Genomic DNA, 71,373 nt, shown 5'->3' on the forward strand with positions numbered 1-71,373 from the left:
AACGTAGGTGGAAGTATCCGGGATAGGCTTGGATACTGGTTTAGACCCCAGATCCTCGAGACAATATTCTACATTTAAGGTTCCCGAGTTTTGGTTCGGTTTCCCAGAACTTGGTTTAGACACAGGTTTCCCCGACCTTGGTTCACAATCAAGGTTATTCGAACTTGAAGGAAGAGCAGGATTTCCCGGATTTGTATTAAGCGAAGTGTTTTGAAGACTGTAAGACTGACTTGGCTTACTTGGTTTACTGGAAGATCTAAAACAATAATTTCAGAAACCCTTAAGTTTTATTTACTGATAATTAGTACAGTTGTTACTGTTCTCTAACCTGTGTTTATTGTAGCAAAGGATTTGATGACTTTGAAAGTCAAAGATCTGATCAAATACAGATCCACATTTAGGACAAATCTTCTCCGCTCGACTTCTCTTTCGTCCTTGACTGCTGCTCCGCTCGTCCTCACTAGTACAGCTCAGAGATCTTTTAGAACTTGAAACAGAGAAGTTTTCAGATTTGTCTAGATCTGAAATACACTGGCAGTCCTCGGAACTGAAAGAGGTTCTACTCAACCGTCCATAGGTTTCTTTACAAACACTTGGTTGGTCCGGACCGTTTACACTGATCTTTCTCTCTTCTGCATCATAAGAACTCAGTCTCTTCCCTTGCTCTAGAAACTTATTTGGAATTAAATCAAGAATATTTAACATTAACAACTTGGATTTTTTCTTTCGCTGGGTAATATAGTGAAATTGAACAGCACGAAAAAAATTAAAAAATTCCGGAAATTTTTTAATCTAACAAATAATTATGAAATCTTTGTAGTTCAAGCATTTTTATACGTAATGTTTTTTTTGTTCAGTGCAAATCTGCGCCAGTATGAATCCAGTACTGTAAATTATTCGGAGGATTATATTTTAAAGAATTTTGTTGATCTGGGGGGGAGGGGGTCAAATGAACAAAGTTTTTTCATCCCTGTTTGATACTATTCTCCCATATTAAGCGAACTAAACTCAACATTTTTTTGCCACTCCAGGCAAACATACTTAAAAAAAAGGATTTAAAGGGAGTGTTCGCAAAAATGAAAAGGGGTATAGGCTTGATGCGATAAAAAAGCGCTTTTGATCGCTACTAATCTTACTTTTATCTGTTGCGTCCATAAGAAAAAATTGTTAAAAACGACTAATACCGAAGAACTTAGTGTCCATACAAATTCAGAAAGATGCGACATTCAACTCGGATCGTAAACAAATCAATTTAATCCAAACAAATCATTCAGATATTACAAACAGTCGTCATCGATTATTTTTCGACGCATTCGAATATAGTTAATATTACATAATATTTTTGATTTTTTTTTTTTAAATAATTTTCGCTGGCGCTGGATTTTCGAACATTCCTGGAAAGTATGAAAATGTCGTCTTCATTATTAAAAATCCTCGAAAAGTAATTCTCAGGTCATGAAAAATACAAAATATTATGAAATATCAACTATTTACGAATGCGTCAAAAAATAATCGATGACTATTTCTTGTAATATCTGAATGATTTGTTTGGAATTAAATTGATTGTTTACGATCCGAGTTGAATGTTGCATCTTTCTGAATTTGTATGGACACTACGTTCTTCGGTATTAGTCGTTTTTAACAATTTTCTCCTTATAGACGCAACAGATAAAAGATTAGTAGCGATCATAAGCACTTTTTATCGCATTAAGCCTATACCCCCTTTCATTTTTCGCGAACACTCCCTTTAAGAAGATAGAAGATTGACTCACTGAATAGAAATCTGATTTATTAAGAAGCGGAGGTTCTGGTTTATCCTCCCAGGACTCTAGGTTGAGAAGATGAATTGGTTTCTTGTCAGGCTCAGGGTAGGGAGGAATATATACAACATCCACCTGATAAATTTATTATTATTAAAAGGACTTGAAATTTTTATCTGAACAATAATGTGGAAGATATTGTCATTTTTCGAGGCTAAAAAGTATTTAATTGTGACAATTCCCATTTGATTTCTTGTAGTAGAAATCCGCAAGTTACTTTTGAAGAGAACCCACTATTGAAAATAATCAGTTTTCCAAATTACAAAGATAGATATCAAATTCAAACAAAGCTTTGCACCGTTGTGAATAGGGCATTGCAATCTTTGCAAGAATAGTAGGTTTTAAATTCAAACTTGAAATAAAGAAACAAATTCATGCTTGTCTAAAAAATATTTAGCCCAGACAAAATTAGAAGAATGAAATAAAAGTTTTAAATAAGCCAACGCGTCACGCAGTCAATTAATTTAGAGAATATCTGCTGGATTGTATTTTCGTATATTCAAGTAATTTGTTTAAATAACTAGAAAAAACTTATCCAGGAAAATATAAGATGTTTTTTTTGGCTGAATCCAAACATTTGGGGAAATTAGCTTATTAGGAGGAGAAACTAATCATTATTTAATAAATTTTTGTTTTACATTTTGATAAAATATTTTTCGCACAGTTTTGTCTTTATCATAAGGCTGATATAAAGGCAGCCTACAGAATAAAAGTTAAAATGCCAAGCTAACAACAAAATATGATTTTTGATATTGTAGAGGTTTTTTTTAGGTTCGAGGACTGACAAATCGAGACTGAAGTTAAAGAATAAAATTTTACCTGCAAACATTTATCTGCGATTAATAAATCTTCCGTTTGTGTTTCAACATCTTTAATTTCATCACTTCGTAACCTTAAGTAGACACATATAGTGTATAACCTTTATATCACAGTGTCCCATGTTGGATAAGCTCCAAAATACGTTTACAAAAATTTCAGAGGAAGTTGTTTTTCTGCAGGTACATTGCTATGCAAATCGTTTTAAAAACGAAGTTTATAAAACGATTGGAAAATTTGTTTTTCGTTTTTAAAAATCGTTTTGGTTAGTATCTTTGATCAGAGAAAAAAAATTCCTTAATGTTATAAACGCAAAGTTATCGAGAATACAATTCTGCAATGTGATATATAACTCACATTTATGTTGAGCACTTTAAACGTAAAATACCCCTAAATGTCACAAAACCCCTAAATGTCTCACAACCCCTAAATGTCTCACAACCCCTAAATGTCGCAAAACCTAAATGTCTCAAAACCCCTAAATGTCTCAAAACCCCTAAATGTCGCAAAACCCCTAAATGTCGCAGAACCCCAAAATGTCTCAAAACGGACGTCAACACGGTGCCCATTTTGAACGAACCTGTTATACTGTTCCTGGTTCTGTAGTTTCAGTGTGAGAAGAATTATTTTCTCTAAAGGGAAGGTTAAGATCCTGTGCTCACTCACAAGATGATTCTGCAAAAATCAGAAAAAAATAAGTTTTTTTTTTTAGAGAAGAACGGGGATTGAACAAACGGGAACGTTATAAAAATGTTTTTTAAAGTGTCCGTTTACACTTATGCTGATTTTTTTCTAGCAAGCATTATGTTTAACCACTATAACATGTATTTGTGCAGGAAAAGTAAACATTTGGAAATATATTCTATTTCGAAAAAATATGGAGAGATTTGTTTTGACAATTTATAAAAGAAAACTTTCAGGTTAAATTCTACCAGGGAGGGGGGGGGGGATTCTTTTTACCAAAATATATTTCCCATTTCTTACCTCGTATCGAATAGCAGCTGGCGATGAATATGTTATTTCTTCCTTGCAGAATAGACAGCTTAAAGACACCATACAAGACATTCTATCTACTACACACCACAAAATATTTTTATTGGAAATTGAAAAATAAATATATTCATGTCAGATTGAACAAATGTTGTATTTAGAAAAGTGAGTGTAGTATATCAATAGCATGTTTAAATGTGAAGACTTTTTAGAGTAAATAAAAATGTTTCTTTTTTTGTTAATTTTGGTCAATTTATTTCTAATATTTTCGTCAGTTTGAACATTTCTTTCGAGTGCTTTATGATCAATATTACGTAAAGCAGGCGTGCAGCATGTACATAAACAATGTACATGTAAATAACACAAGTCACAACAAGTATGTACTGCAGTCTAAAAGCAATGATTGCACTTTAATACTGAAAATGTACGGTAGGTAAAATTCGAAAAATCCAAGTGGTTAAGATCGAACAATCCGGAGTGGTCAGGATCGAAAAAATCCAAAGTGGAAAGGATCGAAAAATCCGGACTGATCAGGATTCGATCTATCCGAAGTGGTCAGAGTCTAAAAACAATCCGAAGTGATCAGATTCGAACAATCCAGAGTGGTTGAACTCGGATTCGAACATCTGGAGGACCTCCATACGTTCTTGATTGATAATCCGGGTCGAACTACTCGTTCTTCACGTTCTGCGGGGCCTCAGCCAGTCCCTTTACCTTCAACCTCTCCGCTGTCTTGAGGAAGGCAGGTAGTTGGTCCTGGAATCATTAAATTATTACATTATATCGAAAATCTACAGAAATTTTAAGAAATTTTAAAACATTCAAAGAAATGTAATGCGAAAAAGACCCCAGTTAAGTTAATTAAGATATTAAACATGAATCAAACAAATTATTGATTACGTTTAATTTTATCTATAAATAGCCTATAAAGCTATAAACAATCTATAAATAACCTATTAACAGACTTAAAACAATTTGGTTCCAACTAGCGTGTACATTACCCTACCTGTGTACAGTTGTTACATTGTACATACCTGAGCGACATTAACCTCTCCTGCGTACATGAACTCCAGTATAGCTGTAAGATGAAGGAATGGAACATCTTTAAGGATGATGATAGGATGTTTGGCAGGGTTCTCTTCCAGTAAGGCCTAAAAAATTTCCGTGTTAATTCCACAAAGCTAGGTATGATTTAAAAAAAATTCCGCAAAATTGACGACAAATTTCTGAATAATTACACCAACGTTTACCCTAAAATTCTTTTATTTTGGCCTAAGTTTTACATTTACTTCCCCCTGTCAGTCTTTGTAAATCAAGATAAGACCTCTGAATCTATGTAGATCACATGAAATTAATTAATACTTTGTAATGTCTAATGTTTAAGATGATCAGACTTCAAGAGGTGAGAGGCTACACTAAAAACTGAATAAAGTATCAGCTTTATAAAATCTCAATAAAAAAGTGGCTTTATCCGATCTACCGAATCGCTGGGAATTTCGGTGTAGGATACTCATAATCGCGATCGCTTTATCCTATTATCCAGTGTGCACTCTTAACTTGATTATCTGTGCTGGATTTAGATTTTAGGTTATCCCTTCAGCAGTTCTTAGGATCCGTTGGATCCGCAAGATTTTGGCTTCCTGGATCCGGACCCGCAAAAAAATGCGGATCTACGGATACGGATCTCTGGGGAAAATATCAATAAAAAGCTGCAAAAAAATTTACTCTCAAACCCCAAATCTGAACTATTGAAAAAAAAGATTATAAAAATTTCCTGATTTCTGAATGGTTTATAAAGTTAGCACAAAAATAAACGAAAAAAATAAGACGAAATTTTTGAAAAATCTGCTTTGTTAAAAAATTCAATAATTTTATGGAGAAAACCTGGATCCGGATCCATATTTTTCCAGTGCGGATCCAAGATCCGGATCCGCATCAAAATTAGATGTATCATAATTGCATTACAGATTTTGAATACAGATTAGATAAATCTGCAGATTAACAAAAGATCGAGATCAAGGAGATCTTGATATCCATATTGAGAGTTCCCAGGTATGCTTTATTACCATAAGTCCATCTATATGTAAATTAGAATGCGTCTAACATTATTATAACCTTAAAGTAAGGACTACAAGCTGAGAGAATCATCTTATGAGCCTTGGTGCTTTGACCGTCACATGCAATCGTCACGTCAGTGAAGGACTTTTCGTCCCTCAGATGTTTGAACGAAGCGACCATGTTGGTCTGGAAATCGTTCCAACGAAGACAGAACTGTTGCTGATCATCCATATTGATCTGAGATTGGAGTCTCTCTGAAATATGAAAATATAGTTAAAAGTTAGAACTTCTAAGGAAACTTGTGGAAATTTCCTAGAGAACGATTTTTGGAGCCCCCCCACCTATCAATTTTGTACATGGGTCCGACAGGAAGTGTCTTAGGGGGGGGGTCCAAAAATCGTTCTCTTGGACAGACCCAATGTACATGACATTTTCATTACAAACTAAAAACGTTTATTTTACTCAACTATATGGTTTGGTTAGAATAGGTTGTTATCAGGCTATTGAGCTGAACGTCACGGCCAGAAGAGGAGCGCTGTGGCTAGGACTGGCTAGGGGGCCGAGCGCCAAGGCTAGGACAGGCTAGGGGGCTCTGGGCTGCGGCCACAAGACCAATTATATCCATATGTTACATATGAGATTCATGTACAAAATTGATAGGAGGGGGGGGGGGGGGGGTCCAAAAATCGTATACTAGGACGGACCCAAACTTGTTATGACGCATTTTTATAGGCTAAAGGCTGAAAGTTCACGACTTACAAAAAAACGGGGTCCGTCCTGGTAAACTATTTTTGGAACCCCCACCCTCCTATCAATTTTAAGCATGACCTCTTGATTATAAGCAAAATAGTTTTTATTTCTTATTTTATTTTTTTAAGGGTTAGGTTAGGTTCAGACGATTTCAGGGCCGAGCGCTGCGTCAAGGTCAGGCAATAGGGCCGAGCACTGCGGCAAGGACAGGCTAGAGGACCGAGCGCCGCGGGTTGGACATGGTAGAAGGCCGGGCGCTGCGGCCACATGACCAATTATGTCCATGTGTTACATGTGCAATCCATGTAAAAAATGATAAGAGGGGGGGGGGCGGGGGTCCAAAATTCGTTCTATAGGAAAAATTACCATTAACCGTGAAATTGAAGAAATCATCCGATACGAGTGAGGGTTTCCCTTTTGATCGTATTAATTCCAATTAGGTTCAAAAATCGTTCGCTAGGACGGACCCTCAAAACGGACGGACGGACCCCTACGAGTTGACTAGTAGGAAAATTGAGTTAAAATGGATTGTTATCATATTATCAGTTGTTCAATTAATATAACTGATGATTTTTTGTAATTCAAAATTTTATGAGCTTCACTACAATGTCTTCTTTTTTAGCAGATCTATATAAAACGCTTGGTATCTGGAAAAATACTTGAAATAATTGTAGATAGGATTTTGGATTAAATTGTACCATTTATGATTTGCGTATTTTGAACGCGGCACTTTCGTGCACGTTACAGGTGTGGGCCCTGAACTTTCTTCTAAAACCATCATACTAACCTAGACTTTTTTCTCCCTTTTTTTTTATTTAATTAATGACAAAGAAAATAAATTTCATATTTTGTGATTGAATTGTAAATTTTTTAAAAAAAATTATCCTTACAAGTATTCTAGGGCTCTTCTTATCATCGTCTTTTAAATTGGCATTTTATTCTCTCCATAGGCCGTTCTAATAAAGGATTTACACCAGTGTAAACTGTCATTTACACTGGTGTTTACCTAGGATCGGATTTAATAGTCATGAATTACACTGGTTCAAACAACAACAACGTACAGTTTACACTGGGTAGATTTACACCAGTGTCAAGAAATGAAAACACTGGGTCCACCCTGTGTTTTCTGACTTACCCAGGGTAAACAGAGACCAGAAAACCATGCAGAGAACTTAATAGTTCAGAAAATTAAAAGCATTTAATAATTCTATTAAATTTTATTAATATTTTTGGAATATTTTATGGATGATTTCTCATAAGACCAATAACCATTTTAATAATTATAACTTCTAATAATATATCAATGCCAAAAAGAATTTCAAAAATACTAAATTAAATAAATCGCCTTTTTATGTTGGCATTCAATTTTAAAGTTGGAAATCTTTAATTTTTTGCATTTTGTATATTTTGCTAATTTTAAACGGTGGCGGGAATAAAATGTTAAAATTATCAACTAAATTTTAAAAAGTAAGACATTTCTCTTTAAATANAAATTGTTCTCTTGGAAGCTACCCAACTTTGGCCTTGTGTCTCCCATGAGGTTCACGCTGAAAATTGATAAAAGGGGGGCGGTCGTTTCAAAAATCGTCTTCTAGGATGGAAGAAAATCATATTGACCGTGAGGCACCATTTAATTAGTCAAAATCAAGATATTTCAGGAAGATAAATAAAATTAGAAATGGGGTTAAATCTTTTCCCACCCCAGCTATGTCAGAGTCAAGACATTAAAATGATCAAAATTCTTTCATTAATTTGTAGGGGGAATTTAACGCATCATCACGAGTCTTCATGATAGAAAAGGTCAATGTTAAATCAGAGGACAGTGTCCGGTTTGGGCTCAAATATTATTAATCTTTAAACATTTCTCCACATATTTCAGACGAATCTGACAATATGTCTCGTGAACGTCAGAACAAGATGTATGACTGGCATAGAATATTCGTCCAGGCAATTATGTCCAGGGGGATTATGACCGGTTCAGAGGTATTCAGCCTAGGTATGCAAATTATATTAACGTCTAATGTACATTCAGTTTACACTTCACCCGCTTATAGTGTTAAAAAAATACAGGGTTTGAAATCATTATAATTTGTGTCATAAATTTTGCATAGTTAAAGTAAATCTCTACAAATCATGTTAATTTTCATATTATTTAGGTGCCTTATGAAAGCCCTAAAAATCTTTGAATATTATAAAACGTACCATAAAATATTTTTTCCTTAGTTAAACTATAGTTAAAGTCTAGGTCTGAGTCCAAAACTAAAGTATTTGCGAGTTTTAAGTTAAAACTGAAATGTTTTGTAAAATAATGAATTCAGGATTAAATTGAATTTAATCACAATCACGCGTATCACATCATAAAAATGAATAATATGAATACGCTAACCCAGCAACTCCCGCAACAGTTTGCAGATAATATTGAAATAATGAGAAACAGTTTTTCCCGTGGTTAAATGTTTAAGAAATAGATTCAAGTTAAGGTTCAATTTGATTCACGAGCGGCATTTAAGTTGTAACTTTTCCTTCTCAAGTTTTAAACTCTCTTTCACATTAAAAAGAATTCAAGCAGTGCTTAGGATCCACAAGATTTTGGCTTCCTGGATCCGGATCCAAGGGGCAACACTATCAACCAAAAACTGCAAAACAAAAACATTGTTACTCTCAAACCCCAAATCTAAACTGTTTAAAAAAGAGATATTATAAAAATTTCCGGATCATTGATTAATAAAAATAAGCGGAAAAAAAGAAAAAAAATTTGACACGGCTGCTTTGTTAAAAAAAATCAGTAAATCTTAGAGAAATGTTCATGGCCTGGATCCGGATCCATATTTTCCCAGTGCGGATTCAGGATCCGTATTCTCGTCAAAATGAAGTGGATCCTAAAAGCACTGTAATCAAATCTATTTTGAAAGAACTAAACAATACCTTTCAGTTCGTGATATCTGTGAGGAGTTTAAAGGGAGGCCTGGTTTCCCTAAGATAAACCTATCTGCTAGTCCGAAGGAAGTAAAGTAAGAAATAATTAACTTATATTGAAATATCTGTTCAAACTATTTTTCAATTTCTCTTAATCTGGAGGGGCCGGACTTAATGAATGTGATAAAAGGGGAACTATGTATGGTTAGTCAAATTATGTCTTTAGCATGAATTAAATATTACAACTAACCATGCTATATATTTTCCTTACCGAGATTAACCACTTCTCATTGTTCATTAAATCCAGCCTCAGAACGGAATAAGTCCCTTTTTTTTAACTAATTTAGTTTCACTCAGAGGTAAAATTATCCTATTCGTTAATTTTAGATTTTAATCGTTAATTTTATGAAAAAATTATTTTTAACTTTTAGCCAGGATATAGCTGAACTGATAGAAGAATTGTACACTGTTGCAAACTATTCTCTAGAGAAAATACAATTCCAAATCAAGAAAGGTATGTTCTTGCCAGTTCTAATAGTGCTCTGTTTCAATCGAAATCTGTTTCTTATCCACACATCTTTGCAACCTGATGTTGTAAACCTTAGATATTTTAATTGCTACTTTCATTCATATAGTACATCTCTGCCTATTAAAGAAAATATAAAAATGGCGACAATGAATTAAATATGTTTTAGGTTTTGAGGAAACAAAGACGGATTCACAGTACGTGCAATACTACACCCTGGTCCCTACAGAAGAGAATGAGGTTGGAATTCATCTTTTTTATTTAAAGAACAAGGCGGGGCAGTCAGATGTTTTTATTCATACTTCCTCACTAAAGAAACTGAGTCTTTGCCACAAACATTGATTTTCTAGTCTAATCCTTATATCTTTACAACCCAGTGAGGTACATCTTATATATTTCAAACCATGCATTATGTTAGATAAAATTAGATTAAATAGACTGAGTTTAAATTAGTTAAGTTTTACACCATCAGGTTTAAAAGATTTAGGACATTTTTGTTTGAAGCAAAGACCTGAAACTCTAAAAATATGTCGATCACGCGGTTTAATTAAGTTTTTATGGGTTCCTAAATGATTTGACAAAGAAAAAAAAATTTACAGTTGCAGAAAATCATGAAAATAAGGAAATATTTTGTACAGTCGTCTCTACAGTCTAATCTTTTGTACTTTGTTTAGCAAATAGCCAAGCTTCAGAAGAATATGACGGAACCAGAGTTGGAGCTCCTTAAGTTAATCTGTATCCATCTTATTGGTTAGATTTAATATTTAATCATTACTTTCAATAACTTTTTTACAATAATTACATCAAAATATAAATTAAATCATAATTCATTTTTTATTTATTTTTATATTCCCTTTAAAGGGAATAACCGGCTATGTAAGGTAGTTGAACTGAGGACGCAGTGTTGTGGAAAACTTCTTTAGGATTCATTTGAGACATATTTCACTTTTTAAAAGTCTGTAAATCCTGAGTTTAACTCAAATTCGACGTTCAAAACTCCTGATTTGGGGGTGGATACGCTTTTAGAATTAGTTTTTTTTTAAATTATTAATTAACGACGACATAAAATGTAAAAATTTTCTACAATAAACTACAGACGTCATGTTTAGGAACATTTTGAGAAAATAAAAATTAATCTTATCATCGAAAATAAGTAATGTTGTTCAATTATTAGTTTCTATTATCTCATTATTCTAGTTTCTCGTTATTTACAAAGATGTTCGCAGATTTTCTTTAATTATTATTGAAAAGACGACATTTAAAGAATTTGAAGATTCAAATTCAAAATTCAAAGAAAATTAGAAATTCAATATAATAATGAAAACGAAATAATCGATTCTAGAATTGATTCATTGACAAATTTCTTTTGAGAAATATGTTCCTAGCCATCTAATTAGATTACTGTATAATTTTTCCTTTTGTTTCGTTGTCGTTATTTAATAATTTAAAAAAAATATATTTCTGAAAGCGTATCCACCCCCAAATCAGGAGTTTTGAACGTCGAATTTGCGCTCAAACTCAGGATTTACAGATCTTTAAAAAGTGAAATATGTCTCAAATGAATCCTAAAGAAGTTTTCGACAACACTGCATACTCAGTTCAATTACCTTACATAGCCGGTCACTCCCTTTAAAGGGAAAATTAAGTTATGTGTAAGGTATCATAAATATTAGATATGGGAAATAATTTGTTTTTTGATGTGGGAACAAAAAATATTTATACATCTAGAATATACATACAGCAAATACATATGTTTCATCTCACCAAATCTATAACTGTATTTACCTACTCAATTAATCATTCTTAAACATGAATGTGACGTATTCCTTGTTTTTGCAGAAGATCGACCTGACAAGACAGATACAGAGACTAATCTAATAAATCAGTGTATCAAAGGTAAATTAATGTCGGAGCTTGAGAACTGTTTAATTTAATATTGGCGCTGAAAATCTGTTTAGATTAATGTCACAGCTAGGAATCTCAAACAATTAATTAGTTTTGAAACTGAGGGTTAGAATTAATTCATAGATTCCTAGATATTGACCATAAAAAGAACTGCACACGTTATTTTAATTGAATCTATTTTAAAGGGTGGTATGTCCGATTAACATCGGTACCCTTTAATCTTAATCTACATATCGATGAGAAAAATGTCTCGATAAGTGCTAAATTCTCACAATTTCCTTAAGTTTCTGCAGTATAAATCGGCAAATAACTTATTTAGTGAAACCACAATTAAAAAATGATAAGTGTCACCAACAATAATACGAATATCGCATTCATTCTCAATCAGATTAATGTGTAAAGGATCATTGTGAACTACATACATGCTTTTTTATAAATGAAATTTATGTAATGATCTTTTTTCTTTGGAAATACAATTTTTTTATTTGCTTTTCTTATGTTGATTTATGGTCCAGGAGGCAACAATGCATCCAAGAAGAAGTTGACACAGTTAGAAGCTGCCAAAACTCTTAAGGGGTTTATTGCTGAAGGATATCTAACTAAACGAGGAACTAGAGCACAAAAGGTTGGATTTCAAAGGTTTCATAGCTTGAAAGTTGGGACAGAAGTAGGAGGAATATAAATACTGATTACAGGGAGGAAGGATAGGACTAGGAGGAATATTAATACTGATTACAGGGAGGAAGGAGAGGACTAGGAGGAATATAAATACTGATTACAGAGAGGAAGGATAGAACTAGGAGGAATATAAATACTGATTACAGGGAGGAAGGATAGAAGTAGGAGGAATATTAATTCTGATTACAGGAAGGAAGGATAGGGCTAGGAGGAATATAAATACTGATTACAGGGAGGAAGGATAGAAGAAGGAGGAATATAAATACTGATTACAGGAAGGAAGGATAGGGCTAGGAGGAATATAAATACTGATTACAGGGAGGAAGGATAGGACTAGGAGGAATATAAATACTCATTACAGGGAGGAAGGATAGGGCTAGGAGGAATATATAAATACTGATCACAGGGAGGAAGGATAGGATTAGGAGGAATATAAATACTGATTACAGGGAGGAAGGATAGGACTACGAGGGATATAAATACTGATTACAGGGAGGAAGGATAGGATTCGGAGGAATATAAATACTGATTACAGGGAGGAAGGATAGGGCTAGGAGGAATATAAATACTGATTACAGGGAGGAAGGATAGGACTAGGAGGAATATAAATATTGATTACAGGGAGGAAGGATAGGACTAGGAGGAATATAAATACTGATTACAGGGAGGAAGGATAGGATTAGGAGGAATATAAATACTGATTACAGGGAGGAAGGATAGAAGTAGGAGGAATATAAATACTGATTACAGGGAGGAAGGATAGGACTAGGAGCTCGGCTGATGATGGAACTAGAAGTCTGGTTGGAGAAGAATACTAACATTGAGAGTTGTACAAGCTGTTCTAAACCTGTTGCGATCTCAGTATTGTGTACTAACAAGTAAGGTCCATTTTTTTATTGAACATTATTTATATTTTAGATTGATTTTTTGCTCACTTTGAATAGTCAAGCATGCCATTATTATTATTAAAAGACCACCCTTCACTCGATGAGGTTGGGGTCGGCGCTCCTCTCCGACCTAACGTATCCAAGGGTAGTATTTCCACCACCCCATGATAGTTTTGAGTTATATTACGTATAGAGAGGACTGTCAATGATTCACAGCTGTACCGGACTTGAAGACTTTACTTTTCAAGCATGAAAATAGCCGATCTCAGTTTCATTTAAAGATACAAAATAACAAATTGTAATTCAAAATTGATCATATCGAGGTGAAAACTAAAAGAGTACCACGATGAATCGTTAATGGCTTCTTTAAAAAGTCCTCATAATTATATTTTTATTTAGAAACTGTGACGCTGTGTTCCACAAGTACTGCGTAGAGTCAAAACCCAAGTGTACGTCATGTAAACAACCGCTTAAGCTGGAAGGAGTTGCATCGAAGAGATAGTATTACGGATTAAAGAAACCCCTAACCCTATCGTATTGGTTGGAAAATGTGATGAAATGTAGTCATCTCAAGGTCTAAAAAATGTGATCTGTAAAAAACATAATTAATTTTTGTGGAATCTCAGATCACATACGAGTTTGTGTTCGGTGTGGGGGAGGGGGGGCTGTTTTATAGTACAAAAATCCTGTGAAATGTCATTCATACAAACCGATTAAAACCACAAAAACGCTTGTTTTCTTTTTCAGATAAAATGCCTATTAAAATAAAAATAACGTCTAAAGGTGAGGATATTTCTGAGTATGGTCCTACCGGAGGTGGTCAGCAGCCATCAGATTTAATAAACTCTGGTGATAAAACAGCTGACTCTAGCGATCAAACAGCTGACTCTAGCGATAAAACAGCTGAATCGAGCGAAAAAACAGCTGAAATTGATGCATCATCTAGTAGCTCTGAAAACAAATCCCCCGAAAAAGAAAGCAAATCCTTGAGTGCGGATTCTACGAATGCAGAAGATCCTATGGATACTGAACCTGCCGGTTCTCAGATTAACTATGAATACGAGGGAGATGATACGTTCTATACAGATGCTCAAACACATGGTAATTATTTTTACTATTCACATTTTTTTATTTGTAATTCACCTCCCGTCAACCATCATTTAATATTATCTGATGGTCTGACAAACTAGTGTGGAATTTTTTTTTCTCGCTATGTCCTGCTTGTCTCCGCTGTAGAAATCCACTTGGAAGATTTTCCTTCGTCATTTAATTTTTAAATATTAGTATTTTCATCTAAACAGAGAAATCTGATTGGCACTTGATGGGAAATCGAATAAAAATGAACTTAATCTGTAGATCAACAACAGATTGAGATCAAGCATTGATCTCAATATCCGCAATTCAAGAGTTCTCAGCTCTCATGTATGATTTACATAAATATATTTAGTCCGGTACAAGTGGGATAAGGATGAAAACTGTTGGAAAACTGAAGACGGAGGAGCTGCACTTCCTCCTGGGCCCCAGGTTAACAGGTATTTATATTTAGTTTTGGATTACTTCAAGGACCCTTAGAGGGGTTTAGGAGGGGTTAACATGCCCGTAGCTAGGGGGGGGGGGAACAGAGGCACATGCCCCTCTTTTTTTTCCCCGAATGGGGGCACAGGGGGGGGGCACACTATCTAAGACATAAAAATAAGATGAAAAGATGAAAAGACGGGAACGAAAATGAAAGAAATAAGAAAAAAAGTAAGAAAATTGGCATCAAATCTGTGTTTTGTTACCAATGTGATTGTTTTAAAAGACTCATTTTTCTTCAAATTAAAGAAAAAATGAGTCCTTTCTGAAATAAATTATTTGGGAATTTTTATTTTTATCCTGTCTTGTGAAATAAGATTTGAATTATTATTTTTTGTTTTTTAAGAAGCTTTTCCTTTTCCCTTCTTTTATTAGATTAATGATTATAATGAACCTTCGTACAGCAATAAGTAACATGGAGACAAATTCAAATTACGTATAAAATATGGTTAGGTTTACGAGAAGCTGTTTGTACTCGTTCTCATGTTTGCAGGGGAGGTTTTTTTTCGAATTTTAGTTTTGGGAAAACTAAAGATGTTCGTGCTTGGATCTTTTCAGACATTTACATCCTTTACTTTCCCTGTGTTAAACTAAGTATTGGCTATTCATGATTTAAACATTTTTAGTAATAAATTTATTTATAACTTAACTAAAATCTCTATATCTTATACCTCCAGTTTTTTTGTTTTAAAACAAATAGCTTCTCGATAGCACTTGAAAACATAATGCAAGACAGGCAAAATATCTCTCTTTTAATAAACTATATTGTGTGATGAGTTAAAAATCTAGTTCTTTAGTCATTAATTTTGACCCTTTTTGAGTTTTTCAGGTCCAAAAAATGTTTTGCCTCATAAATTACCAATATCTTGGATTTCTAACATTTGTGCCCCCCCCCCCTTTTACAAACTCCTAGCTACGGCCTGCGAGTTAACAGTGGTTAACATAATAAATCTGCATTAAAAGTTTCTTGTTTTTATTTTGTTAGTAAATTAAGGCAGATTCAATGCATGTACGTATGAATAATATAAAAGATGTTTTTTTTATCTCATCACTTTTTGTGGTCCCCCCCCCCCCCGATTATTTGAAAAATTGGACATCATTTCATTTTCATTTTTTTCTTTAAAATTAATTTATTTTACCCAATTTAGCCTATAATAAACCTAAACAGTTTTCTTGTGCAAGCATAACTAACTTCTGGGAAAAAATATTTTCAGAAGTGTATTTTCAAGATAATATACAGCCCTCCCTGTGTTTAGTAATTTTCATCAGGCCGGGGAACCTTTTTAGCAATAAAATAAAATTGGAATTTCGCCGAAAAATATCCCTATTTCCGTCTATTGTGAACAATGATTTATTGATTGTTTTATTCAATACCAACACCTGTTAGTGCAGCTTTCTTACACAGTTTAGTGCATATCATCGACACAGTTATTTTACTATGCGAAAATATTTTATTTTAAACTTTGCGAAGGACAGGACAATATACAGGCCACAGGGTGTTTCAATAAACATGAGAATAAAGTGACGAAATAAAGATCGTCTTTGATTTATTAACGAGTGTTTCAACAAAAAAACTTCTACATCCTTAAGCTTTCAAAAATGGAATCCAGTTCTTAGTCTTAGATACTTTAAAGGTACACATACTGTCCAATTACCTTGCAAGTACTACATTATCTCTCCTTTAAACAAAACTAGCAGAAAAAACCAGCAAACTAATTTTTTTATGCTCTTCACTCATCAGTTTAAAATTAAATAGTGTTATAGCTCTAAGGGCTAAGGGGACACTGCCCCCCCCCCCCCCGCTGCGTACGCCCTTGATACATGTACAATTTAAGATAACTTAAGTGAAATGGGTCTGTTCACACTGCGCATTTTCTGTGTCTCATGTTCATTGGACTATTTAAAGTCATAATTTGAGTTTAAAAGTCGACTTCGTATTCCAGAATTTTCTGGTTCTTACTGTATACATAAATATTATTTCCAGTGCTGATTATGAGTTGGATGGTGATACTTACGTTTACCGGGATTCATCAGGAGTTAAACATAAATGGAATAAAGATGCAAACCAGTGGGATAAACAACAGGTATCATATTAACCAAATAGAATAAAAATATATATAATTTTGAAGAATAAAGTTCTTCCATTTTGATGCGGATCGAAATTCAGGTGATTTTTTTCCAAATGTTTTGTGTTGCCTTGTGTAATACTTCAACTTTTAGAGCAACAGAGATGGAATTTAAAGAATTTGAGCCAATCCCCAATCTGCCAAAACCCGGTTTAAATTAAGCGCCGGCTTAAATCTTTTAAACATTTGATACAATTTTAAGTGGAATCAACCATATTTAAGCCGCGGCTTAAATTTAAACCGCCACTCAAATTCTTTAAATTCGGCAACAGGATATCCAAAACAAAGAAGTTAATCCGAGGAACGAACGATACGGATCAATGCTTTCTGAATCGATGAGAAAGAAAAAAATTTAAAATTTCCGACCTCTGACTGTAATGTTTTCTTTCGTGCAGGATTCCGACGAGTCGGAAGAAGACGACAATACAACGGAAGAGGAAAGGAAAGCCCGGCAATACCGGAAACGGAAAGCAGCTCCAGGTTGGGAAGCAAAGAAATATGAAAAGGTATTAATAAAGATACAAATGGAATTAAAGAATTGTTTTGTGATGTATATATATGACACTTTGCTAGGAACTAATCTGAGAAATATGTTTCAATAATTTCTCATTTTTTGTTTGATAGTTGGACGGAATCTAGAATTATTTCTACCTTTTAAGTTGAAGATGTCATTGAAATTTTTTGATTTATCTAATTAACGGAAAATTTTATAATTATAAACTCTAAAAAAGGCACAATTAACTCATCTAATTATATATCTGCTGTGGCACATGTGGTATTTTAATGTCAATACGAGTTTTTTTCTACTGCGTAAATTAATAATGAATCTTATACAATACATTAGTCAAGTTCGATTGAGAAAAATGTTTTACAAGATTTTCTTATATTTTCTGGGAATGTTCACTTGTTAAAAAGGGAGTGACCGGCAATGTATGGTAGTTGAACTGAGAATGTAGCATTGTGGGGGGAAAAAATTAGGATTCATTTGAGACATTTAAATGTATAATTACTGAGTTTGAGCGCAAAGTTGACGTTTAAAATCATCCATTTGGGTGGTTACGTTTTGAGAATAGATTTTTTTAAATTATAAAATAACGAAGACGAAAAATGTAAAAAAAAATTCTACAGTAAACTAATTAGATGTTTAGGAACATATTTCCCTATAGAAATTTTACAATAAATCAATGTTAGAATCAATTATTAATTTTTCATTATTATATTGAATTTCTTATTCACGAGTATGTTCGCAGATATCTACAAATTCATGTCGTTTTTTCAAATAAAAATTCCAGAAAGTCTACAGAAAATGTTTGTCAACAATGAGAGATTATATAAACTAATAACTGAATAAGATAACTTATTTTCGATGACCAGAGTTAATTTTCATTTTCTCTACCTGTTCCTCAACAATTTATTAGTTTACTGTAGAATTTTTATTACATTTTTTGTCCTTTTCAATACCTTAATAATAGATAACAAGTATTTATCTTTGTTGGTTTGTGATTTTGATGAATGCATGTCAAATGTTCATGGTAGAATGATATTACTATCACACAAAAATTTCTGAACACTACTCCTTTAAATATATCACAATGGTGTAGGTTTTATTTTATTTGGTGGTTGTGTTTATGATGTTGTTTCTTCACCATAATTGCATAATTTATAAAACGGCCATTAATACAGTGGATAATTTATGCAAATTTAATCGCATTGTTTGTAAAAATTCTGAAATAATTGAAATAAAATTTCAAAAACTGATAACAGTTGTGTGTCCAGGATCCTGAGACTGGTAAGACAGTATATAAGGACCCCCAGGACGGATTAACCTATGAGTGGGATGAGGATAAGAAGGCCTGGTTTCCTCAGCTAGGAGAGGAGTTCATGGCAGCATATCAACTCAACTACGGGTTTACCAAGTAAGTGTTCCCTGAAGTCAGGATGAAATGGCAGAAAGTTCAGTTTCTTGAAAAATCGTTTCACCCCCAGAAGTTAGCTATGTTTGCATGAAGTACAACATTTCTTTTATGCCCCCCCCAGGGGCGGGGGGGAAGGAGGTTGTAGTTCTTAAAATTTTACACCCCTGAAATCATATTTACTGATTTCCAGGAAAAGAAATCAGAGATAAGCTATAAAATTTATCCTTAACTCTTTTTTTCTATTTCAAAACAGGGGTACCAAGATTTTTAGGCTTTTTTAGGGGACGTCACGTTCCTTTTTTTCTAGTAATAATGCTGAATTTAAGAGTTGTCCCATTCTAACAACATCTAAAAAAAAAAACTAATCAATTTTTCAGATTTCCTTATGATCATTGCGGATTCCCGAATTAATTTTTTTTTGTAGAAATATTTTATTTTGAGTCTATCAATTTAAACCTTAACCTTTGCTTTGGTCATTAAGTTTGGACCTTTTTAACATTTACGGGATGCACACAAACAAACCAACCAAAAAGAAAAATCTAAACAATTAGAAGAATTTAAAATGGAACTGAACCCTTTTTCAAAAAAGTTCTCCCGTGGCGTAATCTTCAAAACTGATAAGAAAAGAAACATCTTAGTAGATTTTGAATTTTAAATTCTTTTTTGTTTAGTGATCTTCAATCCAAACCTACAGTACCTGAACCAGTAGTGGAGAAACCACCTCCCCCTCCACCTAAACCTAAACTCCAGAAAGGACAGAAAAAGGTACAGGCTTAAATTCATTTCAACAATGTTTTATTTTTAAAAAGAAAAATCGAAACCAATTTAAGTTCACATTCTATAAAAAGCATAGAAAGTAACTTGACTTTGAATTTATTTTTTAAATATTCATAATATTTTGTTAATGCTATTACATTTTTTAAGAGCTGAAAAATGTTACTGAAAAATGCATAAGAACTGAAACATTATTTGTATGTATATATAAAACAATCTATGAAATTATAGGAAGGGGATCAAGAATTGAATATCCTCTCTATTATTGGAAACCATGAATTTAAGAAGGATTAAAATGTAAACTTCTTACTGTATTTAATGTATATGTATAGGAGGTTGAGCCCCCTAAATGGTTCGACGTGGATGAGAAGAAGTGCACCAAGGTTTACGTGTCTGGGCTACCCAGCTCCGTCACGGACGAGGAGTACGAGGAGTTAATGGCAAAGTGCGGAATGATCGAGCATGACGTGAGAACGAAGAAGTCCAAGTTGAAGCTGTATAAGGATGAGAAGGGTGTACCAAAGGGAGATGGCCTATGCTCATACATAAAGCCGGAGTCTGTCCAACTAGCACTCACTATTCTTGATGGATCTGATTTTAAGGTAAGACCAAAAAATAAATAAATTTATACTAGACAGAGGTTGGGGGGTTGGGCTGGGCCTTACAATCACATGCCCCCCTCCCCCCTTCATTTAGTAAATCCTGTATACGTTGTGAAGAAATGCAGATCATAAAATGTGCCGCATTTTGACAAATCTTGCATGAGATTTTTGTCATACTTCGTGTAAATCTTTTATATTTCACCTGACTTACCCCAAATCTCTGATATTCTTACAAGCTACAACCAACAATTCATGGATTTCAGGATTTCTCTCTAAATATCCCAAAATAATTTTTATTTGTTTTCAGGGAAACACACTGAGCGTAGAGAGGGCCAAGTTTGAGATGAAAGGAGACGCATATGATCCGAAACTGAAACCAAAAAAACTCAGTAAACGGGACAAGGAGAAGGCGCTGAGGCAGAAGGAGAGATTGTTCGCCTGGGTCCCCGACAAGATGAAGGGAGAGAGAGCGAAGCACGACAAAGTAATTGTGATCAAAAACCTGTTTGATCCTGCAGAGTTCAGTAGGGATCCAGGATTAATTATTGATTATACATCAAGGATTAGATCTCAGTGCTCCAAGTTTGGAACATGCACCAAAGTCTGTATTTACGACAAGGAAAACAAACTATCTCTTAACTTTTCAGATTTTTCATTTGTTTTAAAATGAAATCATGTAAATGATCTGTATAATCAAATCAATAAGACAATTCTCCCTTTTCTCAAAGATCAAAAATATCCTGGATAAAATCTACTAATTTTTTTTCAAGTTGCTTTTCCGAGTAAAATGCAACGAATATAAGTAAAATATTTCCATTTTTTTTCTTTCGAAGAAAAGAATCAGTTTTTGCTCTAATTATTTGGTTTTCCCTTTGTATTGTATTTTTGAAACCGAAAAAGACAAGACAATTGCATATTTGATAATTTAGAAATAATTTGTTATTGTAGCACGAGGAGGGCATCTGTCAAGTGTTTTTCAAGGACCCCTCTGAAGCTGATTTGGCCGTTCAGATGCTGGACGGACGATTATTCGGCAAAAGAATCATGGCCGTTCAAACTTGGGACGGTCGAACTAAGTAAGAACTTTAAAAATTCACCGTTTTTTAGGTTATTCCAATGAGAAGTATATTAATGAAGAGGTAAAAAACTCGGAAGTTTTCGCGACAGGGGTGTAAATTTTCTCGAAAATCATTTTTCTTCCCCCTCCCCTTTGAAATTTGTTTTTTTCCATTAGATAAATGTGTTTTTTTCAAGGTTTTACTCGCTGAATTTGGGAAAATTAATGACTTCGGGGAAAATAAATGAACTTTTGAGTAAAAGTATCCAAAAGAATAAATAAAATTTTTTTTCCAATTTTTCAGTTTTTTGATTTCCCCGAAAAAATTCTGAAAAATATACAACCCGGTTCCGCGAAATCTAAAAGAATTCATTGTCATTCTAGATATAAGAAGAACGAGACGGAGGAGGAGGAAAAAGAAAGATTGGCGCAATGGGAGAAATTCCTCCAAGGGGAAGAGGATACAGATAAAGCAAAGAAAGAAGAAACTGAAGAGAAGAAGGAGGAAAATGAGGAGGTATCTACTGTCAGAAAAGAGGAGAAAAAGAAAAAACATGAGAAGGAAAATAGTGATAATTGCAAGGAGAATGAGTCACCCAGTGAAGATATGGAAATCAACTAAAATATTTAAATCTTTTATTTTTAATTATTCCAGATAAGAATGTGAGGGGAAGAGAACAAGCTTTTGACACCAACAAACTCAACCTTAGGTTGAGCAGACACCTCGACCCTTGGTTTATTAACACCCAGACACTACTAGACAAACACCTTGACACCTCAATAAACTCCCCGCGATTATGACAAAAGGAACCGTTTACTACTTCATGTAAAAAGTTTATAAAATAGCCCAAAATTGTCGCCACAAAACATTTATTATTTTCTAATTTTAAAGAATTACTTTTAATATCACATTTATGTTTCTCATTTATTTTTTTTATTTTTTTTTCCTTATTTTGTGTATTTGCCATTTTTGATTCGTAATCAAAATTTAAAATGTTCGATTATCAAACAGTTTATTTTTTTGAAATAAGTAATTATTCAAAAGCTTTTACTTATGAAATATAATTTTTGGTTTCCCATTTGAATCTTCTATCTTTCCTTTTTTAAACTTTAAAAGTTTTTTTTCGTAATTTAGAACATAAATATCGGATTATCTATCAGGTCAATTTAACATAATAAAAAATTTATATTTTTTATAATTGAATCATAAAATGAAGTTAACTGTTGAGAAGGATTGCTGAACAGTGCTAAGGAGAAGGGGGAGAGGTTGAGGGAGAAGGGAGGAAAGATGGCGGTCAACGTAAAGAAGGAAGTCAGGATTAGTGAGATCAGAACAGCCATCAGATCTAGGGAACTTTGGAAAATGGCGATTAGGAAAATAAGCATTTTTAACATAATTAATTTTTGGGGATCTTTCATCTAACCCCTGATTTTTTATTGTCAGTTGTAATAAAAAGGTACAACACAACGGTTTAGGATTTTTTGTCTGATTTTTAATCTTTAGAAGTTGTCGGTGGCGTTGTTAATCGTTTTGGTTCGTTTTTATTAGGTCTGAAAAGGAAAAATGAAAGGTGGTTTAGGATAAAACCTGAGAATCATAGGAGTTGAATGATACCTATAAGACATCTTTTCTCGAGAAATTAATATAAAAAATAAAATATTTTTTTTCACGGGCCACCAGCGGCCTTTCAGCTAGCTATTGATAATATTTATGCGTCCGGAACTTGTCACCACAACTCCAACCAATGGCAGTGCAGTATTATTGTATCGTCTTTCCGTCTGTATCACATGACCAGTGCACTGCACTGCCTTTGGAGGGAGTTCTGGTCACGTTATACGGACGTATAGATTTCATATATACGTGTAACATCAGATAGTTGTCTTTAAGGTATCATTGAACTCCTGAGATTCTCAGGTTTCAGCCTATACCCCCTTTCAGTTTTCCTTCACAGTCCCTTTAAATTAACTTTTCACAATTCAAAACTATATTCAGTTAAAGTTTGTTTTCTTAAACTATTTTATGATAAAAAAATTTTTCCCTGCACCATGCCAAATTCTGACCCTGCGAACAAATTCTCAATAGTTGCCTGAAACGAATCGAAACGATAAACAACACTAGATGCCATTTAATCAAAGAGAAAAGAATATATATTAGAGGGGAATTTACTAGAAAAAAGTGTAACACGGCCATTTTGTTGTACTGTTTCCATACTGCAGGTGTACTTCACATATTTATGCTATATAACCTAGGGTCCTGGAATATCATTTTATAGAAAATCTAAAATTAATGTTAAAAGAAAACCAAATTATGAAATAGGATGGTTTCATAATTGACCAATGATCATTTCACATAGACTCTCTGCCTTCCACTTTACAAACAATGATTTTCCGTTATAACTATAAATCAAATGATGTTTTTTATTCACCTAATTCATTATAAAGTTTATTTAACAGCTTTATAAAATTGGGAATTGAAATGAATAGTCTAGGGTACATATTGTATAAATGTATTCTACTGCATATAATTTGTAAACATTTACATGAATTGTACACTTTGAACTTCCTTTCAGGCTGAAAGGGACTGAAAAAATTCATACCGAGAGATTCTCTAACTTCCCCTCTAATATATATTCTATTCTCTATGCATTTAATACATTTTCATTTATGAAATTGCTGTTTGAAAATTGCCACTTTGGAACATATTAGCACATCGGGGTTATCAAGTTTTCATTTTGCACATTTAATTACCGTAATCCAAAATTAAGTCATATAATTCATCCGCAAATAAACGCTGCTCTATTTTAAACAGGTTTGATTTAAAGATTTTGTAAAATGTTGCTTTAATTATCAGAACTCTTCTACTTGTTATGTTTTACTTTGCTACCTCAATAGGTCTCACATTCTACCAGAGCTACCTTCTCAAGGTAAATTAAAGCTTAGTTCTCAAAATTTGTCAGTTTTATTCTTTATGTTTTTTTTTACCTTATATCTCTGAAAAGTGCATTCATTAAATTCCATCAATAACATTTTTTATTGTTTGTTTTAATTGGAAACAAATTAAATATATACTATTTAGAAAATCCACTTCCCGATGTTGATTGTTAGTGTTCACTTCCTGATCAAGTTGTTGCTAGCTTGGGTGTCAAGATTGTGCTATAGACTGGTCACGGGCAACATCAGGATAACAATAGGTTGTAGGATGTTACGGTTGTTTCGGTTTAAAAATGAATGGATTGATTATGTTATTTTGATGGATTTTTTCATCTATTGTTTGATGTATTGTTTGATGGATTGTTTGATGGATTTTTTGATGGATTTTTTTATCTATTGTTTGATGTATTGTTTGATGGATTGTTTGATGGATTGTATGATGGATTGTTTGATTTGATTTGATTAATGGATTGTTTGATGGATTGTTTTATGGATTGTTTGATGGATTGTTTGATGGATTGACGAATTGATGGATTGACGAATTGATGGATTGACGAATTGATGGATTGATGGTTTGATTGATTGATTGATTGGTGAATAGGTTCAATGATTGATTGATTGATTGTTTGATATGTGTATTTATTAATAGATTTTTGCTGGATGCTTTGATTGATTAGTTGATGCTTTGATTGATTAGTTAATGCTTTAGATTAATTGGTTGATGCTTTGATTTATTAGTTGATGCTTTCATTTATTAGTTGATGCTTTGATTGATTAGTTGATGCTTTGATTGATAAGTTGATGTTTGATTGATTAGTTGATGCTTTGATTGATAAGTTGATGCTTTGATTGATTAGTTGATACTTTGATTAATTTGATTTGATTGATTAGTTGATTGGTTCATTGTTTGATCAATTAATATTATCAGGCTGGAGGAATTTTATTGGTCGTGTTGGTCTGGTAGCTCTAGTAGCATCCTTGGATATAGGGCTGTCACAGTGGAGTTTAGAATACATTCAGGTAGAAAATTAAAATACTTTTTTAGATAAATGTCGTTAAAAGATTTTTCGCGCTATGTGGTTTAACCAAGTAAAACAAATTCAAAATTAATGTAAAAATTTTCAGACTTCAGCGTTTTATTAAACATCTAATGTTTAACTCTACATACATAAAGGGTGTTAAAAAACACTTCACGCTTCTTCTCTCAACGGCTGAATTATTATTTAGGACATCAGGACACTACATGGTAAAAAAAAATCGGGTATGGCCAATCCTGATCTGAATGACGACTCTTTATTTCTTGGGGATGGGGCTTATCAGTTGCTAATTTTTATGTCCTAATGTTCCATCCACAAAAAATAAGACAAAAGTACATATTCTGACTAAAAGATTATAACAATCTCTTTATCTTTTATTTATCTACAAAATACATATTATTATATTTTCTCCGATTACCTCTGTTCTCTTCTTGGGATTGATATGAATAACCACAATCTTTATTAAATTACTTTTTCTTGGAATATTCTTTTTTCTTTGCAAGGTTATATATTTTCTTTACAGATCTTTTTTCACCCTTAAAATCTTAGTTTTTACCGGAAAACCATTATCAGGATTTTACTACCTGAATCAATAAGTTTTAAGGTAAAAAATACACACCCCTGGTTCTTTGTAAATTGATAATAACAGCTCTAGGATTGGATGCATGCATTAACTGTACTCTTTGATCCCTATCCGGTCACTTTCATTCATTACCTATTCTCTCTCTTCCTTCTCCATTCTTAATAATCTTCATTTCTGATTACATGCATTTCAAAATAAAGTAACATAAACGGACTGTTAACATAAATTAAATGATACTATAACTAACAATGGTTCCTTAAAAATCTTTGTTTGTTCAAGATTGAATGATATATCGGTAAATTTTTAACTTTGAAAGTTGGTTGTTTTCATTTTTTGTTTCTCTATTTACGTCCAAATGGCGGAAATTGTCAAAACTAAACAATTTTCCGAACTAAAAAAACGACAATTTCTTCCACAGTGTTGATCAGATGAAGGTTTAGTGGGTACTCTTGTGAATCGGTCATGGAGGGTTCCTTGAAGCTACGACAGTCCCATCAATAAAATAATCCTATATTATTCTTCAGTGCTTAGGATCCGCAAGATTTTGGCTTCCTGGATCCGGATCCGGATCCAGATCCAAGGGGTAAAATATCAACCAAAAACCACAAAAAAAACTTTTTTACTCCTAAACCCCAAATCTGAACTTTTGAAAAAAAGAGAGATTAAAAAATTTTCTCATTTCTGAATGGTTCAGCAAGTTTTAGGATAAAAATAAGCGAAAAAAATATTTAAAAAAATTTGAAAATTATTTTTTGTTAAAAGAATTCAGTAAATCTTAAAGAAATGACCTGGATCCGGATCCATTTTTTTTTCAATGCGGATCCAGGATTCGGATCCGCATCAAATTTAAATGGATCCTATGCACTGATTCTTAAACCAGGGGTAACTACTGTTTTATTGTTTCTTCAACCCAAAAATATTGTTTGCACTGCATTCTAGCATATTATAAGGGCGAGAAAGATGATTTTTGAAGACGGCCTGGTTGGAGGGCATGCTTCTTTAAAATATATATATATGCCCCTTTTTCTCTGTAAGAAGTACGAACGAAAATAATTAATCCATTTATTTTTATTAAGGTTGCTTTGTATACAGTTACAAAATCAACTTCTATTATATTCATTCTGTTCTTTGCAATTATCTTCGGAGTAGAGAGAAAGGTAAAAGAAAAATGAAACATCAAATCAATATGTTACATATAGAAAATGTTCACCTTTCTTATTTACCCCTTTAGGGTTCCTTTTATTAATATTATTACTAAGTAGAATTGTACAAATGTCAATTTTAGCGTAGAAAGAAAAATTAAACGGGCCAATTTCTACTTTAAAAGTTAAAAGGAGGAGGTCATGTTTGAGGTAAAAAAGAAAGGAAGCGAGTGGCCAAGTTAGAGGTAAAAAGAAAGGAATTGAATGGTCAAGTTAGAGGTAAAAAGAAAGGAAGTGAGTGGCCAAGTTAGAGGTAAAAAGAAAGGAATTGAGTGGTCAAGTTAGAGGTAAAAAGAAAGGAAATGAGTGGCCAAGTTAGAGGTAAAAAGAAAGGAAGTGAGTGGCCAAGTTAGAGGTAAAAAGAAAGGAATTGAGTGGTCAAGTTAGAGGTAAAAAGAAAGGAAATGAGTGGCCAAGTTAGAGGTAAAAAGAAAGGAATTGAGTGGTCAAGTTAGAGGTAAAAAGAGGGAAGTGAGTGGCCAAGTTAGAGGTTAAAAGAAAGGAAGTGAGTGGTCACTGGTCAAGTTAGAGGTAAAAAGAAAGGAGGTGAGTGGTCAAGTTAGATGTAAAAAGAAAGGAAGTGAGTGGTCAAGTTCGCGGTTAAAAGAAAGAGCGAGGTCAATTTCTAGGTTAGAAGTTAATTGGAGGTTGAAATTAATTCATGTAAATTTTGAGGTTAAAAGAAAGAAAAAATGTCCAGCTCAAATATTGCATAAGTTAAAAGGTTGTCCGGAATCGCCAAAGTATTAAAAAACGTTAAAAGATAAAAGACGACAATTGTAAGATTATTTTTGTTAAAAATTTCAAGTCTCGGAATTGATAAATATTGTTTTCTAGCACTGGTCCCTCATATTTATCGTGCTGACCATCGCTACTGGCCTGATCATGTTCACCTACAAGTCATCAGACTTCAACATCATTGGGTTCTTCATGGTTCTTTCAGCAAGGTAACTCAGACTCGGTTCTTACCGTGCTGACCTTAAAATTGTAGAATAGGAAGACGACATTAAAGCAATACTGAAGTGCATTTGATGTTGTTATTCAGCAAATGGGCTTCACAAGTAAGTTATTAAATCACTTATTACGAGAAATGGGTCATGTTTATTAGATTATGTAAAGTCTAGCAGTCGACTTCCTATTCCTGAGTTCTCTGGATTTCACTGTAGAACCTGGATTCCTTCGATCCGTAAAATGTTGGCTACTTGGATCCCGACTCCTTGGATCCGTATTCGTAAAAATGTGCGTATCCACGGTGCAAAATATCAACAGAAATGGGGGGGGGGGGGGGATTTTGTCTCTCAAAACGCACTAATCCTGGAATAGATCCGCATCTAAATATTTGAATTTTTTCTTAAAATATTATTTAAGAGAGAGGAGAGGTATATTATGAAATTTTATGATTGTGTTTTTAATTTGATAAATTATTGAAATATGTTAGTTTCCTGTCTGGAATACGATGGACCCTTTCTCAGCTGATTATGCAGAGATCTAACCAGGAGCTCTCCAACCCAATAGATATGATCTTCCACATTCAGCCCATCATGTTCATCACCATTCTTCCCTTCGTCATCGGGTTCGAGGGTCCCAACCTGATCAATATGCTGGGAAATATTAAGGTTTGTTACTTCTCTTGTTGCAAACTTTTTCAATTTTTGGATATTATTTTTCATTTTTTATCTAATCTTTGAGTTTGTGACTAAACTTATAGCTTTTAAAAATTGTTTTTTTACGATCATTTTTTCCTCGTACTTAAAAACTATAATATTTTTATTTTTAAAACTCTGGTGTTACAATATTCAAGATCTTAATATATTAAAAACATATATTAATATTTTAGGCTTTTTTGTGCATTTAAGATTACACCGTTTTAGGATTGCAATATTAAAAATTATATAATTCTAATTTTACAGGATTATAATATGAGCGATATTACACTTGATGCGTCAGAGATTGTTGCTGGTAAATTATTTATATCTTTTATCTCTTTTTCTTACCACCTCAAACTAAGCTATTGGTACTTACGGACTTATTACTAGCAACATCACTCACTCACTCACTCACGTACTCACGCATTCGCTCACTCACTCACTCACTCACTCACTCACTCACTCACTCACTCACTCACTCACTCACTCACTCACTCACTCACTCACTCACTCACTCACTCACTCACTCACTCACTCACTCACTCACTCACTCACTCACTCACTCACTCACTCACTCACTCACTCACTCACTCACTCACTCACTCACTCACTCACTCACTCACTCACTCACTCACTCACTCACTCACTCACTCACTCACTCACTCACTCACTCACTCACTCACTCACTCACTCACTCACTCACTCACTCACTCACTCACTCACTCACTCACTCACTCACTCACTCACTCACTCACTCACTCACTCACTCACTCACTCACTCACTCACTCACTCACTCACTCACTCACTCACTCACTCACTCACTCACTCACTCACTCACTCACTCACTCACTCACTCACTCACTCACTCACTCACTCACTCACTCACTCACTCACTCACTCACTCACTCACTCACTCACTCACTCACTCACTCACTCACTCACTCACTCACTCACTCACTCACTCANGTATCCAGTATCCAGTATCCAGTATCCTGTATCCAGTATCCTGTATTCTGTATTCTGTATCCAGTATCCAGTATCCAGTATCCTGTACCATGTACCCAGTATCCAGTATCCTGTATCCTGTATCCTGTATCCTGTATCATGTTCCCTGTATCATGTATCCAGTATCCAGTATCATGCACCTAGTATCATGTTCCCAGTATTTAGTTTGTATATATGTATGAAGCCAATTTTTTAAAGATTGATTCTTGCTGAAGAAGTTTAAACCCTCTTACATGAACTGAACACAAAAGACAATGAATGAAAAATTGAATTTTAATGTGTTTTTTTCAAAAATGGGATGTACGGATCTTTAAAAAAATGTACGGATTGGTTTAAAAAAATGTACGGATTGTACGGATTTTTTTAAAAAAAATTGTACGGATTGTACGGATTGTTTTTCGAAAATTGTACGGATTGTACGGATTTCTTCTGAAAATGTACGGATTTTTGTTCGGATGGGTTCAAAAAAGTTTTGGCCACCCTGTGTATACTAAAAGAAAATGTTCACAATTAAAATAGAAGATGGGCTCGTTAAAAGCGTAGTGTTTATATATTTTGCTTGTCTGTCCGTCTGTTTGTATTTAATAAACTTTAAAACAGCTGAAATGTTCGGTCCCAATTTTTGTGTGTCAACTCACATGACCCATGGAAGGTTTAAAGATGTTAAATCTTGATTAATTTTCCCCGTACAAATATGATCAATTTTGAAAATTTACCAATTTTAGCAGAAACAATGCCCAAGAAAAGGGGGTGCGAAGCCTAGTACTTTTAGTATTTTAATTTTAGTATTTCCCACTAAATGGAGTTATAAAATAAGAAAAAGGAAGATTCTCCGCTCCATGAATATTTGTCTTATTTTTATTTTTCTCTGTTTTCATAATGTTTTCTGGAGAAAAGTTTAAGTTTTTGCAGAGTCTGAAGAGATTATCCGTAGTTAGAGATCATGAAATTCTTTTTTCTTGTTCTTTTTTGTTTCCATTAAGAGAGATAAAAAGGTAATTTGATACGTTACGCACAGAAAGAAACATCAACAAAAACAATAATTTTAACTTTTTTACGTTTACAATTTTTTTGATCAAAAATTATCTATTCAAAGATTTGAGAAAAATAAGAATTTTTACTTTCTTTATGCCCATCCCTAGCAGTTGTTAGCAGGAATTATAAACTTTGGTTGTGCCTGCTGAATAAGTTATATAAACTCTATCTTGGACGTTATAGAAGGGTATAAGAAACCACGGAAACGATGAAGGGGGGGGGGGAGGAATTAAAAGGAACTATTAAATTTCCTATCATAAGGTATATCTTAGGTGGAGTGGAAGTGATTTTTCTTTAAAAATAATATAGTAGTTGAGATTCTAACTTGTAGTTTTTTATTACAGGGGACATTCTAATGTTTTAATCTAAAAGTTTGGAAACTTCTAGATTTTATGGGGACTAAAAGTTATTTTTGGGGGAAAAGTAGTACATCAAAATCTATACCTCTGTATTATAGCTGCTAACGATGAGCCTGGCTGTAATCTACCAATCTACCGATCTATCTGTAATCAACCTGATTGGTCTAATGGTTTGTCTACTCGGGATATCTATGCATGTTCTCAAGAAAGCCACGGAGACTCAGAGGGTCAATAAGTCTTTTGAGTATAAGAGGTTAGTCATTATTATTACTTAATAAGTCGTTCGAGTATAAAAGGTTAGATCATTACTCAAGAAGTATTTTGAATGTAAGAGGTTAGATCATCATTACATAATAAGTCTTTCGAGTATAAGAGGTTAGTGATCATAATTACTCAAAAAGTCTTTTGAATGTAAGAGGTTAGATTATTATTACTTAATAAGTCTTTCGAGTATAAGAGTTTATTCGTCATTATTACTCATTAAGTCTTTCGAGTTTAAAAGGTTAGTCATCATTATTACTTAATAAGTCTTTCAAGTAAAGAGGTTAGTCATCATTATTACTTAAGTCTTTCGAGTATAAAAGGTTTGTCATCATTATTACTCAAAAAGTCTTTTGAATGTAAGAGGTTAGATCATTATTACTTAATAAGTCTTTCGAGTATAAGAGTTTAGTTATCATTATTACCCATAAAGTTTCTCGAGTATAAAAGGTTAGTCATCATTAATTCTTGATAAGTCTTTCGAGTATAAGAGGTTTGTGATCATTATTAATTAATAAGTCTTTTGAGTATGAGAGTTTAGTTATCATTATTACCCATAAAGTTTTTCGAGTATAAAAGGTTAGTCATCATTAATTCTTGATAAGTCTTTCGAGTATAAGAGGTTTGTAATCATTATTACTCAACAATTCTTTCGAGTATAAGAGGTTAGTCATCATTATTACTCATTAAGTCTTTCGAGTTTAAAAGGTTAGTTATCATTATTACTCATAAAGTCTTTCGAGTTTAAAAGGTTAGTCATCATTTTTACTCAACAAGTCTTTCAAGTCTGTAAATACAAAAAAGTAATACGAGAAGGCACATATTTTTAAATGTGTTTCAAATCAAGAAGTCTTTTGAGTATGAGAAGCTAGTCACTATTGTTCTAACATTAAGTCCTTCGAGTCTTCAAAAATGTGAGATTAGTTGATATTGATTTTTGAGTAAAAAACATTTAAGTCTAAAAGTCTTTCGAATATCAATGGTCAGTCAATAATTGACAAACTTCTGAATATAAGCTAGGTTGGACAACTCAATATTGTCATAACTCCTGAATATAACCTAGGTTGGACAACTCAATATTGTCATAAAATTAAATGTCACTCAATATTTTTATTCTCAAGAGGTTTTCTTCCTTTTGCCATACTTCACACACATACTGCGTGTATGTATATAGAAGCAAATCCTTTTATTTCTGTGTTATTCATTACAGAGTGAAGTAGTTCTGCTCATGTTTGTAGTTCATACATTTAAATTATCTTTGCTGATATTTATGATTTTGTTTAACTATTTTATGTAACGAGTTATTATTCTTCGTCTTTTTGTCACTTTTTTACACCTCGAGTTCCATAGTTACTTGAAGGAGTTTTTAGTAATTTTGAAATGAGTTAAGAGATAAATAAAAAGTGACGGTAAATTTCTCAAATACTCCTAGATTATTTCTGCTCCAACTAATTGCATGCAGTGTGGCTTTGAACGAGTATATATTTTTGCTGATTGTAAACGATAAATCTCTTTTTTAAAGTTTCAGGTCAAATTTTTCCATTAGTTTATTAATTATTTTTTCAGATCAATCGTAAAGCGCATTATTTTTGATCAATTGTAGAGTGCATTATTTTTTGATAAAACTGTTGTTTGAACGTTTTTTATAGTGTTGAGGTCACAACCGTCCTAGATTTGGAAGATCGGCCTCTGACTTCGGATCTTGAACAACAGCCTCTTTTGAACACCTCCTTTGTCAGTCTAAGAATAGCGGACACTGCCGTAGGCCAGGAAGATGAACCTCGAATCTTTGCCAGTGCTAATTCCTGTTCTACGACCAAAATTCTTCCAGCGCACAACACTTCTTACGGAACTTAGTAATCCTCAAACTTTACGGAACTCGACCATCCTCAAACTTTACGGAACTCAATGCTTCTTAAACTTAACAGAACTTTAAACGTTAAACTTTACGGAACTCAATCATCCTTATGAGCTTAACGGAACTCAATAATCTTAAAAACTTACGGAACTCAATAATCATTAAACTTTACGGAACTCAACAATCCTACACCATTACGGAACACAGTGGTCCTAAAACTTAACGGAACTGAATACCATTTAAACTTTACAGAACTTAATAATCAATCAGCTTAACGGAACTTAATAATCCTCAAGCTTAACGGATCTCAATAATCTTGAAACTGTACGGAACTCAGAAATCATCAAGCTTTACGGAACTTAAAAAAACTACCCGAAAAAAACTACCAAAAAACAACACGGAACTTATTAAACTGCAAACATTGCGGAAATTTAAAAGTTGATTAATAAAGTTGAATAATAAAATGAAATAAAAAATTGATGAACCTCAGCAAACAACATTCAACAATGAATACAGTGCTTAATATCTCAGAAGATCCCAGAAGTCAACGCTTACTGAAACCACAAAAAGTTGTAAGATTTCAAATATTAAACTTACCCGAGTTATAAATTGAAATGACCTTACAAATGAACCCGAGACTTCCGAACGAGATTTTTTTGTGAGAAATTGTTACCTTATAGTTCTACTTAATTTTCTTAATTAAAACATATGTACCACATGTACATTGTACAAACACACCCGACTGTTGGCACTGTAGGGATGTGAAAGCTTTGGGCTCATAAAATAAAAACTATCATAATTAAACTTAATTTCTCCTGAGGTTAAAACTTTTGTGTTGTAAATCCCGTGATTAAGCATTTTTCCTAAATGCTTAAAATTTTTTCTCTTGGATATCCCAATCAAACATTTATCGCTCATTGTTAAAAGTTCCCTCAGTGGATATCGAAGCATTGTAGATTAGCAATTTTACACATAAGTTTTGGCCTCTGTCATCATTTATATTTTATATTATTTTTTTAAAAATATGCGTATTTTTCATGTTAACAATGTAATTTTTCTCATCCTTTTGTTGATTTACTGTGTAATAATTAAATAATAAATTATTTGGGAAAATTCTGTATTTTCTTGTTTTTTGTTGAATCCATGTTTGTTAATTTTGTGTTAGCGAATGCATGTTAATATGTTTTTCAACCTAAGTGTGTGTAATTTTTGTGTGATTTTTTTTCGTGGATTTTTGAGTTTGACGCGGATATTTACATGTTTTTATGTTTTAGTGGGAGGAAAGGAGAAATAGATCTACCCTTGCTCTCCGACTCAGATATGGATTCAGAGGTAGAATTAACAATATTTCTCGTCAAGAGAAAAAGTAAGGGAAACAAATTCCATTTGGCAAGTTCTCAAACCTTCAGAGTCCCCTAGCCTACGGCGCCTCAAAAGTCCAAACATAATTCTGGATTAAAATCAAATTTTAAACATTTTCTGAAGTTTTTCAGTCTGTTAACTGTATTACCATCTCTTGTGGAAATCTTATTAAAGGATAAAGGTTTGCCAAGGAATTTAATGTAGGGAAATTTATATTTATATTGTTGGCCTGAAAGTTTTCTAGTAAATTTTGAAGTTTTTGGTCCGTTTTGTTCAAGTGTATTTAAAGATTCTGTTTTTGATGTTATAGTAAAGTAAAACTTATTCATTGAAAAATGTTAAGATAAAAAGGAATCATTACCTAAACATAAAAAGTGTTTTAGTTTGAAAAAAAATTAAGCTTCTTGAATATATGTACAAAACCTACCGATTGAAGACAAATACAGTTAAGTAAAGTATTTAGTGGAACAAAGTACCCATGTCCGGAGAAACAACCTCTTTTACGGAAAGAACTTTGGCATAAGATAAAAGCAAAACTTACAGAACAGAGTTGGATCCGCTTTAATATGAAACAAATCCTGAACCACTGGTAAAATAAAAAAACAAGTTTTTGGAAAATTAATGTATTTTTATTCCAAGGAGGAACTATACAGAGGATCTAGTGGGGAGAAAAGGAAGTTCTCATTTAAAGAGGTGAACATCAACCATTGCTTTAATTTTATTTTACGCATTTTCTCCCTGTATGTTTACATTATCATTACATTAAACATTTCCCCTTTTCTGCCGTTTCCCGCCGTTTCCTTTGGTTTAATTCTATTAAACTCAGTCCTTCTGCAACTCTGTACGTTTACTAAAATGATTGGGATATAGAGATCAATGTTTGATCTCGACCTTTTGTTAATCTGCAGATTAATTTTATCTTTAACCGATATCCGCAGTGTAATTTTACCCAGAAGGGGAAACTGAAATGTAGAGATTAAAATTCGATACTCAAATTAAAAGTTCCCACAGCGAATATCGCGTTCAAGGGATCGGGATTTTGAGCATCCAACACTAAAATTTCCAGCTCAGTTCTTCAAATAGATAATCGCTTCTTCAAGTAGATAATCGCTTTTTTACGATCACATTATTAAATAAGCTAAAGTAGTCTTTCTAGAGTTTGATTCGGATTTTTTTGTTAAGAAAAATAAGAAATTCAAATGTTTAGAATGGGTTTTAAGCGAAATTCATCTGGGGAGGAAAATACTTAATTTTATTGTCTAAAACATTAGGATTTAATCCGTTTAAATGAACATTTTGAAATTTAAACATAAAATAATAGTGTTAATAAAAAGTAATGCATCTTTCAAAAAACAATTTAATATTTTAAAATTTTTATCTTCAGAATTTGGAGAGAAATCTTGATGGAAAATTCAATTTCTTTCAATGGAGAAGACACAATTCAATCTGGAATTTTTCATCTAGGTTTCTACAAAGATTTCAAACAAGTCTGGATATTGGTGAAACCTGAAAAGGATTTATTCTGCTCAGTGCAAACTTGAATTTTGTTAAGAGTTTTTTTGTTCGATTCAAACTCTAGTCCGGACTATGTTTTGTGAGGTTAAGCAGATGTCTTATAAGTTTTACATTTTGTTTTGTACAGAGTTCAAACTGCGAGAATTTAAATCAAATATTAACTCACTTCCTTTTTTATTTTTCACAATATATTTCAATTTTTATTTCACTCCATTTTTTGCTAAACCTTATTTTAGTATTTTGTGTGTTCCTTTATCATATTCAATTCCACTGCACCATCTAAAATTCCAATCCCTCTTCCCATCCATTTTTTTCCTCTTTCCTTTTCATTTTTGTCTTTTGCTCCTCCTTTTTTTGACCCTCTTTTTCCACGCTTTTTTGTTGTTTTTTTTAAGAAAGAGACCGGCTATGTAACATATTTTAACTGAGAATGCAGTATTGTGAGAAAACTTTAGGATTCATTGAATACGAGAAATTTTTTCACTGTACAATTCTTAAATAAGCGTAAAGTTGTTTCAGCCAGCAGAAAAAACGTTTTTTTTACAATTCTTAAATAATATGGACAAAACATGTTCTTCGAACTAGTTGCATGTATAGGAATAGGTGGAATAAAATAATGAACTAGTATCATTGGAAATAAGTTATTACAATTCATTTAAAATCTCGCTGGTTTATACAAAGTCTTTCAGCTAGGGTTGCTTGTTGGAGGTTTTCTTTATTTTAATTGTAAAGACGACATTTGGAAGAAATCTTCGAGAGCAAAAAATTTAGTAACAGCGAAGGTAATAGTGATAATGAAATTATCAATTCTACGGTTCTACAATGGCTTTCATCGATAATTTCTTTTAAGAAATATGTTCCTAAACGGCAAGTTAGTTTTTTTACTGGTTTTTTACATGTGTTTGTCCGGTTTATTAAATAATTGTCTAAAACGTTTCTTCTGTTGGTTGAAACAATTGGTAAAATATTAGGAACGGCTTCAAGCTCTTATTAAAGAATTGTATACCGTAAAAATGTCTCGTTGGTATCAAATGAATCCTAGAGTATTTCTCTATAATACTGCACTTTCAGCTCAAACATGTTGCATAGACGGTCTCTCCCTTTAAGAAGTTAACTTCCTTCTTTTGACCCTTTTCCCTAGCCCGTAAAGTCTCAACCCCCTCCCCTTTCTCTTCCATTCCCTTCACTTTTCTCTTCCATTCCCTTCACTATTCTCTTCTATTCCCTTCACTTTTCTCTTCCATTCCCTTCACTTTTCTCTTCTATTCCCTTAACTTTTCTCTTCCTTTCCTTTCACTTTTCTCTTCCAACCCGCTTTCTTTTCTCTTCCAACCTGCACCCTTTTCTCTTCCAATCCGCTTTCTTTTCTCTTCCAACCCGCTCCCTTTTCTCTTCCAACCTGCACCCTTTTCTCTTCGAATCTCCTCCCTTTACTCTTCTTACCCACTCTCTTTTCTTTACCAACCCGCTCCATTTTCTCTTCCAACCTTCATTATTTTTTTCCAACCTCTCTTTTTCCGCCCCTATGACCTTATAATCCCCTCCCCCTTCTCATTGTCGTTCCCACTTCTATTTCTCGTTCCCTCTTCCTTTTTTTGTCTTCCACTCCCATCCTTATTGTCTTTTGTATCTTTTCTTGTTGTTCCCCCCCCCTCATCCTTTTTTTTTAACCTCCATATTCCCCTCTTCTAATTAAGTTCATTTTTTCTTTTAATCTCTCCTATTTTTGTTTTTAACTCTACTCCATTTTTATTTATTTCCCTTGTTTCATTTTTGTCTTTAATTATAATCCTTTTGTTTTTAAGCTTTCCCTGACCCCTTTCTTTTGTTCCCCTTCACTTTTTCCCTTTTATCCTCCTTGTGTGGCTCCCTTTTCTTTTCTCACCATTTCCCTAGTAATGGTGGCACCTTTTACCCCCCCCCCTGACAATATGGTTCTGCAGGATATACTGCTACGAGATAACCGTGAATGGACGAGTGTCCGGGATATGCATGTCGAGAGCGCCCAGGAGATGCAGGACAGCCAGTCCTCCTCCTACCGTCTAGAGGACAGCATGAGGATGGAGGAGATCAACGAGAACGAAAACGAGGATGCCCTGATGGAGGCTGACAAGTTGCTACATCAGTTGGATCTTCTGTCCTCCAGTTAAAATAATCTAAACCTCGAAAGAACTGAAGGCGTAATTCCAAGTAACCTTCCATTCATAGAGTTAAATGTTCGATTCACAATTGTTTAATTGTTTTAAAAGACAATATTTTTAGGGAACCGTTTTTTATCGAACATGCCAACACTCTACAAATGTAGAGTCACATGAAATTACGCCTGCAGTCTCTTTAAGCTAAATGTTTAACAATCAAAATTAAGAAATTTTACTTCCATTGTTGTTGTGTTTTTCCTGGTGTTAATGTAAACAAACATTATGAAATTTACATTTCATTGTTGGATGTGATGAAGGCCTAAAAATGTAATTATTGCATTAGTAACTGATTGTTGTCTGCATTTTCCTTAGCTCCTGTGATACCTATTTTTCATCAGCACTTTTTATACATTTGCACATTTCTATCTTGTAATCATAAAAAAATATTTTTATATTTCCTTGGGATTAAATTGATCATTGGTTTGAATAAAAAATATTTGGCCGCTTTCTTGTTTCTCTTGATTACTTTTCAGTTTGGGAATATCGTTTTTATACGAATTTAATCCATATGTGGAAATTTTAAATTTGTATCTATTGAATGTATTTTAAATTTGTTTCCTCAGATCTAAAAACTATTCTTTCTCATTTTTTCTAATTTTGAATGTAAATGATTTCCTTTTCAAAGATTATTTTTATTTCCTTATTTTGTAATTATAATTTCACTTTCTTTACAATTACATTTATCTTTGTTATTAGTAATAATCTTGTATTAAATAATGAAATTTTTCAAGTTTAGTAAATAATACTTGATTATTGTAAGTTAATTTCAGCGCATTTTTATAAATTATCAAATCGGCAGAATGTTTACCGAACATAAAAAGTTTTGTTCTCTAAATTTTTAAGCATTTTCAATTTTTCATGAACTAAATGTGAAATTTCCAAAATATTGCTTTTCATTAAGAATGTCTTCTCTGTGATACGAGATGTTTTATCCCAAAATATATTTTATTTTTTGTAAAAATAGATGTATTTAAAATATACGTTGTATATATTTATATTTTTCAATGCACGTTTCAGTTGTATTTTAACGTAATATATTAAATAAAGAATGTTTGAATTTTTACAATATTAGTTTAACGCAGAATTATCGTATAAAGTTTATAAGATATATATATCTACACTCTACAGAATCTACATTTATTTATATATTTAATTTGCTTGTCTGTTGGTTGGTTGGTTTGTCTGTTGGTATCCAATTAAGGTCAAAACGGCTGAGCCGATCGGGCCCATTAATTTGTGTAGGAGCTTATTTTAACCGGCCCAGAGAAGTGGTATGATCGGTCAAAATTTAAATAAACAAGTTGTAAAGAAAGATTTTAAATTTTTTAATTTTAACTTTTTAATTGAAAATAGCAAAAAAAATGTATTTTATAAAAAAAGGATGACAAGCTCCCTGGACACAGTTATTTAATATTTTTTTTTTAAATTGTAAAAAATCTATCTGAAGTTATCGGAGTGTAAAATATGACTATAGTATCAAAATTGAACTGACCCTCAACTCCTAACACTGATTCTTAGACCATGAAGTTTCTGACAACGTTTCCGGTGTTAGCACAATCCAGGCTTCACCTTTTTATGATACTCTAGAAATTAAACGACGCTTCGCGCCCCTCCCAAACCGTAATTTAACTCCATGCAAAGATAGCAATGCCCGATTCACAACGGTACCTAGCTTTGTATGATTAAGTCAGAGTTAGATATCAATGTTTATATTTTGGAAAACTAATTATTTTCAATTGTGGGTTCTCTACAAGAGTGATTTGCGCATTTCTACTTCAGACATATTTAGGAAAAAAACACTACAAGTACCAACTTTGACATTGGGTCCCGAAATTTAGCTTAATTGGTATCAGATTAGATTGCATAGATGCGTTGAGCCGAGAATAAAAAAGACAATTATTGATGCATTATATAAATTATAGAAGTATATTAACTACTTGACTTGAATTTTTGTAGATACTATAAGCTTGATTTTCAATGTACATATGACTGTACACTGTACAGTATGAAGAACTGAGTGTTGATTGCAATGAAATTAGGTAGACATGATCTTTCATCCTACCTTTTTTTGAGTTGGTTCTAACTAAATAAAATCTCTAAGTTAACAACAATTTCTCGATAAGAATTGAATAGAGGTTGATATTTATATCCAACGGTTCTCATGGTTCCATGGTTTCTTTGTGTTCTCTCTCTGCAGACGGAGAAGCAAGAATCAGAAATCCGCGAGAAGCTGGAGACCCAGACGCGCGGAGGGAAAGGTAGCGTAACGTAACATTTACGCTCAGTTTACGATACCTTTTAACAAGTTAACATTTTTAGACACGCAGACATTTAATTAAGTGTTTTAGTTCTTATTATTTTTTATTTTTACTCGGAAGTGAGCAAGTTAAGAAACTGTTGATCTTAAAAATTCAGTATTTTAAAGGGACTGTAAAGGAAAAATGAAAGGATGAACGATACATAAAAGACGCATCTATCTATGGATAAATTGATATAAAACTGTCTCAAATTTATTCGAACATTCATATATATGAAATTTTGTATAAAACAGATCATATTCCACAAATACGCAACCAATCAGAAAACGACGATATCTCACAGAAACCTGAGAATCTCGGGTTTGCTCCTGTTATTATTATTTAATTAAGTGACCACTAAACTGCACTCTCATTGGCGGGAGTTCTTGTGACGTAATACGGACTTGTACAAAATATTATCAATTATATCTATTTTAAATGCAAAATAAAAATTAAAGGATAATAATAATGTGGGATATAATCGTTTTCAGATTGTTTCTGTATTTGCTGAATTTGATCTGTTTAAACATATTATTTTTACAAAATTTCATATACATAGATTTTCGTATAATTTTGACACAGTTTTATATCAATTTCTCGAGACAGGAACATCAGATAGAAGTCTTATATGTATCGTTCAACGCCTGAGATTCTCAGGTTTTTCCTATACCCCCTTTCATTTTTCCTTTACAGTTCCTTGAAATAAACGTTAATGACTCATAAAATTACCAAAAACTAGTTCTTTGCATGATTATCTTGCAAAACATTTATTGTGAATCATATCGTAGTGTTACAAGAATGCTTGAGTTATTAAGTGAGTCCTACAAACACTGGACGTGAAAGAAAATTTCGACTCCAAAGCTTTCATAAATAAAAGTTGACCCCCAAAAAAACATCAGAATTAAGTGAAGACTTTGAATTCCCTTAAATCTGTTTGGTTTTTTTTCAAAAATCGTTTTCAAGAAATCCAATTAAAGTTAATATCAAAATTTTTTATGCAATTTTTTCAATTTCAAAATTGACATCTTTAATCTTTAACAGACATTAATAAAAATAGGAAAAATCTTTGAAGCATTATTACCTATTTACTGTTTCCTGTTCTTATTTATTATTCGTACTGCTCCTGTCCTTGTATCTTGTCCTATTTACGAGTCTACTGTTTCTTGTTCTTATTTATTATTCGTCCTGTCCCGTCCTTGTATCTTGTCCTATTTACAAGTCTACTGTTTCTTGTTCTTATTTATTATTCGTCCTGTCCCTGTCCTTGTATCTTGTCCTATTTACGAGTCTACTGTTACTTGTTCTCAATATCGTATTTACTGTTCCTTCTCCTTTACTAATTTACCGTCCCTTGTCATTTGTATTAGTCTTCCTTTCTCATTTATTTACTAATTTACCATCCCTTGTCCATACTACTAATATATTCATTACTTGTAGTTGGTTTAGTCTATCTCTTATATTTTTCATTCATCTACTACATCCTTGTCCATACTACTAATATATTGGTTCCTTGTAGTTGGTTTAGTTTATATCTTATATTTTTCATTCATCTACTGCACTTGTCCATACTACTAATATATTGGTTCCTTGTAGTTGGTTTAGTCTATCTCTCATATTTTTCATTCATCTACTTATTAAGTCTACAGCCTCTTTAAAGTTTAGAATAGAATGTATTTATGAAAGCTGTGTCTAGAGTAAAGTTTAATTTTTTCCATGCACCAGAACTACCCACCGCTTCGCGCCTCATTTTTTCATTAACAAAATTAGATTTCAGATTATTACGAAGTAATTTTTGTTTCATACAATAGTTGACTATTAATTGCAGTGTACCAATACATTTCTTGTATAATTGGAACGTTTCTGGTAAAATTAGAACATTTCTGGTATTGTTAGAACATTTCTGGTACAATTAGAGCATTTCTGGTATAATTAGAAAATTTCTTGTATAATTAGAACATTTCTTGTATAATTAGAACATTTCTGGTATAATCAGAACATTTCTTGAATACTTAGAACATTTCTGGTTTAATTAGAACATTTCTTAAATAATCAGAACATTTCTTGAATAATCAGAACATTTCTTGTATAATTAGAACATTTCTTGAATAATTAGAACATTTCTGGTATAATTAGAACATTTCTTGAATACTTAGAACATTTCTGGTTTAATTAGAACATTTCTTAAATAATCAGAACATTTCTTGAATAATCAGAACATTTCTTGTATAATTAGAACATTTCTTGAATAATTAGAACATTTCTGGTTTAATTAGAACATTTCTTGTATAATTAGAACATTTCTTGAATAATTAGAACATTTCTTGTATAATTAGAACATTTCTTGAATAATTAGAACATTTCTGGTTTAATTAGAACATTTCTTGTATAATTAGGACATTTCTTGAATAATCAGAACATTTCTTGTATAATTAGGACATTTCTTGAATAATCAGAACATTTCTTGTATAATTAGAACATTTCTTGAATAATCAGAACATTTCTTGTATATTTAGAATATTTCTTGAATAATCAGAACATTTCTTGTATAATTAGAACATTTCTGGTATAATTAGAACATTTCTGGTATAATTAGAACATTTCTTGAATAATCAGAACATTTCTGGTATAATTATTGTATAATAAGCACATTTCTTGTATAATTAGAACATTTCTGATTTAATTAAAACAGCTTTTTCAACAGTTTATTTTAAAAAAAACTAGCAACAAGGTGTCTCGAAAAGCATGATTAGTCAAACAGAAAAGCGTTAGTTGTAAAACTGAAAAAATGTTTTTTATTTTATTATTTTATTATTTCAGCTGTTTTCAGAAGTTGTTAAAATGTTTTTCATCACAAGAAGAAGATGACACAGTGGTTCTACCAGGAGCGCACGTATTCTTTTAAACTTTATGATTTGGGAAAGAAATATAAAGGAACTTTTTTATTGTTATTTTTAGCGATTTTTTTAAATAGAATGTGATAAGAAAAGAGATACAATTTAACACTGTTTGGAAGGATTTTTTTTCTTTTTTTTACATATAAAAATGCTTAAATACAATTTCCAGATTACAAATGAAAAATCTTATTATTACAATTAATTGTAAAGATTTGAGATAATACAAAAAAGTATTTGTTCTCACAATAATGAATTAACAAATATTCTATAAAACTTTCTGTTTTTCAATGTTAAAATGTTCTAATTGTGTAGATGCTGCGGATGTGGTTTGAAGATTAACCGCAAAACGAAACGACAAAATGAAAAATGAAAACGTAATTTTTATATATTTCTCCGCGTACTTTTAATAAACAAAGACCTATTCCGCAGGTATTTTGGTATTTTGAAATTTATTGCTCATGGTTTCTGATGGAAACACAACACTTAATTTCAACACTACCTTCAACACTTAATTTCAACACTACCTTCAACACTACCTTCAACACTACCTTCAACACTACCTTCAACACTACCTTCAACACTACATTGCTTAAGTCTTGTAACATATTTCAATATTTTTCAATATTATCAATATAGCAAACTATTTTAGAAATTGCAACTTTTACACTTTTTCTAGAAATAAGAAAACTTTCTAATCTCTAGAAACAGATTTATTACTTCGTTCTAGTATTTAATGAAGTTAAAAGTTTTAACATCTTGTTTCTTCAAAATTAACAAAGAATACTGAAGGAAGGAGGTGAGGGAGACAGTGGAGATCGCGGTCATGACCGAAGAATTGGTGGAGGTCACCACCGAGGCGCCAGCGGTCATGACCAAATTGGAGATTTTACACTAACTATGCAGGAATCAAATTAGATTTTGAAAAAAAATGAAAATCAATGACGACAAATTATAATTTGAAATCTTTATTATTTTAATTCAACGAGAAATTAATTTGACATAAAAATGGAATTTTAAATTTGTGAAGAAGGTTTTTTTTTCTTCACCTAATGTTTATTTTGTCACAAGTGTCAGGAAAAGTGCAATGATCTGTAGCAATTTTTTTCATTTTACAAGAATTTAAATATTTTGATTTGATGTAAAGAAGAAGTATTCAAGAGAAGAAAATGATTGGCCCAGGGAGCTTGGGACTAAACTGCTCATACCTAGGTATATTATACAATAGAATAGAATAGAGCTGGGGACTAAACTGCTCATACCTAGGTATATTATAGAATAGAATAGAATAGAGCTTGGGACTAAACTACTCATACCTAGGTATATTATACAATAGATTAGAATAGAGCTTGGGACTAAACTGCTCATACCTAGGTATATTATATACAAGAGCGTAATCAATATAAGGGGGGATAGAGCTTGGGACAAAACTTTTAAAGATTTTTTTAGAAAGAGAGCGAGGCGGCGTCCTGTAAAAGCAGCTGTGCAGGTCACAAATCACAATTTAATATTCAACTTTTATATAAAATCATAATTACAAACATTTCCTGTATCCTTCATTATTTGGAAGATCAACTGAATACTTGAAAACGTTTTTTAAATCCCTAGTGGTGTAAACTTTGACATTGGAAGTTTAGAATAATAAATCCAAGAAAGTTTATACTTTAGAACATGAAAGGTCTACTACATTAGGTTTTCAAGATATAGAGATTAGAAAATAAGGATTTGTGGCGATTTTAGGTTAGATTGACCGGCGCAATACCTCTTGTTAATACTTCAAGTGAAGACGACAATGACCCAGGTAAATCTTTAGAATTAGGTTAGGTTTAAAGTAATTTGTCCATTGGGGGTGGTGTGGGGTTGTATACTCCTCTCACTGTAAACTCCAGTTCATTTCAAATACCGTACAGACTTTTAAGCAGCTAGAGCAAGCTAAACAGTACACACACAGACCATATTTATAAGGCAAAACGGTACGGTATACCAAATGAACCAGCCTATTCTATGGAGATTTTAGTGTACTGCCCTTGGGTCCACATTGGGTTTAGAATTAGATCGAGAAAAAACTTTGTGAAGGATATCTCAATAGACACGGGACAGGAGAAATTTCGTATTGAGCATCCTACGGGGTTTCCAAAACGTGAACGTACCATTAAGCATCCAGACCACATTTAGGAAATCCCAGAATATTTAAAAAATCATGGTTTTCAAATAGAACAAAACTTAAAAGTCGTCACTTTATTCCCTTTTTATTGGGACACCCTTGATGAGTTTGTCGTGAAGTAGATAGGATTATTGGGACACCCTTGATGAGTTTGTCGTGAAGTAGATAGGATTATTGGGACACCCTGATGAGTTTGTCGTGAAGAAGATAGGAAAATATTAATGTCAGATTTCAATTTTAATTTGATTAAAGTTGAGAAAAATGCTCATTTCTTTGTCTCAGTGTTTATGGTTAACTGATTACCGTGAAAATTACGATTTTTTAAAATGTCTTCTTCCGCTAAATCTTTTACCAACTAAGTTTTAAAAGGTTGAATTAAAGATTAAATTAAATTAAATACTAAAAAAGTAAGTAACGTAGATTCTGATAGAATAAATTTTAGATTTGTTTGATGCTCAGCAAATATCCATAGTGCAAGTTGGAAAAGGTATAATTATTAATTGTTATGTAAATAACTAGCTGAAGGGCCCGGCGTTGCCCGTGAAAAAAAGGAAAAAAGGAAAACAGAAATAAAAAATATAGGAAAAAATCGATTTTTAGTCTATGTCACCCCCATGGGTGTCCACTAAAAATTTCAGCCCATTCTGTCCAGCCGTTTGGCCGGCCAGAGGGAATATATATGAATGTCTTGTTTTATCATATAGATAAGTTTATACAAGTAGGGCTCACTCTCGCAGATACAGAGTTATCAACAAAAGATGAGACCTACGGGACGACCTGAAACTCTAAAATATGACGATCCAAAGAATGAATTAAATCCTCTCTCTTAATATAAATAAGTTATTTTAATTAATGATTAATAATAATTAATTAATAATTAATAATTATACAAAAAAAGACCAAAGTTTACAATTGCAGGTTAATCCTTAATAGAAGGAAATACAGTATAAAATCAGTACAGTCGTCTCTGAAGTCTTATCCTATGTGTTGTAACCCTGTAACAAAAGTCTCATCCTATGTGTTGTAACCCTGTAACAAAAGTCTCATCCTATGTGTTGTAACCCTGTAACAAAAGTCTCATCCTATGTGTTGTAACCCTGTAACAAAAGTCTCATCCTATGTGTTGTAACCCTGTAACAAAAGTCTCATCCTATGTGTTGTAACCCTGTAACAAAAGTCTCATCCTATGTGTTGTAACCCTGTAACNTGTTATGAATTAGCATTGTAATACCTAATTTCAAAAGCCATAATATTATTATGTCTGCTAGAGTTTATTTAATGAAAAGGGTAAAAGACTGTAAAGATGTGTCTATAATGTCTCCGCAAGATGAACAGTGAAGACGGACAAGTTTACTCTGTCAGTATACTGTAATTTTCTTGTTTTACTAAGTACAACCGGTTGCAGTCAAAACATAAACAAACAAACTGTAAACATAGCAGACGAAACTCTTACAGATTACAGCTTTCTCAGTAGGTATCACTATGCTAAATCAAAGAATTATTTGAAAAGACGATGTCGAATTCGTCACTGAATTCCCATGTTTTTTGGGACACCCTGTATTTCTATCTCCTTTTTAGTAACATGGAAAAATAACAAAACTAAACAATATAATTAGTAAACCAGTGATGAAAATTGAAACAATTAATATATTTATTTATAGAATAAAATTTAAAAGATTGAAATAAAATCTAATCCTAAATTGTAATAAGGTGTAATACTGTCTTCAGATGAAGCAATTAGAACAAGACTCCTTAATTAAAGTTCTAATTATACATAGTTAAGTGTTTCCAATGTAATAGATTATTCACTTACGCGAAATTACGCGCAGTAACGCAAAATAATTTTCATTTCGTGTAATTTAGCAGGAATACGCGTAATTGGCGAAAGTTGAACTTCGAGAAATTACGACGTAATTTCGCGTAATATCTACAAAGTAATTTTGCGAAATTTTGTAATAATTACGCGTAATTTTCAAAACTACTATTTCAGTTTTCGCGAATAATTCTTTTAATCAGCAGATAAAAAAACGAGATCTTGTATTGATTTCGATATCAACAATTCTAAAGCTTTATTTTTATAAAAAATAGCAAAAATTTTGCATAGTAGTTCAGCCCACTGTGTTCTGGTGACCATGCACTGTACATGATACAATTAAGGGGTATGTTTGAACCAATATATGTTTATTCAGATGAATGGGTTAATCCAAGATCTTTGGTTTGGGGTTCTCAGATAAAAAGTAACAGCACTACCAGGTACCTTGAAGCCTTGAAGGGAATGTCAAAATAATTTTATATGACCCTTCAAGGAGCTTTAAACCTTTATCTCAGTAAAAATAACATCAATTAATTAAAGGGACCGTTCACTTTTTTGGGTAATTTCAGGGTAAACTAAACAGCCTATTTGAAAAGTAAGACTATTACCAATCAAGAGCGAATAGGCTGTTTAGTTTACCCTGAAATTACCCAAATAAGTGAACGGTCCCTTTAAAAATAATCAATTTTCTGATAAAAAAGAATATCTTCGTCATTCTTGAACATACAAAGGTTTAAAGGTCAGACCCTTTAGTGAGGCTGTTGACAGAGGTTTCTATAGTTTCGATTAGGCCTTCATTAATGATTCCTCCTTTCTTTTTATGAAAATTTTTCCTTTTTAGGAAGATTGTATTGTTTATTACATATTTGCTAAGTAAAAGTGGATTTTTTCAATAATTTTTGCCAAAAATCATTGAAGGCTATTTAACTACCTTTTACCTGAAATGAGAAAGTGAGAAAGACAAAAAACTTGCTAAAAAGTTAAGATACAGGGTTACCCACAAAGGATGAGACTTTAAGAGACAAATACGGTTTGTTTCCTTATATCTATTTATATATATGATTCCCTGAAATTTATTTATTTGATTGCCGACTAATTAAAGAATCTATAAAAAGACTATAGTCAAAGTAAAAGACCGTCATATTTTAAGCGTTTCAGGTCGTCTTTACAGTCTCATCCTTTATAGGTAACCCTGAAATATGATCTCCAAGTCTAGATAAAAAACCTCAATATGAATGAGACCTGAGATTAAATTTTTGGAATATTACAATCAGGTTGAATTCAGTCCGTTGTTCTTCACTTTTTAGTTAATTTAATTAAAAACGACGAATTGAAAATAAAAACTGATAAATTTGTCAAGATGTCTCTGAAGTTTCATTTATTTTAGTCAAAGGAATACAATTTTTGACACAAACTTAAATTTTCAAATCCCTATAAATATATATATGGAACTTGATAATATAAACCTTTGATATTTCAAACTTATATTTTTTAATCCAATAGAATTCAGAGTTTGAAATAGGTCATGTCTAAAAATTGGTTAGCAAAGATATAGTGAATAGAAAATAGAGTCGATTTCTTTATCAAAACATTTAAAAAAAAATTACCTTAATATGCCTTTATTTTTTTACTAATTCACCCGACTGTGCTATACCATGTTTCCAATTTACTGAATTGAATTTAATCTCTGTGTTTTCGTTTAAAATCCCCTTTTTGTTCTCTTGGATTACTATTTTCTCTTTAATCATCTAATGTTTATCTTTCTAGGAACAAAATCCCTTCAACCTTCTTTCCATCTGACCCTCAGATCTCACAGGTATTAATTAATCAAGGAAAATTAAACCTTAAAAAGAATGCTCAAGATTTTCGGGATTCAAAATGTTTTAAGATTGATAAATGATTCTATACTCTATACTCTATACTCGTTTTTTCAAAAAGTTCGTTTTTTAAAACTGGTCGTTTTTAAAACGATCGTTTTTCAAAACGATCGTTTTTATACAAATCGTCGTTTCGTTAACGTTGGTTAACGACGACCCTTCGTTAACGATCTTTAACGACGAACCTTTGTTTACGATCTTTAACAACGACCCTTCGTTAACGATCGTGAAAGACGATAAATCGTTAACGATCGTTAACAAAGAGAAGAAACCGACCTGAAGGGCATCTGTACTTATCATTGAGTAATTTTTAAGAAAATATCAAGAAGTTTTAGCTCCCCCACAACTTTTTAACTTCATGTAAGACGATATTCAATAAAATTGCATGTATTTTTTTCAAAAACGATCGTTTTTTCAAAAACGACCGTTTTTATAAATTTCCTCGTTTCGTTAACGATCGTTAACATGATTGTCAATAAATTAGTTTTTTTTTTCAAATCGTTTTCAAAAAACCGATAGTTTTCTAAAACTATCTTTGTTCGTTTTCTAAAAGTTCAAAACGAGTGGGTTGTTTTTAAAAACGATCCTTTTTTCCAAAAACGAAACGACGTTTTTGAAAACGATTGAAAAACGAAATAAAAAAGGATCGTTTAACCCTCCTTTTTTAAAAACGATTAATAAGACTAACAACCCTATATACTCTATACACTATACTCTATTGCAAGTACATATAGCCATGTTTTTTTAAAAACAGACTGTAAGAAGTTTTATATAGATTTTTTCCTAATCAGCACTGGGAACTCTTGTATTGTGGATATCAAGATCAGTGCTTGATCTCGATAATTTGTTAATGTGCAGATAAATTTAACCATTATTTGATATCCTGCATGGTAATCGTAATTCTTCTGTTATCAGGGATTACAGAAATGAAGAGATTAAGCATTGATCCTCAAATTAAAAAAAAAACCCACTGTGGATATCGAGATTAAGCGATCGGGATTAAGAGTATCTAGCTCTATAGTTCCAAGACTGTTTCAGAATCAATCAATAGTTTTTTATTAATGTTTACTTTTATTCTAATTATGTTTTCAGAATTTGCCGTTTGTATTTTCTGAAGAGATAACTTCAAGTTTAACAATTCCATCAAGTACAAAAACCAAGACTGTTATTTCGATTGGAGATGATGCAGTTGTTACATCTTCTCCGGTGTTTATTTCTCCGTTAACAACTACAGCTGTGATATCTGAACCTTTAAACAATCCATCAATTTCTCCGTGTGCGATGCAACCAACTTTCCATGCATCTTCAATAACGACAGCTTCCAATACCTCTCCTTGCGGAACTCCAGTCTTAAAAACTTCAAGAAATCATTTGATAAAAACTTCTGACTCAAATGGTTTTAATCAAGTTAACGAAGTATCAAAGATTCCAAGATTAACACATCCCTCCTTTAAGGTTGGGGACAATAAAAATGAAGAAAAGAATAAAATCCTTCAAAACGAAAATGAATTAGTCGAGACTGAAAAAGATATTAGAAAAAACGAAAGATATAGAATGAAGGAAGGACGCTATACAAAAGACAATAAAGAAGAAGAAAAATTAGAAGATATTAATGACAAAATCAGTTTAAAAACAAGATCTACATCTCATCCAGAATCCGGATTTTTCCGTAGAAGGTAAAAAATATACTGGTATAAAGAAGCCTAGCATTCTAACTTATAGTAATTAGTAATAACCGAAGCTTTTCAACATTATAAATATTTTGATAGAATTTGAGAACAGAATGTTAGAGATATCGCACAAGGAATTGAGTCTTTGTCACAAACTCTGTTTTTCTAATCCCTATATCTTTGCAACACATTGTCGAAAACCTTTGACATTTCAAACTATGAATTCTATTAAATCAAATAATCTAAGTTTGAAATTTCAAAGGGTTACACCATCAAAGGCCGAATTTAAAGAATTTGAGCAGAGGCTTAAGTTTGAGACGGAGCTCAAATATGGTTGGTTCCAAATAAAATTCTATTAAATTCTAAATTGAACCCGGTTTTTGGCGGATTTGAAACGCGGCTCAAATTCATAAAATTCAGACTCAGGTTGGAAAGATATTAAGGATTAGAAAATTTTAGTTTGTGGCATAAATTCAATTTTTTTCCAGCTCAGTGTTTAAAATTACAATGTTATTTTTACAAAAGAAACATGTCATTATATTTTAGCAAAAAAAAACTCATTCTGAAATGCTTTAGGCTATTCTATATTTCAGTCAATTTTAATACTTAATTAATAAGGTTTAATCTTATTTGTTTAAGTTTTACATCTTTATTCATCATTTTTCTTTCAGACAATTTGGACGGTTTGTAAGATCAAGAAATAAAGTTCAAATTCCTAGATCTATGGTCAGAAAACTTAGTCCAGAAGCTGAACAACACGTTGAGGTTGTTCAGGATGATGTTGATCATGAAGATGATAACCCTGAAGATGAAAAGAGTGATGAAGATAAAGGCAATGTTAAAGATGAAACTGATAGAGGAAAAGAGAATAAATATACAAAATATGTAAAAGAAGATAAAGACAATGATAAACCCAAAAATAAAATTGATAAAGATATAAAACATGTAAATAAAGATGACAGTATAGACATCAATGATCAACAAGAGGTTGATAAAGAACGTAGCAATGATATAGATGATGACAAAGTTGATCTGAATGATGGCAAAGAAGGTAGGGATACTGTCAAAGAAGTTACGGATGACAGAGAAGAAACGATTTTAGTCAAACAAAATACACATGATGATAAAGAAAATATTAATAATGACAAAGAAGATATGAAAGATGACACAGAAGGCAGAGATTCTGTCAAAGAAGTTACGAATGATAGAGAAAATACAATTTTAGTCAAACAAAATATAGATGATAAAAAAGAAGATATGGATGATGGTAAAGAAGATATGGAAGAACACAAAGAAAATATTGATTTTGTCAAACAAAATACAGATTCTGAAAAAGAAGATATGGATGATGACAAAGCAAATACAGATAATGACAAAGGAGATACCGTGGATGATAAAGAAGTCAAAGAAAATGAATCTGAAGACAGAAATGAGGATGGGACTGATCCTGAACATAGTTTAGAGGGAAGAATAGTAGAGGGAAGGGAGGATTCAGTTTCAAGGTTAGATTTTTGATATTTAGTTATTTCGATCAAAACTGAATATTTTTTCTTTCAGATCAGAGTATATCACACCGGTTGATCAATTTCCACATAACCTGAGTTCCCTGAGGAAACCTTTAGATTTTAAAGTATGCTTTACGTTTCTAGAAATATCAAAAAATGATACAAGGAATTTAAAAAATCAAAATTTAAAAGAATAAGTTGTATGACAATATTCATGAATAGAAATTTAAATTGAATTTTATAAGGCTAAGATTAGATACATTAATATGATTTACTATCTATCTGTAACAACTAAACTTTTAATTTTAGCTGAGTTATGAGACAGAATGGAGAAAAGGAATAGATGGAGGTAACAGAATAGAGTGGAGAGGAGGAATGGAGAAGAACCAAAGAAATGAAGAAATTAGCATGTTTGAACTAGAGAAGGAGAAGATAAGATGGAAGGAAGACAATCTAAATTTGGCGCGTGAAAAGGAAATATTTGAGAAGAAGAAGAGAAGATGGGAGGAGGATAGGAGAAGATGGGATGAGGAGAGGAGAAGATGGGATGAGGAAAGAAGAAGGGGGGAGAAGGAAAAGGAGGATATCTACCTGGATCTACGAAGATTAAGAAGAGAAAAGGAGATATATGTCTTGGAAACGGATCTACGGTGGGTGAAGTAAAAATGATAATTTTCTGATTTTTAAAATTATGATAATCATGAATTATGATTTTCAAAATCTTGATATTATGCTCATAATGTTTATCTTGTCCATGATGTTCATGAAATTAATTATATCAATGATGCCCACGATGTCCTCGATGTTCATGATGTTCATGATGTTCATGACTGCTATGATTTCCATGATGTTCATGATGTTCATGATGTTCATGATTGCTTGCTATCCATGATGTTCATGATATTCATGATGTTCATGATGTTTATGTTGTGCATGATGTTCAAGGTGTTCATGATATCCATGATGTTCATGGTGTTCATGATGTTCATCATGTTAATGTTGTGCATGATATTCATGATGTTCATGATATCCATGATGTTCATGATGTTCATGATGTACATGATGTTCATGATATTCAGTTGTTCGTGATGTTCATGGTATTCATGATGGTCATGATGTTCATGATGACCTCATGTCCATTATGTCAATGATGTTCATTATGTTGATTACTAGGTTTGAAGAGCTCCAGGTTGAGATTGACCGGCTCCGAACCATGAATATTGACCTCATCAAGAAGGTTCGGAATATGAACGAGGAGAAAAGAAATTCTCCGCTAAAAACCAAGAATCATATCTCAGTAAGTAGTTATTTATTTTGTGCGTGTAAAATAAATTTTACCTCACTTTCAAAAATGTTAGAATTCTGAAGGTATATATATATACTAGCCTTAGAGGGCGCTTCGCGCCCATCTCCTAAATTAATTGTGAACATGTTCTCTTTGTGTACATCGTAAAACAAAACAAAAATAATTCACGGATTTTCACAAAAAATTTCGATACTATTCTTATACAAGGTACACATGTACTATTCTTATACAGGGTACACAAAATTCATGAGACTTTAAGGGGACTTTAAGCGCAATTTCAATCGACTGTCCTGTATTATCCGTTTAGTCTGTCTGTGTACTGTACAGTGTACAGTGTACAGTTTACAGTGTACAGTGTACAGCTTTCTTGAGTTTATAGAGTATTGGAACAGTGGGACACCCATCATTTGATTAAATATACGATAATGTGATGATCTGAACTATTTCAGAGTTATGATCCCGAGTACATGAGAAAGATCCATCAGCTGATGATGAGATTGGAAGATCAAGACAATCAAATCATTGATCTCAAGGAAATTAACAACTCTTACAATAAGTCCTTCCATAGCTTTGAAAAGCTACAATAATTCCCACCAAAACTTAAATATGTTACAATAATTCCCACTACAACTTTGATATGCCACAATAATTCCCACCACAACTTTGATATGCTACAATAATTCCCACCACAACTTTGATATGCTACAATAATTCCCACCAAAAATTAAATGTTTCACAATAATTACCACCACAACTTTGATGCGCTACAATAATTCCCACCACAACTTTAATATGCTACAATAATTCCCACCACAACTTTGATATGCTACAATAATTCCTACCATAACTTTAATATGCTACAATAATTCCTATCAAAACTTTAAAATGTTACAGTAAGTTCTACCAAAACTTTGATATGTTACAAAAAGTCCTACAAAAAATTTGATATTTTATTATCATAAAGTTTTACCAAAATTTTAATATGTTACAGTAAGATCTAACAAAATTTTAATATATTACAATAAGTCCTACTAAAACTTTCAAATGTTACAATAATTCTTACCAAAACTTTAACATGTTACAGTAAGACCTAACGATACTTTAATATTTTACAATAAGTCCTACCAAAACTTTACCATGTTACAATAAGTCTTACTAAATCTTTGATAAGTTACAAATTTATAAATTACAATAAGTCCTATCACAATTTAATAAATAAAAATATTAAAATTTGAAATATTCTTAAAACTAAATAATATGAAATTTAAGATACTAGAAGAGTTAAAAAATGGTACAGATAAGATAACGACAAAGATAAAAATGGCACTTATGAAACTGAGGAAGAAAATTATAAAGATTATAAATTTAACAAAAAATTTTTTTTTATAGATTTTGAAGGTTATATATTTTCAATAAATGTGGAACTAACATCCACTTTATTAGTTTACAGAGGTTTGGTCCATCACCATCACCAAATTTTAAAAATTATGAAAACTTTGAAAATCTTTAAGAAACTGTTGATTTTAACGACAAATATGAAGATATGAAAAACTTAAAATTTTTAATTATCCAGAAAATCATGAACACAAATGGAATTACTGATAACAACATACAGGGTGTCCCACGAAACATGACAATAGGAAGACGACTTGAAAGTCGTCTTTGATATTTGAATTTATTTGTGACATTTAGTCTTCTATCTACTTTAACATGTAGGATTCTTGAAACAATTATCACATAATTCTCCTAGCCCTGGCATTTCCAAAAAGTGGTCTGCGTTTTTTGTGCTTTCAATATTACCGGAGATATAAAGAGTTTGGTTCAGATTTCAATTTTGTTAAATAAAAGCAAAATTGTCGAAATCTGAACGAAATTCTTCATATCTCGGGCAATATTGAAAGCACAAAAAAGGCAGACCACATTTTGGAAATGGCAGGACAAGGGAAATTTTGTGACTATTATCTCTAGAAATTTACTTCTAAAATTAGGTTGACAAATAAACACAACAAATTATATCAAAAATCAAGACGACATTTAAGTCGTCCTGAATACTGTCATGTTTCGTGGGACACCCTGTAGATAAAGATAGATTGCGCATAAGACGACATTTTTCATCTTGAAAGATATAAATGTACAGAGATGTTTTAAAGATATTCCTATAATATAGATTACCTAGGTCGGTTGTGAACATTGGCTGTTCTTATGTCATTGAGTACTTGTGGTGTACATGAGTTCTGTTGCGAGAAATTTAAGTTAGTTTAGTCCTTCTCATGTCCTTCTTCAGTTCTCGTCAATATGATAGTGAAATATTGTTGTTTAAATAGTTCCATTCCCGGAGTTATTTTACACTCTATTATGAAATCCATTAAAACACCAAACCACCCCGCTTATCATTGAAGTACTCTTTGACCCCTAGAAGTATGAGTTCGCGGACTGTACAATTCTTGGTGATTTTGCGTACATTAGCTATCTATGTTTATTTATTTATCTATGATCCCATATCATGAAATCATGGATAACAATGATGAACAAAGCTTGAATGATTATGAATTGTAATTACTGATAAAATGTTGATGATTAATCAGGATGATAATGATCTGCTCAGACGACAGAATGAGAATCTCCTGAGAAAGCAAAACCATCAAACTTTAGAAAATCAGCTGAACCAGCTCAAACAGAGAGAATCAAAATGGAAAAAATCTTTACTAGGTGATTCTTAAACTTTTCCTTTTTATCATCTATGGGATGTGTGAATGGGATTGAATGAATACCTACTGGAAAATACAAATAATACTTTTTGGCTTTAGCATTATTCCATGTGAATTGTGAGTTAAAAGCTTGACTTGTGTTCCAAATCTCATTTTATTATTTTTTCAATTCTAGTGGAAACATATACAATTTTATTCAATAAAATGTGAGTTCATCGTCAAAGAGAACTGAAAATCCACCACCAATTGCTTATGAATGTAAACAATAAATATTTGATTTCCTTTTTTAAAGAAGGGGGGGGAAATATTCCCACAACCTCTATTTTTGAAGATTTTCAAATATTTACTCCACAAACACTTAATTTTAAAATTTTTGATGTCAAAATTTATAAATAAACAATTACTGACTAAAACAGGGAAGAAATTGGTGTTTTAATAGTGTTTTGAGTTAGGTGAACACTCCCTTAAGAGCATTTTACTTTAGGACGGGTCGGGGAGTTGAGTGGTCTACGGTCAGAGACTCTTGAACATCCTTGGGATATCAGATATTAACCTAAGATATTAGATATTAACCTGGGATATCAGATATTAACCTGGGATATTAGATATTAACCTGGGATATCAGATATTAACCTGGGATATCAGATATTAACCTGAGATATCAGATATTAACCTGGGATATCAGATATGAACCTGAGATATAAGATATTAACCTGGGATATCAGATATTAACCTGGGATACCAGATATTAACCTGAGATTACAGATATTAACCTGGGATATCAGATATTAACCTGGGATATCAGATATTAACCTGGGATACAGGATATTAACCTGAGATATCAGATATTAACCTGGGATATCAGATATTAACCTGGGATATCAGATATTAACCTGGGATATCAGATATTAACCTGAGATATCAGATATTACCTGGGATATAAGATATTAAACTGAGATATCAGATATTTCCTGGGATATAAGATATTAACCTGGGATATCAGATATTAATCTGGGATGACACATATTAACCTGGGATATCAGGTATTAATCTGGGATATCAGATATCATACGTTTAATGTATAAGGCATTATTTTATTATTTCCACTCATGTAAACATATGTGTGCACAATATAATGTTTTTTCTCAAATATTTTAAGTTTTATGCTTTTATTTATAATCTTATTTGTAATTACATGAAGAACTTTCATTTAGATTCTTTACCACAGCTCAAATTTTCTAAGCTCTATGTCTTGACAACCAGCTATGGTGTAAATCTTTGATATTTCAGAGTTTGAAATATCTGAAATCTACGACATTAGATGGCAAAGATAAAGGGATTATAGAAAATCATAGTTTGTGAAAAAGACTCAATTTCTTTAATTAAAAGATTATGAGTCTCAAGAAATTCAGATATTCATTATTTAATCAATTAATGTGCAATACTTATCACATGTTCAATGAAGTATTTGTCATATTTTTTACTCTTTGTTTGTCGTATTAATAACAGGATAAATTCTCAAAATACAAGGAAAAAGCTATCTTCTTATAATTAAAATTAGTTGCAAGTTTCAACTTCTAAGTATGATGAATTTATATTTGAAAATGTAAATTTTTATTTTATCTATCTGTATATTCATATATGTATAAATTAATGTACCTGAAAAAATGTGATAATAAAATCCAAAGATTATAAATAAAAAGTTTAAGTTTTAATTTGAAAATATGTATTTCTCAAGGTTTCAGCACCGAAAATGGTGCTATAAACATTTTTGAGAGTTCTTTTAATCTCTTCTATGAACTTTATCTGTTTTTACTTTTGTCCATCCTTCATTTATACATTCCGTAAGATGTTTATGTCTATCCATCTTTTATACTTTCCGTAAGATGTTTATGTCTATCCATCTTTTATACTTTCCGTAAGATGTTTATGTCTATCCATCTTTTATACTTTCCGTAAGATGTTTATATCTATCCATCTTTTACGAGTTTTTAATGTAAAATCTGCTCTTCATCTTATAATATTCTCCGTATCCCATATCTCATTTTGTTTTTCTCTCAAAGGGACTGTAAGCATAATTTCTAGTGATCAAGTTGGAATTATATATCAATGTTTATAACTATAAAAAATGATTTCTCTATAAAAAATGGGCATTTCTACTGCAGGAAAACCTATAGAAATTATCAGAATCAAACACTTTTAAACCTAGAAAAGCGAAATATCTCCCACAATATTGATGAAATATAGGTGTCGAGGGAACCGTTGTGAATCGGACATTTTTATCTTTGCATTGAGGGTTATTTGAAATTACGCACAGTCCCTTTAATCTATATTTTTTAATTTACATTTTCTGTCTAATCCAGCACTCCTTGTATTCTAGTTTAAACCGGTTTGGTTATAAAGGGAGTGAAAGGAGAGTAGAACTTATTAGACCATCCTTGTTTGCAGCTGCTCTTTAACTCCTTTATTTATGTGTGTGATGTCTCAGATCTAGGAAATACAATTTTGGAGTCCAGAATTCATGGTTCTTAGTCATATTCATATTCGTGTTAGGTCACAAAGGCATATTCCCAAGGGAGACTTCCCAAGTGATGATTCCCCAAATGGCAACTTCCCAAACATGCAATTTCCAAAACGGCAACTTCCCAAAGGTTAGATTAGGCCCGCCGAGGCGCCGCAGGCTGCAATGGGGGCCAAGGGCTGCAGCTAGGATGGACTTGGGGGCCGATCGCCGCAGATAGAACAGGCTGGGGGCCTATTGCTACGGCTAGGACAGAATTGGGAAGTTGCCGCTTGGGAAATTACACATTTGGGAAGTTGTCATTGGGAAAAAACCCTTGGGAAGTTGCCACTTGGGAAAAATCCTTTGGGAAAGTACCTAAAGGTTAAATAAAGAAGTTTATAAGTGCAGGAAATGATGAATATGAAGAAGGGTTGGGTGGGGTGGGGGGTGTGGTGTCATTATCGTGCATCTCATACTAGCCACTATTTAAAACTATGTAACTAAAAAGTTGTAAACATTCTTCCTTTAAATTCAAATCCCTCCCCCATGTATATATAAATTCATTTACGCTGTGGAAGTAATACTGATAGAAAATATATAAACATTACAAAGCCTTTTGTGATTATGAAGTGCGTAATTATGACACTCATAGCTCTCACTGTATCCCAGTATTGCGTAAATGGTTTCTATGTCGGTCTTACACAAGGAACAAGAACACCATGGAACTACGCAGTGCGTAGTGCGTACACAACAAAGAAATCTGTTTATTTTGAATTTAAATATCTGAATCATCTCATATCATTATGTGATTACAAATCAACTTTAAAAAAGTTTATGCAAAGATGCATTTTTTACTGCACATTAGTAAAACAACTAAATCTTGGGAGTTTTTGAAAATTATTTTTTATTATTTACTAGCTGAAGGGCCCGGTGTTGCCCGTGGAAAAAAACGATTTTTTAGCCCATGTCACCCAAAGGCTACCCATTAGTGTCCTCAAAAAGTTTAAGCCCATTCGGTCCAGCCGTTTGGCCGGCTATAGGGAACATATATAGGAATGTTATTTTATAGATTGATAAATTTTCGGTATAAAATGAAATTTTTCGCGCCTCATTGCAGGCATATTTTTCCTATAATTGAAAAATTCTCCTCCCCTCCCCCCCCAAAAAAAATACGTTAGTTGCGCCTCTGAATTAAATGGATGTTTATTGTTTATCTTGAAAGGAATGTAGATAATCAAAACCATAGAATTTGTTGTATTGGAGTAAACCGATCGATTTTTCTAAACCCTTGGGATGGATATTGATTCAGTTGAAATCACAGGAAATTATTCCCCCCACACAAACTCATATTGAACCCTCCAGGGGCGTATACAGGAATGTGTCCTACAGATTAATGACTATATATATAGTGCCCCTTTTTAACTTTTCAATGGGACTGAGGCCATTTACGGAATCAAAATCTTTACTTTTATAGCCCCTTGGCCAGTGACCTCCTAATTCATTCGCCCCTGTAACCCTCATATCAATTTCTTAAATAACAACTTCTGCCCCCCCCCCCACCCCAAGGCGTAATAAGGTACTTTTATATAGGGGGGGGGGGGATTTTTTCGCCGATGCGAAAATGTAATGAAATTTATAATTGAACCAGCCAGGATAAGTAGCTTCATGCCGCACCTAGTTCAACCAAGTACAACCTAGTTCAACCTAGTTCAACCTAGATCAACCTAGGTCAGCCTAGTTCAACCACTTCTTCATAATAATTAAAAAATCTGAACTTTTACCTGTTTTTCTTTATTTCCTCCCAAGAAAGTTAAACCAGGAATCCTCTTAAACATAGAGGAATTGGTTACTTGCCACAATTACTATAATTTTCTAATCTATAGCTTTAAGCGTGTTGAAACCAGATGCTAGACCTTTTATATTTTACACCGTCATGTTGCAAAGATATAAGAATTTTAAAAAAATTGACGATTAATCCATTCCTTTGTTTACAAAAAAAGTCTTTATTAATTTCTGGGAGTAATATAAAATTGATACGATGGATTAGTTTAAATCATCTTTTACCCCTCCCCCCTCGGCCCTCCCACCCTTGCAACCCTCCCCCCCCTTGCAACCCCAACATGAAATCAATCTGTGTTTGAGTTTACTACCGTCCATAATCTATGGATTTATTGATTTTTAAATATTTTTATGTATTATGTTGAATGAGTCCTATTGATGTGTAAGGGCGAGGTGGGGTATATATTCTAAGAAGGGAGGAGAGGGAGGGATGGCCAGGAGAGGGAGGGAGTCTGAGAAGGGAGGGATGGCGAGGAGAGGGGAGGGATGGTGAGGAGAGGGAGGGATGGCGAGGAGAGGGAGGGAGATTGAGAAGGGAGGGATGGTGAGGAGAGGGAGGGAGTGGGGAGAGGGAAGGGGTCCTCATGTGAATCTGCGACTGTTTTAAATATTGAAAGCAATTTATTAAAAAGCGAGTGATTTGTGGTGAGACCCATTCTGCAATTCATTAATTTGCGAACAATATTACAATAAAGTCATGTTTCAAATACAGTGAGAACCAGAAAACTGTGGAATTAATGTCGTCTTAGTTCTTCCATTAATTTCAGCCATGTGTCGCTTTTGTGATTTCCAATTTTGCAACTGCAGTATATGTCTCTAAAATGTTAATGGCACTTTTTTGGGAAATATGTTCAGTTTAAAATTTCAGAATTTTTAGATATTTATAAAAAGAAGCCGACGAAATTATATTGTGTTTCTGGTTTTCACATATTTTGTGGAACACTCTGTACAGCTAGTAAATATATATATTCTATATTCTATATTGGATTACACGGTGTATAGAATTACAAAATTCAGAAGTTTGCAACAATTATCAAAAGAGAGCATGTACATTTGACACATTTATATATTTCACCAACTGAAAATACAAGATTATATCTTACGTATATGTACTTCCTTTACACTGCAGTTTCGCGCATTTCCCGGTCCGTGTGCCTTTATATGGGTCCAGTCAACAGAACTGGGAACAGCTGCTGCTTTCTCAAATCATTTCTTCTTCCGCTCAGTTGTAATCTGTAAGCCGAGGTGAGAGGACGCGCAGTTGCGTAGCTCTGTAACAGGCGTCTGTTCATCGATAAAGAAGAAATCTAGTTAAATATTTTTTCAGCAGGTATATTATTATTATAAATATGTATTTATATATATGTAATTTAGATGTATTTAAATACCGTTTGTACCAAGTAAAGAGGGATTAAAGGAATGATTGTTTGGGGAGTGGGGGAGCTTAAAAAAATATTTCTCCCCCTAAATATGTTTTCCCGTATGAACCCTACTTTTCTTTTTACAATGCTGATTTTCATCAGAGGGTTGTATTTGGGCCTCAATTAAATTATTTGCCACATATTTCTTTGTTTGAAATGTTTAAATTCTATTTGTCAAATATTGGATTTTATATTTTAAATCTTTATTTACAATGTTTGTTAAACCGAGGAAAATGATCAAATTGTGTTGGGTGGGAAGCACCATAGATTATTTAATTTCTAATCTTCATGCAACATTGGGATTGCCAGGAGATCAAATCAGGTTTTCAAATACAAATTAAATTTTTTAATTCATTTTATCATCTACCAAAATTTACACGTAACGCATTATAGAAATAAAATGTTATCTTAAAATAAATCATCTCTTTTTTTTGTATTAACTATTTACTATATTAATTAATTTTAATGGGGACCATATGAGATACATTGTGTAGCTCATTAATTAGCACTTTGCACCTGTTAATCGATGAACTAGTTAGAAATGATGCAAATATGATCAAATCTAAAAAGTTAAATAATGCGCAATCTTTTGAAATATTTGCAAATTGTGGGCTGAAAATACTCATTAAAATTGTCAGTGTTAAAAGATATAGGGCAGAAAGTTTAATATATATGCAATATGTTAATTTTTTTCAAAGGACATTTTAATAAGTGATAATTTTACAAAGACAATTTCCAAAGTGACACGTCCCCAAATGCACGATTTCCAAAGTGGTACTGGTATACGTTACCAACAATGTACACAGTTACCGAGTGGGATGTTCCCAAGTGTAAATAGCACGTCCCCAAATGTACAATATCCCAAGTAGAACGTTATCAAATGTACAATATCCCAAGTAGAACCTTATCAAATGTACAATATTCCAAATAGAACGTTATCAAATGTACAATATCCCAAGTAGAACGTTATCAAATGTACAATATTCCAAATAGAACGTTATCAAATGTACAATATCCCAAGTAGAACGTTATCAAATGTACAATATCCCAGGTAGAACGTTATCAAATAAACAATATCCCAAATAGAACGTTACCGAAATGTACAATATTCCAAGTGAGGTGCCCAAATACTATTAAAAATGTCCGACATCTTTTCTGTTTTAGCAATTACTGGCGATTGGGATTCAATCTGTCGGCAAATACATATTTGAGAAAATGTCGTTTGGGAATTTGTCAGATGGGAAATGCAAAAGTTGTAGTTATCATCATATATTGAATATTGTTTCAGGCTACGACGCAGTGCATTAGAGGGGTGATTCAATTAATAATAAATGTTATGCTAATCAGTGAATTACTAATCTGAACTAGAATATATACAATGCTAGGACAGTTTCTAGTTTCGGAGACAAGTTTCAATCCTTGAGTTAGTCTGGAGTAATTCCTAATCCTGTTCCGGGTAGAAGGTTGAACTGTCCAAGGATGGAGGGCGAGGTGGCAATAGTAGAGCTTCAGGAGAACCTGGAGCAGGGGCATGATCTACCCTTCTGGAACTATACCAGTATAAGTTTGGAGGGGGAGGAGTTGGGACGTGTTGAACAGAATCTAGCAGATTGTTCAAATCACGAGCATATCTATACACCAAAGTAAGTTTAGTTTTGCACAATTTTAACCCTTCAATTCAGCCATCAACTAACTTGAAAATGATGATCTATGAAATTGGTGAAAATTTTTAGGAATCTTCCTTTCCATCTGTCTAAACCACTTGAGAAGCAAATCTCAACGCAATTATAGGTTTAAAATAATTCATCTTTTTTAAAGGCAAATAACATGATTTTTGTAAAATTTGAAAACTTTCAAAGGGCTGAGGGAGTAATTTGAAGTAACCCTTCATTTTAGGGTCTCATGTCCAATTCACAACTGTACCTTAATCCTGTTTTTTGAGTAGCAATGATGAAGTCATCAATGTTTTTATTTTATTTTCAAAGGTGTTAAATTCTGAAAAGTTCGTTAAATGTCTCTGCTTATAAGTAAGCTATAACTTTTATAGAGAACCCACAAATGAAAACAATCAATTTTTAGCTAAAAAAAGGATGTCTTGTTCATTCTTGACCCAAGAAAAGATTTAAAGGGTACCGTTATGAATTGAACGTACCAACTACCACTTCATGAAATTGCTTTCATTGCTTACTTACAGTCATTTTGAAGATTAGTTTTGACATTACTCTGATTTTCAAATATTGAAAAATTCATATAAAAGAAAGAAGAAAAGAAATGACGCAAGAAAAATGTCAATACCATTGGTTGAAAAATATATTCCCTAATTATCTGTGAAATTGTAGTCTTGAAAAAACAAGAATTTGAAATCTGAGGCCGGAACAGATTTCATGAGAAACTTGAGTTTTATCATAGTTCTTGGTTAGAAAGCCATATTGTGTCCAGATAGAAGGAATGTTGGTTAAAGATGGTTGGCGGGGGGGGGGGATGTGTGAGCTACAATTATGCAAACTAAATAGGGTTAGAAATACATTGAAGTGAGGTCAAGTTTGAAATTTATTAGATTGCTTCAGGGGATTATTAAAGGTTTTAAAACTGAAAGAGGATAATGTAAATTCTGATTCATTATTCAACGTTTCATCTTAAAATAGTTATATTCAACCTTAGATACGTCTTAAAATAGTTATATTCAACCTTAGATCCATCTTAAAATAGTTATATTCAACCTTAGATACATCTTACAATAGTTATATTCAACCTTAGATACATCTTAAAATAGTTATATTCAACCTTAGATACATCTTACAATAGTTATATTCAACCTTAGATCCATCTTAAAATAGTTATATTCAACCTTAGATACATCTTACAATAGTTATATTCAACCTTAGATACATCTTACAATAGTCAAATTCAACCTTAGATACATCTTAAAACAGTTAAATCCAACCTTGGATGCATCTTAAAATATTTGTATCCAACCTAAGATTTTAAAATAGTTAAATAAAAGGTTTTATTCTGAGTTATTAAATACAATGTTTTATTCTAAGATAGAAAAATACAATGTTTAATTCTAAGATAGTTAAATACAATGTTTTATTCTAAGATAGGTAAATACAATGTTTTATTCTAAGCTAGAAAGTTAAATACATTGTTTTATTCTAAGATAGGTAAATAGATTGTTTTATTCTAAGATAGTTAAATACAATGTTTTATTCTAAGATAGTTAAATACAATGTTTTATTCTAAGCTAGTTAAATACAATGTTTTATTCTAAAATAGTTGAATACAAAGTTTTATTCTAAGATAGTTGAATACAAAGTTTTATTCTAAGCTAGATAGTTAAATACAAAGTTTTATTCTAAGCTAGATAGTTAAATACAATGTTTTATTCTAAGCTAGATAGTTAAATACAATGTTTTATTCTAAGCTAGATAGTTAAATACAATGTTTTATTCAAAGCTAGATAGTCAAATACAATGTTTTATTCTAAGATAGTTAAATACAAAGTTTTATTCTAAGATAGTTAAATACAAAGTTTTTTCTAAGCTAGTTAAATACAATTTTTTATTCTAAGCTAGTTAAATACAAAGTTTTATTCTAAGCTAGATAGTTAAATACAATGTTTTTTTTCTAAGATAGTTAAATACAAAGTCTTATTCTAAGCTAGATAGTTAAATTTTAATTTTTATTCTAAGATAGTTAAATACAAAGTTTTATTCTTAGATAGCTAAATACAATGTTTTATTCTAAGCTGATAGTTAAATACAATGTTTTATTCTAAGATAGTTAAATACAATGTTTTATTCTAAGCTAGACAGTTAAATACCAAGTTTTATTCTAAGATAGTTAAATACAAAGTTTTATTCTAAGATAGTTAAATACAAAGTTTTATTCTAAGCTAGATAGTTAAATATAAAGTTTTATTCTAAGCTAGATAGTTAAATACAATGTTTTATTCTAAGCTAGATAGTTAAATACAACGTTTTATCCTAAGCTAGATAGTTAAATACAATGTTTTATTCTAAGATAGTTAAATACAAAGTTTTTTCTAAGATAGTTAAATACAATGTTTTATTCTAAGCTAGTTAAATACAATGTTTTATTCTGAGCTAGTTAAATACAATGTTTTATTCTAAGCTAGTTAAATACAAAGTTTTATTCTAAGCTAGTTAAATACAAAGTTGTATTCTTAGATAGCTAAATACAAAGTTTTATTCTAAGCTAGATAGTTAAATACAAAGTTGTATTTTTAGATAGTTAAATACAAAGTTTTATTCTAAGCTAGATAGTTAAATACAATGTTTTATTAAATACAAAGTTTTATTCTAAGCTAGATAGTTAAATACAAAGTTGTATTTTTAGATAGCTAAATACAATGTTTTATTCTAAGCTAGATAGTTAAATACAATGTTTTATTCTAAGATAGTTAAATACAATGTTTTATTCTAAGAGAGTTGAATACAATGTTTTATTCTAAGCTGGATAGTTAAATACAATGTTTTATTCTATGATAGTTAAATACAATGTTTTATTCTAAGCTAAATAGTTAAATACAATGTTTTATTCTATACAATGTTTTATTCTAAGCTAGATAGTTAAATACAATGTTTTATTCTATGATAGTTAAATACAATGTTTTATTCTAAGCTAGATAGTTAAATACAATGTTTTATTTAAGATACTTTCACAAATAAGCTAAAATTAATAAACGACACTTTTTCTTTTCCTATTCCTCCTTTTACGTATAATCCTACTTATACTTCTTCACCTCCTGTATCTTCTTCTATTTTGGTTGTCTTCGCGTGTTTTCCCCAGTTTCCTCTTTCTTTCATTTCCTGTTTCCTTCAAGCCAACTTCCTAATTCTCTTCTAGTTAAGAAACTAATTATTTCGCAACAAAATCTATTTTTCTAGACTTTTGCTATTTCATTTTTAATTATGTTAGCTGAAGTAGTCAACGTTTGAAATATCCTCCTCCCTCCTCCCCAATCCTCTCTTCTTTTTTTTTCTTCTTTCTTATTTTCTCAGATTTTTTCTAATTGATATTTCAGGTTTGATCTAACCTTCTTGATTGCAGCTGGAGGAAGCTTAGGCGTTCTAGTCACAATATGGATTCTGTACAGGTACAAAGCTTGTACAATATACGGTATCCGGCCACGGAGGACCAATTCTAGAAAATAGCTGTGTGCGGTACCTTTTCCCATTACAATGTGAACCGTGAGCACTAATCTGAAATTTTAGGCCAAAATCTGAAGAACTAGCTCGAAAATATTTATTTTCTTAAATTTATAATAAAAAACAAAATAATTGATGCAAAACAAGATAATTACAGGAAAAAAATAGATTAACCTTCTTACACGCACCCCTGACCCTTCAGTAAAAGTAAACTCAACCTAAAGTCTGAGCGTGTCAACCTTGTTGCAACGGTTAGTTCTATTGAGTGTCTGCTTCATGTACCCGATGTCCGGGAGATACAGTACAATCTGGGACCGGAAAGATTGACCCGGCATGGAAATTCAAATGTACTACGGCTGCCCGTGCTTAAGCAGTTTTGGAAACTTCAGCGGCGATTATATCCTATTATGTACGAGCTGTGGACCTAAAATTATATCCTATTATGTACGAGCTGTGGACCTAAAATTATATCCTATTATGTACGAGCTGTGGACCTAAAATTTTCAGGAATTATTCACAGAATATATTTGTGATGGTAAAAATTACCGCGCTCATTACACGAGCCATTAAAAAAGGGAAAATTCAAGTCTAAAAATGTTATATAGTGCCAAAGTAATTTTTAGATAAAATAAGTTTTTAACAAAGCAGAATTTTATTTTTTTCTGCTTCCATATTCAAATTGTTTATTATAGAAAATTGTGGTTATTTTTATCTAAATTATTCTCATAGAATATGATTCAATTAAAACTTCGATATAAACATACATATAGTCATGTAGTATTGCTTTGAAGTTTTCATTATAAGATTCAACCCATTCAACTAAGATGTTCCCCAATCCAAATTTGAGGCAAATCGGTCAAGGGATTCTTGAACTATGATCGGATATGCAAACAAACAAACAGAAATTACTACTTTATATCTAAATATAAAGGAATTGAGTCTGTGTCACAAACTCTGAATTTTTAATCCCTATATCTTTGGAACCCAATGTCATAAATCTTTGATATTTCACATTTATATTATTTGATCTAACAAAAGTCATAGTTTGAAATGTCAAAGGTTTACGACGTTGGCATCAACAGATATAGGGATTAGAAGATCAGAGTTTGTGGCAAAGACTCATTTCCTTTAACTTGTATGTGTGTCTATTTGTTTGTATACAATAAACGTCAAAACGGCTGAACCGATCGGGCCGAAATTTTGTGTAATATATCACGTGACCCCAGGGAAGGTTTATGAATGATCAAAATTTTAAAAATATGTGTTTTAAAGGTTTTTTATTTTTGTTAAATTTTGAAAATGCGCGAAAAAATATTAGGAAATCTGCACACTTTTTTTGATATTGATTTATACTGAACAGTGAGAAGATGCTTACAGATAACGCCACAATTAAAAATTTATATAAAAGATGGGCGCGAAGCGCCCTAAAAGCCAAGTATTTATATATATATATAGTATAGTCAATTTCTGCAGCTTCTTTTTAAATCATCCTTTTTATCTTCGAGAAGTACATTTACAGTACATTCAAGATTGTACTGTAAAGATTTGAGATCTCTTAGTTGAATTGTTTTTAACAATAAAAAAGACAAAATCTGTTTTTTAATCTTTAAAATTTTATTTTTGTTTAAATTCTATTTTAAATTCTCCTTCCTCTTTAAAAACACATTTTTAGAAACTTCTGCTTTTTTATTCTTAAACAACTTTAAGAGTCTACTTCGAAATTTTTATATTTGCATACAATTAAAATGAAATAATATAATGTAATATATATTTACAGATGATGAATATATTATTTATATNCTTGTTAGCTATCGGTGTCAATACGGACACTATCAATCAATTGATCAATATCTCAAACAGGACACGATCCACATGGCTACAATCCCATGAACTATCAACGCCACTAAACTGGGCGCAATCTTGTTAGCTATCGGTGTCAATACGGACACTATCAATCAATTGATCAATATCTCAAACAGGTCACATGATAAAGCAAAACATGTTACGCATTACAGCATAGTTAGAAATAGTCGTAATTTAAGATATACCTCACTATATATCACATGATTAAGCTAATCATGATAAATATTCATTCAGAACGCAGTTCAAATGAATAAATGGTTTTTTTTTACGTACAAACATCGATTATTAATAATGTACAACGTACTGCAAACTTACAGAATATCGTATATAGGAATCAACAAGAACTACCAAGTAACAAAGGGGTTTCTTACAGATTGGTAAAATCGCAAATTCTTCATTTTTAAAATATTTTTGCCATTTTAATTTTTACTGACATGCAGATAGATATACAGATGGATAGACAGATAGCTAGATGTAATTTAATCTTGTATCTTCTATATATTTATATTTAAAGTAGTAATCTCTATTTGTTTGTTTGTTGGTTGGTTTGTTTGTGTGTATGTCCGATCATAAATCATGAATAACTTGACCATTTGCCTTAAATTTTGATTGGAAAACTCGGTATAACCACTGTTTTAAAGCTCTAAGTTGAATGAGTTGACTCTAATAGAGATATTTTGGTTTCTAAGCAAAGCTGGGTTCTCAAGCTATAGTGATTCTTTTTTTTCTGTAAAATTAATATAATCATTATTTACATAAAAATTTAGATTATTCTCCTTCTTTTATGTTAAGAGAAAAATTGAAGAAGATAGAAGGTTGCAAAGTCTAACCTGTAATTCCCCATTTTAAAAATATTTTCTTTATGTTGATATTGAATTAATGCAGTGCAATAAATGAATGGTTCACGAGGAAAATTTCCCGTTTTAAAAATCTCTCTTTGCTAAATTTCTTTCTTTGTTTATCTTTTCTATAACTTCAGCAGAAAAGGTTCTTAACCTTTTAATACAGTCGTTGTCGCATATATCAATACAATGTCGATTTCAATTTTAATTAATATCAAGCTTTTAATACCATGGATACACGTAAACATGGAAACAAAGAGAAGCTGTCTATTTGATTGTTTGAAAAAAACTTGTAATCAATCAAAACTTAAATAAAGAAGTCGTCTTTATCGTATTGATATAATCGCCTGCCACTGTACTAAGTAATGCATTTGTGTGGTTTTTTCCCTTGCTTAAATAAAATTTTTATTTAAAAATTCCAAACTTAGAAAATTAATTTTAGATAAACATTATATATTTGAGGAATGCCGTAAAAATATGTTTTTTTGAAAAATTAAACAAATCAGTATCACAGACAAATTTTATTGCACCATGAAACTTTCTGAGCTTTCTGTTGAATTTTATAAGACAATTCCCCCCCCCCCTTTAAGTTCTACTCATATTTGGAACCCTTATACCGCTGCTGCTAGTTCTGTATCGTTCATGTATAACCCTTATATATCCTCCCTGTCTGGGGGACATATTTGCTAGATTTAAATAATCTCTCATGAGACCCCCATCTTCTATATTTTGACAAGATTTAAATATGAAACCCTATATGTTTAGTCTTAAAACTGACTGGATACAGGGGGTCGCAACAAACATAAGAATTTTGAGACGAGGATTTTATAGTTCGCAACAAAGCATGGAACTAGTAAACTTGTTTTCCCTGCAGTCAATTCAATCATCTTTTATATTTTTCAATTGAAAGTTACAAAAAATCACATTTTGAAAATATTTTTTCGAGTTAAACATCTTAAGAACTAATAATATAAATAGCGTAAGTGGTGGATACTATAATTATAAAAAGCTTATTATTATGAAGATCAAAACTTGTTTTTAAAGTGCAATGTGCAGTGCATTGTGCAATGCAATGTGCAGTGCATTGTGCAATGCAATGTGCAGTGCATTGTGC

At 32.2% G+C, this 71,373-nt stretch overlaps 7 protein-coding genes across 9 annotated transcripts in view; 5 read left to right on the forward strand and 2 right to left on the reverse strand.

Moving 5' to 3' along the window:
* LOC111707339 (uncharacterized) overlaps positions 1-3,765 on the reverse strand; it is an 8,020-nt gene extending 4,255 nt beyond the window's left edge. For both annotated transcript variants that reach the window (XM_023480428.1, XM_023480426.1), the window contains exons 1-6: positions 3,621-3,765; positions 3,217-3,311; positions 2,640-2,712; positions 1,773-1,895; positions 329-672; positions 1-256 (exon numbers count right to left, since the gene is read on the reverse strand). The exon at positions 1-256 is cut by the window's left edge and continues 542 nt beyond it. In XM_023480428.1, the coding sequence (XP_023336196.1) occupies positions 1-256; positions 329-672; positions 1,773-1,895; positions 2,640-2,712; positions 3,217-3,311; positions 3,621-3,701 (972 nt within the window). In that variant the 5' untranslated portion in view covers positions 3,702-3,765. The remainder of the gene's footprint in view (positions 257-328; positions 673-1,772; positions 1,896-2,639; positions 2,713-3,216; positions 3,312-3,620) is intronic.
* A 126-nt stretch (positions 3,766-3,891) lies between these two features.
* Positions 3,892-5,944, reverse strand: LOC111707343 (longitudinals lacking protein-like). Its single transcript, XM_023480438.1, has 3 exons — positions 5,742-5,944; positions 4,661-4,777; positions 3,892-4,382 (listed from the first exon to the last, which is right to left on the reverse strand). The coding sequence occupies exons 1-3, from the start codon at positions 5,913-5,915 to the stop codon at positions 4,296-4,298; spliced, it is 378 nt and encodes a 125-aa protein (XP_023336206.1). The 5' UTR covers positions 5,916-5,944; the 3' UTR covers positions 3,892-4,295.
* A 2,336-nt stretch (positions 5,945-8,280) lies between these two features.
* LOC111707335 (uncharacterized) lies at positions 8,281-14,094 on the forward strand. Of its 2 annotated transcripts, XM_023480422.1 has the most exons (9): positions 8,282-8,430; positions 9,367-9,445; positions 9,782-9,864; positions 10,046-10,116; positions 10,551-10,626; positions 11,716-11,772; positions 12,297-12,406; positions 13,210-13,337; positions 13,746-14,094. In XM_023480422.1, the coding sequence occupies exons 1-9, from the start codon at positions 8,328-8,330 to the stop codon at positions 13,846-13,848; spliced, it is 810 nt and encodes a 269-aa protein (XP_023336190.1). In that variant the 5' UTR covers positions 8,282-8,327; the 3' UTR covers positions 13,849-14,094. The 2 variants fall into 2 exon arrangements, with proteins under 2 accessions (XP_023336191.1, XP_023336190.1); XM_023480423.1 differs by lacking the exons at positions 13,210-13,337; positions 13,746-14,094 and adding an exon at positions 12,477-12,590 and having other exon boundaries at positions 8,281-8,430.
* LOC111707334 (HIV Tat-specific factor 1-like) lies at positions 14,082-22,052 on the forward strand. The gene is made up of 10 exons (XM_023480421.1): positions 14,082-14,447; positions 14,794-14,878; positions 16,906-17,005; positions 17,443-17,553; positions 18,824-18,963; positions 19,635-19,728; positions 20,070-20,339; positions 20,647-20,958; positions 21,288-21,415; positions 21,781-22,052. The coding sequence occupies exons 1-10, from the start codon at positions 14,099-14,101 to the stop codon at positions 22,016-22,018; spliced, it is 1,827 nt and encodes a 608-aa protein (XP_023336189.1). The 5' UTR covers positions 14,082-14,098; the 3' UTR covers positions 22,019-22,052.
* Positions 22,052-38,837, forward strand: LOC111707347 (solute carrier family 35 member C2). The gene is made up of 14 exons (XM_023480440.1): positions 22,052-22,203; positions 22,629-22,770; positions 24,248-24,320; positions 24,473-24,587; positions 25,256-25,347; positions 27,024-27,104; positions 27,987-28,096; positions 28,588-28,765; positions 29,060-29,184; positions 30,527-30,551; positions 31,294-31,448; positions 34,589-34,646; positions 35,316-35,369; positions 38,135-38,837. The coding sequence occupies exons 1-14, from the start codon at positions 22,194-22,196 to the stop codon at positions 38,339-38,341; spliced, it is 1,425 nt and encodes a 474-aa protein (XP_023336208.1). The 5' UTR covers positions 22,052-22,193; the 3' UTR covers positions 38,342-38,837.
* Positions 38,838-43,501: 4,664 nt separating this feature from the next.
* LOC111707338 (uncharacterized protein PFB0765w) lies at positions 43,502-54,369 on the forward strand. Its single transcript, XM_023480425.1, has 14 exons — positions 43,502-43,568; positions 44,370-44,483; positions 44,725-44,789; positions 45,027-45,066; positions 45,318-45,378; positions 46,184-46,228; positions 47,931-47,994; positions 49,322-49,370; positions 50,524-51,107; positions 51,773-52,603; positions 52,659-52,731; positions 52,916-53,256; positions 53,780-53,907; positions 54,362-54,369. The coding sequence occupies exons 1-14, from the start codon at positions 43,548-43,550 to the stop codon at positions 54,367-54,369; spliced, it is 2,424 nt and encodes an 807-aa protein (XP_023336193.1). The 5' UTR covers positions 43,502-43,547.
* A 7,751-nt stretch (positions 54,370-62,120) lies between these two features.
* The window catches only part of LOC111707346 (uncharacterized), an 11,605-nt gene continuing 2,352 nt past the window's right edge, over positions 62,121-71,373 (forward strand). The window contains exons 1-3 of the mRNA XM_023480439.1: positions 62,121-62,292; positions 63,672-64,026; positions 67,431-67,502. Coding sequence (XP_023336207.1) covers positions 63,863-64,026; positions 67,431-67,502 — 236 coding nt within the window. The 5' untranslated portion in view covers positions 62,121-62,292; positions 63,672-63,862. The remainder of the gene's footprint in view (positions 62,293-63,671; positions 64,027-67,430; positions 67,503-71,373) is intronic.

This window comes from Eurytemora carolleeae, unplaced genomic scaffold (genome assembly GCF_000591075.1).
Source record: "Eurytemora carolleeae unplaced genomic scaffold, Eaff_2.0 scaffold742, whole genome shotgun sequence".
Lineage (NCBI taxonomy): Eukaryota > Metazoa > Arthropoda > Copepoda > Calanoida > Temoridae > Eurytemora > Eurytemora carolleeae.

What these genes read in the sequence shown, in the direction of transcription:
- LOC111707347 (XM_023480440.1), top strand. An exon ending in TACTTACGGACTTATTACTA is followed by an intron (nt 29,185 to 30,526) that starts GCAACATCACTC and finishes TACCAATTTTAG; the next exon opens with CAGAAACAATGCCCAAGAAA. An exon ending in AAGTCTTTTGAGTATAAGAG is followed by an intron (nt 31,449 to 34,588) that starts GTTAGTCATTAT and finishes TTTATGTTTTAG; the next exon opens with TGGGAGGAAAGGAGAAATAG.
- LOC111707343 (XM_023480438.1), bottom strand. Translation starts at nt 5,915, where the DNA reads ATGGATGATCAGCAACAGTTCTGTCTTCGTTGGAACGATTTCCAGACC. An exon ending in CTTGTAGTCCTTACTTTAAG is followed by an intron (nt 4,778 to 5,741) that starts GTTATAATAATG and finishes GAAATTTTTTAG; the next exon opens with GCCTTACTGGAAGAGAACCC. An exon ending in GAGAGGTTAATGTCGCTCAG is followed by an intron (nt 4,383 to 4,660) that starts GTATGTACAATG and finishes TAATGATTCCAG; the next exon opens with GACCAACTACCTGCCTTCCT.
- LOC111707338 (XM_023480425.1), top strand. Translation starts at nt 43,548, where the DNA reads ATGACACAGTGGTTCTACCAG. An exon ending in CTGTAAAAGCAGCTGTGCAG is followed by an intron (nt 45,067 to 45,317) that starts GTCACAAATCAC and finishes TGGCGATTTTAG; the next exon opens with GTTAGATTGACCGGCGCAAT. An exon ending in GGAAACCTTTAGATTTTAAA is followed by an intron (nt 52,732 to 52,915) that starts GTATGCTTTACG and finishes TTTTAATTTTAG; the next exon opens with CTGAGTTATGAGACAGAATG.
- LOC111707335 (XM_023480422.1), top strand. Translation starts at nt 8,328, where the DNA reads ATGTCTCGTGAACGTCAGAACAAGATGTATGACTGGCATAGAATATTC. An exon ending in ACAATTCCAAATCAAGAAAG is followed by an intron (nt 9,865 to 10,045) that starts GTATGTTCTTGC and finishes AATATGTTTTAG; the next exon opens with GTTTTGAGGAAACAAAGACG. An exon ending in TCAGTATTGTGTACTAACAA is followed by an intron (nt 13,338 to 13,745) that starts GTAAGGTCCATT and finishes ATTTTTATTTAG; the next exon opens with AAACTGTGACGCTGTGTTCC.
- LOC111707334 (XM_023480421.1), top strand. Translation starts at nt 14,099, where the DNA reads ATGCCTATTAAAATAAAAATAACGTCTAAAGGTGAGGATATTTCTGAG. An exon ending in TTGATGGATCTGATTTTAAG is followed by an intron (nt 20,340 to 20,646) that starts GTAAGACCAAAA and finishes ATTTGTTTTCAG; the next exon opens with GGAAACACACTGAGCGTAGA. An exon ending in AAGTCTGTATTTACGACAAG is followed by an intron (nt 20,959 to 21,287) that starts GAAAACAAACTA and finishes TTGTTATTGTAG; the next exon opens with CACGAGGAGGGCATCTGTCA.